The 72,089-nt window shown below is 39.5% G+C and overlaps 2 protein-coding genes across 2 annotated transcripts; both read left to right on the top strand.

Annotated features, from left to right (window-relative positions):
• Positions 1 to 30,490: 30,490 nt before the first annotated feature.
• On the top strand, positions 30,491 to 35,300 carry LOC109184127. Its single transcript, XM_019334175.1, has 3 exons — positions 30,491 to 32,144; positions 32,279 to 32,358; positions 32,544 to 35,300. The coding sequence occupies exons 1-3, from the start codon at positions 30,491 to 30,493 to the stop codon at positions 35,298 to 35,300; spliced, it is 4,491 nt and encodes a 1,496-aa protein (XP_019189720.1).
• Positions 35,301 to 39,032: 3,732 nt separating this feature from the next.
• Positions 39,033 to 39,461, top strand: LOC109184129. The gene has a single exon (XM_019334176.1). It carries the CDS (start codon positions 39,033 to 39,035, stop codon positions 39,459 to 39,461), a length of 429 nt encoding a protein of 142 aa, XP_019189721.1.
• The last annotated feature ends 32,628 nt before the right edge of the window (positions 39,462 to 72,089 follow it).

The following is a 72,089-nucleotide window of genomic DNA, read 5'->3' on the forward strand; positions in this document are numbered from 1 at the left end:
GGGTTACGCCGAAAGTAAGAAGAAGCACTTCATATCTTCTATATGAGGCTAGGTCTTTGATTGTCATGTATCTTCTCAATACAATATGTTCACGGTGATTAAGATGATGAACTTGAGAAGAGTTACTGCTGCTTAAACGAAAGGACACTGTGATCACACTGTTGTGGGAACAACTTTATAGAGCGTCATTGAAGTGGACTGCATCAGAGTGGGCTCTCCAAGTGAAGGGATTTCATTGGACTTCTGTATGCATGGCTCTCCATCTTCAACAATCCACTAGACCTGTGTAGACTGGGTTTGAACCTTGTGTGGGGCACTTGGGTAAGATTATTGTATATCTACCTTTGTACATTGGTTTATGATTTAGTGGATTGGACGCCTATGTGATCGTCCCCCAGACGTAGATACACACCGTATCGAACTGGGTAAACATTCTGTGTCTTTGGCTTTTGTACGGTTATCTTTCTCTTATACTCTCTTCATGATTTATCATTACTGATTGATCTCTTATCTGAATCAATCAGTAATCTACATCAGTCATCTAATTCTGTTAATTTACTTAAAATGAGGAATTGCATGGTCGAGAAGTATATATACTCCAAGGTTGTGTCTAGCTTTGAGCGCAAAGTTAATTCATGGCCGCAGTATTTATTGCGTGGCCGAGAAGTATATATACTCCAAGGTTGTGTCTAGCTTTGAGCGCAAAGTTATTTTTGGATGCAAATTATGATGAATGCAAAGTGATTTTACTTTGCTTATTTTCCTTGCTATTTTTACTACTCGAAGTGACTATTCGGAAAGTTTATTTCTCTAAGCTTGCCCTCTAAGCTTAACTTTCTAATCTTACTTCTTGAAATTTTAATTTTCGAATGATATTTACTTCCCAGACTTTATTTTTCGGAGGAAGTTTACTTCTCGGAGTTACTTCTTTTAGTTTGCATGCTTATTTATGGAAATTTTTCTCATGCATGCAATTGACTGGATGCTAATTCAAAGTTGAATTATTATTTGTTCCATAAATCCTATATCAATCAACAAATTATGATAATCATCTTTTGACTAAATTTAAGATGTCAACATAACAAATCCCTCTCCGACTATGACTTAGTGCAATTCTGTGCTGTTTAAGGAGTGGTATACTCCTTTTTAAGAATGATCTTTGACTTATGCCATACATGATATGATTGATTTAGATGTTATTGGGTTGGAAGATAGAAGCGAATTATATCATATCAGTTTGCCCAAAGCAAACGAGAGAATGAATTATATCATATTAATTTGCCTGAAGCAAACGAAGGAATAAATTATTTCATATCAGTTTGCCCGAAGAAAATGAGGGAGTGAATTATATCATGTGAATTTGCACGAAGCAATTCCCAAACCAGTGAGTGAACTAATGTAAAGTTGAGGATAAGGATTTTTGGGAGATCCTGAAGATCTATTTTATTTGACAAGCTTCCAACTTCCTTATGATTGTTGTGTACCCTTATAATATCATTTGATATGTATGCTTTCATATCTGATTATATATGTTACTCTTAGATGATTGCATATATGTTTTGGGTACTTCATATATTGCGATGCACTTTTAAAGGCTTTAAAGACCCACATGATTTTATAGTATAGCATGAGTTAGTGCATCGCCTTGGGCAATTATATATTTTCTTGTTGGGGACATCAGTTTTATATGTTATTGTTGTTATCACAATCTGGCCTGCTGCATATCATAAGTATTCCCCCTAACACCTAGTACGTGGTATAAAATCAAACTTTTCCATCTGCGTTTTATTCACAATGTGCAGTCTTTTTCCTATATCATGCCATAGCGTACATTGTGGGCATGTATATGTTGATTATAAACCTCCCTATGTTATTTAAATCTTTAGAGCCCATGATAAGGGACCAATATATAATTATGTATGTTGACTGCACGCTTTATGAAGATCATTTCACGGCATTAGGGGGAGATAAGAGCTCAAATTTTATAGAATGCCCAGAAATTCTATAAACGATTGATCTTCAATATTTGAATCCACGTACTAGGTAGACTGAACTAGAAATTCATAGGAAGTAAACTGAACTGGAAGTTCAGAAGATAATTAATCTGCCAATATATATACTGCTAAAAAGAGTGACTAGGTCTCATGTATCTTTGGGAACTTGGACCGTATGTATTTACCAATGCTCCTTGACGCCATAAGCGTGGAGACATGTTGGTATAAAAGACAAGAATCCGCGGAAAGCTAAAGCTAGTAGAAAATTTCGTCACTCTTGAAATCGCTTAAAGAAGTATGTCACTACAAGAAAAATGCACATAGACAATGGTTACTAACCGTTGTCGTAGGGGTATAATTTCTGTTGTTGAAGCCGGTGTTGTTGTAAGTCTCGCGCATAGACAACGGTTTTTTAACTGTTGTCTTTTCTAGAAACAACAACGGTTTTTTAACCGTTGTCTATTAAGTGTTGTTGAAGCTGGTGTTGTTGTAAGTCACGCACATAGACAACGGTTAATAACTGTTGTCTTTTCTAGAAACGACAACGGTTTTTTAACTGTTGCCTATTAAGTGTTGTTGAAACCGGTGTTGTTAAAAGTCACGCACATAGACAACGGTTAATAACCGTTGTCTTTTCTAGAAACGACAACGGTTTTTTAACTGTTGTCTATTAAGTGTTGTTGAAACCGGTGTTGTTAAAAGTCATGAACATAGACAACGGTTTTTAACCGTTGTCTTTTCTAGAATAGACAACGGTTTTAAACCGTTGTCGTTTCTTTCAATGACAACAGTTTTTGACCCGTTGTCTATTCAATGTTGTTGAAACCGGTGTTGTTAAAAGTGATGCACATAGACAACGGTTTTTAACTGTTGTCTTTTCTTTAAAAGACAACAGTTATAAACTGTTGTCTATTGTGTGTTGTTGAATTCGCTGTTGTTAAAAGTCATGCCCATATCCTTAACCTATATTTTATACAATCATTGTCTTGGTTCTCAGAGACAACACAGAACCAAACTCGTTATATTTTAGATGTTGCGCTTAAATACATAAGTGTTGGTGTGGCTTGGTGGGTATAGCTTTGTTTATTATGTTAGATTATGTTAAAAGTCTTAGGTTCTATTCTTCCTAGAGGCATCTTTAACTTATTTTATAAAATCGTTGTCTTGGTTTTCACAGACAACACAGAAGCAACCCAGTTATATACCAGATGTTGCACTTTAGTACATAAGAGTTTGTGTTGCTTAGTTTGTTAAACCTTAAGTGCTATGTTTAAGGTTATAGGTTTGACTCTTGTTGTTAACATCCTTGTTTATATTTTATGCAACTGTAACAAATAAAGAACGCGCAATGACAACAGTTTATATAAAACCGTTGGCGTTGTAGTGTTGTGTATTCAAGTGCTATTAAAGACAACACATAAATGACAACGGTTAAATAAAATCGTTGTCTTTTATAAAATAATAATGTGCAAAGACAACGGTTTTAAAAAACCGTTGTCTTTGTAGTGTTGTGTATTATAGTGCACTTAAAGACAACACACCAACGACAACGGTTAAATAAAACCGTTGTCTTTTTTTTTTTTTTTAAAAAAGCGCACAAATTCAACGGTTTTAAACAACCGTTGTCTTTCTAGTGTTGTGTATTCTAGTGCGCTTAAAGACAACACACCAACGACAACGGTTAAAAAAACCGTTGTCTTTTTTTTTTTTTTTTTTTTTTAAAAGCGCACATAGACAACGATTTTAAAAAATCGTTGTCGTTGTGGTGTTGTCTTTTCACAAAATGCACAAAGACAACACACTTATAACAACGGTTAAGTAAAAACCATTGTCTTTGACAAAAGTGTTGCATCAAAGACAACGGTTTTGGACCAAACTGTTGTCTTTTATACAAAAGACAACACTTTTCTTAAAAACTGTTGTCTTTCTAGTGTTGTCTGTGTGCATTTTTCTTGTAGTGTGTCCTGCAGATATTCGTCCGGAAGGCGAAACACCCCAGTAAAATTTTAGGTGCACCCAAAATCATAATACTGGGGAAACAGAACGATCAGATAAAAATATCTTTGGGAGATGGCTAGAGTCTGGTTGAATTAGAAATTGCCATTACTTTATATATATGGGAGAAATTTATGAAAAACGTTATAGTTGTCGACAACACAATTGCCTTATAAAGTGCTCTTAGTATATGAGAATCTGGATCCAGAGCTAGGCACTAATAGTGCCCTGATTTTTTTTTTTTTTTTTATGTATAAAAGAGCAATTAAGGCATATACAGCTCAACTCGCTAAAACTGTATTCTCTTTATAACATGTACGCCATTTAATGTTAACCCTGAAGGTTACAAATGTGTGTTTGTACAAAAGAGAAATACAAATAATCTGGTGGTATGATATAAAGCGAAACTGGTAGCTTAAGGGTTTACGCAGAAACCCTAAATTGATTTTGGTCAAATGTTCTCTCCCATAACAAATGGCATTATGTTCCACTAATTAACATCATTGGCAGTGAATTATAAATTTAGATATGCAGTTGATGAGTGTCATGATAGCAAACTTACCGGTCATTAGACGCTAATATTTATTTGTAAATCCCTGATGGATTCAACACTTTTGAAATGCGGAAAGTGAAAATGGCAACGCGTATCATTAAACTACTAAAGTCTTTGTATGACTTGAATATTATTGACTGAGTGTTTTCCTCCTGAAGAAGGAATATGCAAATATGTACCATTATGTGTTCATTAAAGAATTGCTAATGGAGTTATTTGTTTATTATCTCAGTCAGTAATGATGATTTAAATGTTATTGAAACACATAGAGAGCTTGGTGATATCAGCTCATGCTGAAAGACGAAGTTTTGAAATAAAAGACTTGAAAATCCAAGTATTGCCTCGACCTGAAGATCGAGCTTCTCCTTGAAGAAGTTTTATACACTAGTTAGCCTACTTGAAAAATATCTTGAAGATGTTTTATATAGATAAGTATTATTTACTTATCACACAAACGGTCGTCCAATAATTTTTGAAGTAGATAAAGGACCATTTAGACTCGAAGATTATAATGAGGATATTTAGGGACTGGAAGTCCATTACTTCATTGCTATTGGAGCACTATTAATGAACTAGAAGTTCAATAATCGCATCAGGCCTGATATTAAATTTGCAATGAAATTGCTAGCAACATTTAGTGTTTCCCCCTACAATGAAAATTGGAATGGTATTTAACATATCCTCCAACACCTTCGAGGTACAAAGATTTTGACGTTTATGTGAGAAACCAATATGTGGTTTTGATGGGCAACTTGGGCACTAGCTCGTTTATTTGATCCTTATGATGCCAAGACCAAAACTGGTTATGTTATATTTTTACCCCCAATGTCCATATGAGGACAAATAAGATTGTGTTGCACAAGCAAGTAGTAGGTTTGTTAAGGGGAATCTTACAAAACATGTTGCACCAAAGTCCTTCTACACACATGAACTCTAGAAGAGTGGTAAAATTCTTGTTGAGAAAGTTTGCCCCACTGAACAATCTTGCAGATATGTTCACGAAGTCTCTGCCTGCATCCACTTTTGAGTAATATTTTTATAAAATTGGGATGCGTAGGCTTAGAAGATTGTTATCTTCATGGGGAGCGACAACCCCTAGCTGTGCTAGAATGGACAATCTAGAGGACTCTTGAAACCTTGAAGATTATGCCCAAAAGGCTTATGATTGTACTCTTTTCCTTGGCTAAGTTTTTTCCCACTGGGTTTCTTAGGCTAAGGTTTTTAATGAGGCAACCGGTGCAACACATGGATCAACATACTTCGTGTACTCTTTTCCTCGTCTAGGTTTTTCCCACTAGGTTTTTCAAGCGAGGTTTTTAACGAGGCATGAGTATAGTTATTTAATGGCCAAGGGGGAGTGCTATAAATATTTTATTATTATGGCCATTAAACTTGTTACCTTTTGTTAGCCTTTACTTATTTCATTACTTATGTTAAAGGATGTGAAATGTTGTAATCATCCCTATAAATTGAGGGTGAAGGCTTAATGAAAAGATGGTCTCATGTGATTGTGTTCTATACATTGTGTTCTTCCTCTTCCTTTTACTTATCTATTCTATATACTCATATACATACAATCACCAAGCATTACCGTGCAAACATCACACGAGAACTAACGTGTTGATAGGCCGAATTACAACAATCATAATAATTATTATATCAATACTATTGATAATAATAATTGCAATTGATATCATTATATTTATATTTGAATCAGCTAAATGAGTGTTTTGACAAATATTTAGATATCGATATAATTTACTATTTAGTTAATTAGTTTTACAAGAAATATGTGTTCAATTTCATTTTAATTAAAAGTTTAGGTTGAAATTATAACCATTATATATATATATATATATATATATATATATATATATATATATATATATATATATATATATACTAGTATTGTCCCGTGCGATGCACGGACTAAATATTAAAGTTTTGTTTGTAATGTTAGAATAGGTAAAAAATATTTTTAATAATGGTATTTGAAGTACAGAAGAAGAAAACATGAACCACAATTTAATTGTTTAAAATTACATTTTTATTAAGTATATGACAAAATAATTATGATATTGTATTTACAATATTTAATTTAATAATTGAAAATAGTATGATACAAAAAGTTACTATTATTAATCGCAGCTAGCGGTATACATATTTGATCTTAAGTATTTCTACTCCTAGTATGCTACCCATGCGATGCAAGGAATGAATATTGAACAACATTATAATAATATTATTTATTAAAAAATACATAACCTAATATCAACATAGTTGCAATTCATATATATATATATATACCATATGGTCTTGTGAAAATTAAATGTTGTTAATACCAACATTTAACCATTAATATCAACATTTAATTTTCACAAGACCATATGACTTTATTATAATTAATATATATATATATATATATATATATATATATATATATATATATATATATATATATTATAACCATTAAATGATGCACCTTTCAATTAAAAAAGTTTAAATTAATAATTGAACTATAAGTTAATTATTTATATATGGGCTGGTCTCTTGTGAGACCGTCTCACGGGTCTCAATCCTTGAGATTGGTCGAATCTAATAAAAATGGGTCATAACAAAATTACAGATATAATAAATACTTCAAGTCATATATATAATGCTTTATATCATAAATTTAGTATTTTATAGCAAAAACTTGTAATAGACAATTTGTTGGAAATAAAGTAATAACAAAATAGAATTGCAAATATTATCAATACTTTAAGCCTTATATATAATACTTTATAGCATAAATGTAGTAGTTTATAGCAAAATTCAAATAGACAATTTGCAAGAAATAAAGTAATAACATAACATAATTGATGATATACTCAATACTTTAAGCCTTGTTTTTTAAAGGACTTTATGGCTTACTGCGGTGAGGATGTGAGTTCTTTAAGGTTCCAATTGTAACATTCTATCCTAGGCTCTGATACTAACCGTAACAACCCCAAATCTAACTACAGAAATATACAGAATAACAAGGGAAAAATTCTCAAAATGCGGAAGCTAAACCAACAACACGGAGTGTTATGCCACACTTAGGTCATTCTAAACCAAATGCAAAGGCGAAATCTAAGTTCATAAATCTATAAAGTTGTTACATAAAGTCTAAACATACACCAACTATAGAATTCATTAAAAGATCTATCTAAGATATAGGGTAAGACTACACCATCAAGACTAGATAGCGCGCTTTCGGAGAACATACATCTCTATTCCAAACCTGAAAACATATTTTACAAACATTAGCGAATAATGCTAAGTAAACCCCACTCCAATACGTAAAACGACATAAATATACTTTTGTATCCAAAATAGGTTTTGAGACTGTAATACATATATATATATCATCTATCCAGCTCTACAGGAAGGATTCAAAAGACTCATACTCAACAAGAATATTCAACTCAAGAATAGGACTCACTTTCATGGAATGCTCGTAACCAAACTCATTTCAAAGTAAGACAGCGACGATAATACTTGATCACTCCAATTCAAAATCCAAAAAGACAATACAAGGGGAACAATCATAGTATTCAACAAGTGAGTTCCAAGATTAAAGGATTGAGACAAAGGCATGAATCATTTCATAATCATAACAATTATATTCAAGGTTCAATCTCAAATGTCAACATGGCATTATATATATATATATATATATATATATATATATATATATATATGTATGTATGTATGTATGTATATAAACAAGGGGAAGTGTTTTAATTATCAAGGATCTCAATATCAGTTCGAACCGTAACACTAGTCCATCTGAAACACATGTCCAACCATAACACCGATACATTGGAGCCGAAGCTCATAATCCACCAAGACAAGGAGCCGAAGCTCATATTCCACCAATCTAAGGATCAACATCAAGCCACAACACGACATAATGGTTCCAAAAGATAAACACGATAGAAAGTAGGTCAAGGTAATAGCTCATGATCATAATAAGATAAAGATATTCAAGGAATCTCACTAGGTTCAAAAGAGAGATATATACAAATATATAACGGGTTATCAAATGCTCATAAGTACGAATATAAATCTAAAGTCGTAGGTTTCAATACTTGTAATATATAGATATCAAGAATAGGGTTTCATGGATGAATAATATTCTACAATAGAAGATTAGGAATTCATAAGACACCCGAACAGGTCAAACTGGAACAGAGATAGACCAAAGCACATAGGACTAGAAATAGACAGAACTAGACATTATCAATAGAAACATCAGACCAAAACATCAGAAGATAGAATATATCTCAGAGTCTCACATTTCAAAAACAAAATACATCAATAACAACAGGGATTCAAGAGTACAAGAAATGACACATTATCAATACAAGAAACCTTCAAGAAACAAGACATATTTCCAAGAATACCCCCAACCAACATAAGCTCAAGGAATACATAAACACATTCATCAACATATAAGAGTGAAAATAGGTTTATTGGACATGGGATTAGCTCTTTAAGCTAGCACTCCAAAAGCAACATCAATCCTAAGCTCACTCTAGGCCAAACACATCAATAGGGAACCTGAGAACCAATCCAGACTTTACTCATGTTATAAAGCTATCGATATTAAACTATCAATATTCTAATTATTCCCGGGTCATTTTTGTACCAACAACAAATCCCGTTAATCTTTTATCCATCAACCATCATTAATTAATCCAATAATACTCCCAACATCCTTAGCCCATAGCTAATCCATAATCCTTAATTGTTAGGCAATAATAACATAATCACCAATATTAACTTAATCACCCTCATTATTACTATTTAATCCTCTTTAACCATTAATCACTGTTAGCACACTAATTACCCCCATTAACATTAATCCAACCATAATTCTATCTTAATCATCATCATCATCCACCATCCACCCGTGCATCATCATATTACTTCATTCATCAACATAGCATACTCCAACCTCATCAACAACCAAGAAATAATTTATCATCATCATCATAAATCAGGACTTGAATATCACCTAAAATCCTTGCTGCTACTGACGGAGGAGGAGCGTTCTGCTGGAAACGCTGAACTGCACCGTCGGAAAACTAGGGGAGTCCAGCCACCGCCCAGAGAGGTCAGCTGCCGCCGGAGCCCGCTGTTCAAAAGAGCATGCCGAAGAGAGAAGCTATCGCTCTATTTCACCAGAAATAGGGAAGAGAGATGGGACCTCACCGGAGCTCGACCTGACTCCGCTACACTGCCCAACCGGTGTTCTACTCGTTGGAGGAGAAGAAGGCACCTTTACTGCCGAGTTCCCGCCGCCTACGTTGCTGATTCTTTGTAACACCCCCAATTTTCAAAATGGGATATCCAAAATAGATAACTTTTCTTATTTAAAAGACAGAATTAAAATGTGGAAGCGAATTCAAACTTTAAACTCAAGGGGAGTGCTATGCTACTCTTGTACTACCAACTAAACCCAAATGCACAGGCTACAAAAGGGTTTCTAACGCAAATCTGAATACAAGCATCTATAAAATAACTCAAGATCTAATCTAAACCATTATACCATAAACAGCTCTCGGCATACTAGTTCTACGCCACGCACTCGTCTAGCCACAAGATCAAGATCCTGAAAATAGATTTTAAAACATTAGCGAAGGAATGCTAAATAAATTCCACTCCAACTCGTAAAACTACATACATACACTTTTGTATCCAACATAGGTTTTGAGACTGACATATAAAATATATAGCAAAGTAACCAACTCGACATAGGTTTTCAAAAGATTCAATTACCCAAGAATACCAAGTTCAAGACCAATTCAAGAGAGAGACCACAACAACAATGCTCAACTCAACTCAAGATTATGAGATTGTTCAACGAGAGATACCAATAGCACAAGACAAGGGACATGACCAAATTAACCAACAATATAATTCCAAGAGTTCTCACATTTCAAAAACAGAATACATCAATAGCAACAGGGATTCAAGAGCACAAGAAATGATACATTATCAATACAAGAAATCTTCAACAAACAAGACATATTTCCAAGTGTTGGTCCCAAAAGAGGTAAGGTGAAAGTCTAGAGGGGGGGGGGGGGGTGAATAGACTTTCAAACTTTTTTGCACAGCACAACAATTGCTAAGACAGAGATAAACCAAAACTCTTAACTAGATTGTTAGAGTATGGTGCACAGCGGAAATAAATAAACATAAAGTGTGTGTGAGATTGTGTGAGCAGTATATCTTCGTGAGAGCAAATATATAAAGAGCAGTATGTAAAGAAAGCAGTAAAGAACACAAGACAATTATAGTGGTTCGCGAGGTGGTGTAATCCTCCTACTCCACTTGCTCTTTTCTCCAAGAGCCAATTCACTATATCTACCACTCCTTGGTTCCAAGATACAATGAATTTCCGTGATCTAGTGCTTTGATCACAAAGCCCGCACTAATCACGCCCAGTGACACCACACTGCTGCTTCGGGTTTCACGTTGCCGCGCTACTATCCCAGGATTTCACGACTCCGCGTTACTTTCCCCCCGTCTTCCACACTCCGGTATAAACATATCCCGTGATCTGGTGCTTTGATCACCAAGCCCACACCAATCACGCCCAGTGTCTCCGACACTGCTGCTTCGGATCTCACAGCTCCGTGTGACAATCCAGGATTTCACAGCTCCGTGCTACTTTCCTCCCTTCTCTTGTTTTGCTCCAAAACAAGTGTTGTCTTGCTTCCAACTTCTGAGACTCTGTAGATGATCTTCAATGATGGGCAGGTCTCTTTGATGAAGATAAACACTCTGGAATGATTTCTCTTGACAGCTCTGAGTGTTTTCTCTCTTTGAATATATCATGTAAAGCAATTGATATTTATGCTCTGCTTTGCTCTGTTTAAGAACTCTCAGAATATTTCTCTTTTGAAGCTCTCTGAGTTCTTTTTCTTTTCTCACTTCTCACTTGAAGATTTTTGGTATGCTCTGTACCAAATGAGATTTTTGCTCTATGCTCTTTCAAGCTTAATTGCTCTATTCGATCCCTTTGATGGATTCGAATTTTCTGCTCTCTTGTTCGTGAGTTCGTTCAACTGCTCTCATCTTCAAGTCTTCACATCTTCATCATTTTATAGCTGGTAATGAGAATCTGTCCGTTGGAAAGAGACGCTCTCATTTTTGAAATCTTGTATCTTTTGTCAGAGATCTTATCTTATCTTCTGCAAAAATGTCAGAAGAAGATAAGCTAGCCGTTGATGGAGTTTCATCTCCATGTAAATGAGCTCCCAAACTTCATCTGATATTCCTCTGGTTTTACGTTGAGTGGAAATATCTGGGTCTCAGTTTTGGTGTAGAATGGCTTCTCTGATCAGCTCTGAAGTGGTCTTTGTATCTCTGGGATTCAAAAATAATCTTTATTTTAATCCCATACTAGTTAGACTAGTATTTTCCTTGTGAGAATATTTTTTACTGTAAGTTCTGCTTCATCTTCTTCATTCTCACGTCTGGGTGTTCTCAGACTTCAAACTGGCTTTGAACTTCCACCCAATTTGAATTTCTCCTTTGTAATTGACACGTGGCTTTGAACTTCCACCCAATTTGAATTTCTCCTTTGTAATTGACACCCAATTTCAATTGGCCAATTTGATCTCAATGTCTTCTTTGCATCGGTCCCCAACTTTGAAATTGCATCCCATACTACAACCTCAATTGGCTCCCATTTTGATTTCTCACCTCAATTGGCTCCCATTTTGATTTCTCTCCCAATTTCAATTGGTTTTGACTTCTCTGAAATTGGCTCCCAATTTCAATTGGTTTTGACTTCTCTGAAACTGACTCCCAATTTCAATTTCTATGAAATCGGCTTGACTTCTCTGAAACTGGCTCCCAATTTCAATTGGTTTTGACTTCTCTGAAACTGACTCCCAATTTCAATTTCTATGAAATCGGCTCCCAATTCCTTTGAATTGGCTCCCAAGTGCAATTGCATCTCAATTGCCACTCAAGTGAAATTGCTTCCCAATTTCCACTTGTAATTGGCGCCCAAAGCTTAAACTAGCGCCCAACTCCATCAGATTGATTTAATTTGACTTCTCAAATTTTACCTTGTAAAATTGTTGATGGTGAGTTTCAAACTTGAGCCATTTCGGATAATATATCAAGCATCATCCACTTCGTCCGTACAGCTTTTGATTAAATCTCTAATCACATTTGATGTATTTCTTTCTTTCCATAGATGCTTGATCTCCAAGTCAATTTCATGCATTCTTCTAATATTAATTTTCTTCACGAAAATTCTTCTGGGATATCTTCTTTGAGTAGTAGCGACGTGAATATTGTATCATTCATCTTCTTTTTCAATTTGTCATTTTCTCCAGACAAATTCTTGATTTACGGCTTTATATCTTCTTCTTCTATTTTCATCCATTTTCCTCTGTTTTTCTCTTTTCATAATTAAATAATTTCCCGATCACGGTCTAAGACTCTACTAGACCTAGAAACAAAATTGGGGGATCTACAAATACAAATTTGGCATATCAAAACCATTACACTTTATTCCTAACACCAAGAACACTCAACCAACATAAGCTTAGAGAATACAATAACACATTCATCACATATAAGAGTGGAAATAGATTTTGATGGACATGGGATTACCTCTCAAGCTAGCAATCCAACCTCAACCTCCATGCATCACCCTAGCAACTCATCTCTACCTTGATAATCTAAGAAACCAAAAACCCATCACACGAAGAAGAAAGGAATTCATAAAGATAGCAAAGCAAAGAAAGAAGATGTAAGAAAATGTGAAGTCTTACTATGATCTTTCTCTAAGAACACCCAGGTGCGAATGCTTCGCCCAGGTGCGAAATAGGAATGGATTCTGTCCATCCACGTGTCCAGATCTAATGGATGAAAAACATTGATTTTTTAAACAAAGTGCGGTGGTATTTTCGTAAATAATTGAACATCGAAGTGCAAGTAAAATGTATTACAAGTGCATGTAAAATGTATTATAGGTGCAAGTAAAAATTTACACTGAGCATCAATACTAAGTGCACCTATAGTTATAAGTAGTTGCATACATAGTTATAAGTAGTTGCACCTAGGTGCATGAATGTTTGTAGGTGGTTTTTAGGGGTATTACTACCCGCTGAACTCAGATCAATGAATGTTAACAAGGCAAAATTACATGCACTTATAGGTGAAAGTAGGTGCACCTATAGTTATAAGTAGTTGCACCTATAGTTATAAATAGTTGCACCTATAGTTATAAGCACACCCAGGTGCATGAATGTTTGCGGGAAGTGAATGCTAACAAGACAAAATTACATGCACTTATAGGTGAAAGTAGGTGCACTTGTAAGTGATTTTACTTGCACTTCGATATTCAATTATTTACGAAAATGTCACCGTGTTTTTTTAAGTGATTAGATCTGGACACGTGTCGCGCATTGATTCGTTCGCATATTCCTTCCTGGCACTTATTCGCACCTGAGTGCATCCTTATATATATATATATATATATATATATATATATATATATATATATATATATATATATATATATGTATATGTATATATATATATATATACCCTAAACCCATACGTATGATATACGTACGGTATACATAGACAAGCCAAACCATTCCCCACCCTCTCCTTCTTGACATAGCCGTATGTAGTGCAGTAACCCCACCTCCCTCTCGGCTTCTTCGACCTAGCAACATGGAACGGCGACGGCGAATGGAACTCCGGCAAGCGGACGACGGCAACAGTTGGCATCCCCTCCGTTGCGGCGACGGCGAAGATCACGGAAAACAACACCCTCCGGCGACCTGATGGATGTTGGTGTACCTGCGAGCTATCGACGGTTGTCCGTGATTCTTGCTGCTGCAAACGAAGCTTGAAGATGGTAAGACGTTCCCCTCATAGTATAACCCTTATTGAAAGCTCATTAGGATTCTTACGGGTTAAAGATAACAAAGGAGGCGTTAGTTTAGTGGCTAGGGCGTAAGTGATATTAGGGGAGGACCCGTGTTTGAATCTCACCCCAGGAACATTTAGATTACCTTTTGGTCATTGTTAGATGATTAGTTGATTAAAGGTGGTTAGATTACTAATGAAAGAAGGATTAGCTAAATTGGGTAGGGTACATTTAGCATTAGGAGAAATCTAGGGTTCGGATCCCTTAGGGTTTAATTATTTTATTTAGCTCGATCATTTAGTGAAAGTCCGATTTGATTCACAGGTTCCGCTGACGGTGTTTCGGATTGATAAGCGAATGAGGTAACCCATGTCTTACAAAACATATTTTCCTTGTTATATCTTATTTATTGGCTCCTTTGATAATTGTATGTGTGATTCTGTGATTGAGTCTTGATAGAGCTTGTCTTTAGGTTTATACGATGAATTCTTGTTATTCTTCATGGCCCTGTGTGGTTATTGATATGATCTTGTATTTAATTATGTCTAGAGCTAGTCCCTAGGGTTTATATCGTGAATCTCGTTGTTATGATGTTCTTGGTATATTTGGGTGGGTTTATGCATGATCGGGTGTTGAGTCTAGCCTACGATTTATCTTTAGGGCTTTGCATATAGATTTCTTGATATTCTTGAGGTTTCGGATGCTCCCGAACCGATATATGATTAATGTTGAGTCTTGGCATGTTTAGGAATCGTGTTAGAATGTACTCGGTATGATTCTTGATTTAATTCCGTTAATTGAATCCGTGGTGTTGTCGTTATGTGTTGGAATGTGTCTGGACATGGTTTTGGGTTCCACGAGGGATCCCGGGACCGAAAAGTTATCTTTGTACCAGTGGGGGTAGGTGGGGGGATGACCACCCACCACCTACCCGCTACCCGACGAGTCCAATCCAGCAGACAGCCGGTGGGCGGAGGCCTGCCCGCCGGCCACCCGCTGGAATGGTAGCTGCCCGCTGGAATTTGTTGGTAGGTCGTGGTGTTTTTCCCCGTTTGATGTTTCCCCGTGTCCCGATGTGTCCCGTTGTACCCTGTTTGTCGTGTATGAGTCTCGTTTGATGTTTTGAATACCGTTCTAGGGATTTATGTGTAGTCCGTGTCATTGTTGTTATGTCTTGATTGTTATTGATTGATTATGTGTTGATTAAATGATGATGAGTATCGTGGTCATTTCGCAATGGCCTGTGTGACAGATGATAATGATGTTGAGATTGTGATTGGTGGAAATGAATTGTTGGCGGTTGGCAGACCGAGTGCCCGGTCATTGTACTAAAGGTACAGGCCTAGCGGTTACTGTGCTAAAGGCACAAACCCACCTTTAACTAGATTGCCGTTGAGCATGGGTCAGGTTATAAGTGTTGCGGTGCCATGTCGGGGCTATATGCGCTGACCCCTTGGTATTGGCACTAGAGGTGCGGATCATGCAAATGGCACTGCGGCGCTATCTTGATATGTTGGTGGATGAAAGGTGGTTTGTCGGTGGGGGCATGTAGTTGCCAGGAGGAATAAGGGAGGCGATATAAGGGTGGCCTGGAGGCACAGGTTGGAACTGATATAAGGACGGAGGGGAGCCACAAAGGTGGAACTTGGTATACGGTTGGAAGATGGATTGTGTGCCTTGATGTTTACTTGCTAATTAGCTGTCTTGAATTCCTTTGTTGTCTCTATTTGCTAGTTATATGCTTATCTGTCTATTATGTCTTGTACCGTGCCCTTAGGACGCATGCTAGTCTTTATGATTGTTCTATAATATCGAGTCTTTTGTTGTGTCTTGAGTCTTGATCTTGGATTTAAATTAGAGTCTCGTAAGTATATATGTATTCCAGTTTCAAAATGATTTCTTATATCTACCTATATTGTACTTAACGCGTTGGAGTGGGTTACTAACATTATTCGATGACGGTTGTTACACCGAATGTTTTTCAGGAACAGTTGAGTAGCTTCGGAGTGCGCTAGTTGGATTCGTGGACTTAGTTTAGATAGTTCTAGCTTGATGAGTTGGCCCACGTGCCTTGATTTGTATTTGGATATTAATTACGCTTTCTTAATTAGTTTGGCCTGTGCATCTGGGTTCTCTAGTTCAGGTGTGGCATTGCACCCCGACTATCATGTTTAGTTTATGCTCTGTTTGGGAATTAATATTAGATTTGCATTTATTCCATAAGGTTTAAAAGTTTAAAAGAGCTTTAAAACAAGAGTAAGTGTAACACCCCTAAATTTTTAAGCTCTTTTGCAATGTTTATGCTTTATATTTATGTTTTTGTGTTCTTTATGCTATTTAACCATGTGTAGTTAGTTTATGGACCTGAGTTAGGGTTGTATTATCTTTCTTAATGCTCGATTTGTGATTATTGTAAAGAGGGGGAAGAACGCTAACCTAGGATTCTTCAGTTTATGAATGATTTGTGTTTGTATGTTGTTAATGTTTGATGTACACATTCATTAGCATGCTTTTGGAGAATTCTTGGATTGGGCTAAGGATTTTTGCCACCCTTTGCATAAACCCGATTTTTCCTATAAAAATGGGGCGAATTGGGGGCTTTAGATGCTTTATGTGCTTGATGGACTTGGAATTGATATGTCAACGAGATAGTTCAACGAGAGATACCAATAGCACGAGACAAAGGACATGACCAAATTAACCAACAACAGAATTCCAAGAGTTCTCACATTGCCAAAATAGAATACATCAATAGCAACAGGGATTCAAGAGCACAAGAAATGATACATTAACAATACAAGACATCTTCAACAAACAAGACATATTTCTAAGAACACTCAACCAACATAAGCTTAGAGAATACAATAACTCATCCATCACATATAAGAGTGAAAATAGATTTTGATGGACATGGGATTACCTCTCAAGCTAGCAATCCAACCTCAACCTCCAAGCAACACCCTAGCAACTCATCTCTACCTTAATCATCTAAGAAACCCAAAACCCACCACACGAAGAAGAAAGGAGTTCATAAAGATAGCAAACCAAAGAAAGAAGATGCAAGAAAATGTGAAGTCTTACCATGATCTTTCTCTAAGAACACTAAAAGAAGAATCTTGCTTTGATTCGTGAAGATGAAATGAAGATAAACTGTAGTGTGAAGGAGAAGAAGAAATATAAAAGATAGAGAGTGTGTGTGTTTTATACACAAGATAAGTCTTGAATAAATAAGATTGGTGATAAGCAGGGACGGAGCCAGAGAGGGGGCAGGGGGGCGGCTGCCCCCCCCCCCCCCCTCACCCCACCCCACCCCATATATAGTCTTTGTATGTATATATGTATATATAGTACATGTTTTAGTATTAGTATTAAAAACTATAAAATATTAATAAGAAGTGAGTTAGATTAGGTGTTAAAGCACATATTTGGTAATAATGAGGTTAAGGGTTCCAATCTTAGCATTAACATAGTTTTACAATTCTTTTTTAATATCTCACACACACTCTACAATAAGATTTGTAATTTATAATGTGTTTTCTATTCAAATTATTTTATTAATTATGTTTCATATTTTGTTATGAATATTTTTATAAAGTTTTGATGTGTTTTATTTTCCATCCATATCCAACAATATTTACAATTATATTTCTTAGGTGGTTTATTTATTTATTTTTAAATTATCTCTTTTGTTTTAATGTTTTGCCTTTACTGGAAATTTTTTTTGAATCCGTCTGTACTGTTTTGCCCCCCCTCAGCCGAATTTTTGGCTCCGTCCCTGGTGATAAGTGTAAAAGATACACACTTTTAAGGTCCATTTGGGGTGAATTCTAAGCCAAAACCTATCCTTTGTGTATCCATTTTATGCCAATTTAGCTATGCTTCGCATTTTATTATAAATTATCACCACACTTTGTGTTTTATATGTTTTTAGGTAAGTTTCGGGCTAAAACAAGGCAAAGTGGCACAACTCGGAGGAAAGCGGGACAAAAGAGGCAAGCCGAAGGAACCACGCAGGCCAAAACGTCACGTTGTAATGTGCGTTGTGGGAAGACAGAAGCAAACCTGATTTCCAGAAAGTTCAATGTGCATCACAACGTGCGTTGTGACGCACGTTGGACGGAATAAGTTTCTGGACAACGTGCGTGCGCTGTACAGGGCGTTGAAGGCGGCGTGGAAGAGTTGCGAAAATGGATTGAAAGGGGAGGATATTTAATAGCTTTTAGATCAGATTTTTAGGGTGAGAGAGAGAGAAGAGAAGATTGGATTTTAGAAAGCATTTTTGTAAGGAGACTTTTACACATTCTCAGATAGAGGAAGAGGCTAGACATTTTGTAGAGAGATTTTGGTAGATCCATGCTTGGATTGCTTGGGAGATTCATTGAAGGAAGAGATTAACAACCTCCATTTCAGGAGATCTTGTAAGACTTATTCTTATTTTCTAATCTACTTGTTTGGTATAATCTCTGCTCTTTTCATTTCTATTGTTTTGATTAGATTTAGATTCATGAATGCTTTTATGATTCCTATGGCTATTGTAGGTTAGATTAGTTAGGGTTTGAATTGTGGAAGTGTGTGATGATGATGCATTTGTGACTTAGTTCTTGAATTAGGGATTGATTGATTACAATGTCTATATGTTTTGTTGTTGGGGATTGATTTGTTTGCATCTAAGGAGCTTGATCACCTCCTATGATTGTGTTAAGGGATTGACCTTTGCTAGGTCAATTCAAGCTGCCATCCTTAGCATTTCCTAGCTCAAGGAATCCCACGGGACTTGGTTGGGAAGGAGTTGTAGGCAAGGTATTCGAGGAAAGGATTAGGTGAGTCCTAAACAAGTCCTAGTAGTCTAAGTTACGAAAGGATACAAACCATTCCCTAGACATAGCATTTGCATCCGCTTTCCCTATGTTAAATGATTTTAAGGGCATCGTAATCCACACTAAGCAATTCAACCCTATCTACTTTACATTTGTTTACAACTTGTTAGTAATCGTTCATTAGGTCCACTACAGCCATCCATCTTATTTGTGTGTGTGACGTGCGGTCAAACAACACCGATGTCTTTATTTTCTGAAATTAGTAACTTAATTAGGGCTAACTCTGACTTTCCGTCCCTTGAGAACGATATAATCTGGGATTCATCCCAACACAACCAATCTTTTGATGCACGGGTAAAGAAAAGTGGAGTTATCAATAGGATAGATATACATATGTATATGTATTAGGGTGAATGATTTAATAAGAAGTGACCATGTTTCTATATCTATATAACAATTATATAAATTCAAGAATGAGTGTTGGGCTAAATAATTTCAATAATAGATAAATTACAATAATAGATAAATAAGTAGGGTAAGGAGAAAATCCATAATACTAAGAATTAAATGTCTTAAAAATAATGCATATGGACTAGTATAAAGAATTGGGCTAAAAAAAAAAGAGAATAAATTCCCTCTTTGGAAATAATTACGGGGAATAATTTCAGAATAAATTTGATGTGAGCCTAATTGTGCACATTTTTAGAATTAATTTATTTATATTTATTAGACTTGAGTTCATGATTGTGGTAATTTAATTGCATATTCCTTTATTTTATTATTTAGTTATGGTTCACACTCGTTTTGAATGTTTTACTATGTTTGTTAGTATTTTTAAACCATTGTAGATCAAAGTTATGAGCAAGGGAAGTCTTAGGACAAATTTAGAGTCGAAATGGACCGAATAACGTGTACACAGCACTCTCGACACATCGAGCCAGAAGCTCGACACGTCCAAATTCCAGAAAGCAACTTGGCGGAGACCAGCAGGTCTCGACGCGTGGAGCGATCTCAGCGTGAAGCGCAATTGGCGCTAATTTGCGAAGGCAAATTAAAGAATATTGCGCTGATTTGCGAAGGCAAATTAAAGAAAGATGGTGCTGATGGTGGAATTCTCCAATTTCTAAACATAAAAAAGGCTTCAATTTCCAAAGCCTTAAAGGTGGCAACTCTCCATAATTAAAAGGATGATCTTCCAAATTGAATTAGTCGGCAATTTCTTAAATTAAATAAAGAAAATTTCAATGACTTCCATTATAAAATTCCACCTTCTTTGACCCTAATTTTCATTCAGAGATCTTTAGAGATAAAATAGGGAGAAATCAAGAGTCACAAGTTATTTTGGGAAGCAAGAAGAATGCTAGGGAGATTCGAGAGAATCGTCTGGTTCATTCTTATACTCTTTTGATTATTTGTAATTCTTTAAATATATTTGCTATGTATAATTTAGTCATGCTTGGCTAAATTCTTTAGAGATTTTTGGATAAAAGTGTTTATGAACCTATGTGCCTGAGCTCTCAGATTCTTTAATATATTATTATTTGGGTTTAATACTTGTGTTGCAATTGTGATTTTATTGTTTGATGCTTGTAATTAGTGACCATAGTTACTTGCTTCGTCTGCTTTCTTTGTGTCAAAACGAGAGTTGGGCATAATTTAGAGCACACATAATTGCACCTAATTGTTGCACCTTGAGAAAGGGTAATTTATTTAAGGAGTTTAATTCTTGATTATTGCCAATTCGAGAGATGGTAGTAGTTAGGAATTTATGATGCTTGTTCTTGTTTTATTGGGTGATTATCGCACGAGAGTGGATATTCACCGGTGTTAGTGACTGCGAGAGTAGCTCTATACCACTTTGCATCCTCACACTCGTATGAACCCAGATTTAATATTACATTAGGTTAGGCACTAGGGGAATAAACACTTGAATCCCAAGAATCTCAATCTCTCAATTTTGTTTTCAAAACCCTGAATCATTGTTTTATTTTATTTGATTAATGCAACCATCCAAGTCTATCGTTAGGATTAGTTTTAATGAATAAATTAGTAACTAGTGCTTAATACAATCACTTCCTTGTTGATCGATTACCCGATACTCCGGGTATTATTTGTTTGCAAATATACTACAATCAAAATTATTACGGGGTGTTACATTCTCACCATCGCAAGAAAAGGTAGCATGATGAAGATGGTGGACAGAGAAGATCATATCCACCGCCGCTACTGCCCAGCTCACCATCGATAGAGGAGGGAGTTGTTTGCCCCGTCGCCGACCACCTATTATGCTTTGCTGCTCTGCTTGCCACTACTACTGCCGGCTTCACCGAAGCTTCCGTTGCCTGCCACCCTTAGCTGCGCTGCTCGAAAATTGAAGAGAGAGAGGTAGAAAGAGGAAGGAGATGGTGAGTCAAGGGCTGCCAGTTGAAGATGGATTAGGGAAGGGGATAGATTGCCTTTTATATATGTGTGTGAGTGTGTGCGCGCGCGCGCGCCTAGGGTAATCAGTGGAATTTACACTAAGAAAAAACAATTTTTAACGACAAAAAAATTTAGTGACGGGTAGAGAAACCCCAGTCGTTATATCGTGGTCCGCGGTGTACATGCACCGCGGTCAAAACGGCGTCGTTTCTTTAAGTAAAGAAACGGCGCGCCGTTAGTGTTAACGGAGCACGCATTTTTTTATATGTTAATTACCAACTGACACTACAGTATATCTAAACCGACACTGCCTCACGTATTATTTTATATTATCAAATGAAACTGCAGTTATATCAAAATGATACTGTAGTTGTGGTAAAATGAAACTACAGTGTATATAAAATGAAACTAAATAACATTTCACATATTTGAGTGTATATTGTACAATGAAGCTGTAATTATATCAAAATGATCATGTAGTTGTGTTTTAATGAAACTATAATTTATATAAAATAAAATTAAATAATATTTTCACATATTTGAGTTTATAAATATCGAATGAAAATGTAGTTATGTCGAAATAAAACTGTAGTGTATACAAAATTAAACTGAATAACAGAGTTTTCTTTTTGCAGAAGGGTACGGAACGGCAGGAAACATATGCCGTTTCTTTTCAATTCATTAATCAAAACGACGTCGTTTTGATGCGCGGTGCATAATCGATTATGCACCGCAGTGCACGATATATTTGCCGAGAAACCCCTCACTAAATGTAATATTTGAATAGTTTTTGTGAGGGTTAAAAATTACTCTAGCTAAAGGTTTGTGATTTAGTGACGAAATTTTAATTTTATACTTATTTTAAAATTTTACTCTCGCTATTAGTATGGAAGATATTCTTACTTACTATTGATGTTATATTTTATTTCACTAAATCTATTTCGCACCAATTTCTTTTCTTTTTGGTGCGTCTTGTACATAAGCTTTTATAGCCACACAAATTAATCTCTTCTCTTTCCACTCCCCTGCAATTCACCACCCGCTCTCACACCTCACTAGACTATCTCTCCATCTCTCTCTTTCTCGTCGATTTCTACTTCCCATCTCTCTCTTTCTATTCATTCTCTACTTCCTAATAGAAAATTTCTCATCCAGCCCAGCGGATCTATTGTTTATGCGGTAGTGCAATGTAGCTGAAAAAGGTAAGCCCCTCCCGATTCATTTTAGTAATGAACAAAACAAATAGAAGCTTGTGCTGAAGGATTTCATTTTCTCAAAAATTGTAAAGTCACTATGGATTTTCTCAGGCTACACCACCACGTATCTATAAGGTAATTTTTTAATTTTTTTTTTCTTTTTTTTTGCAGTATTTCTCTATTATCTTTGTAATTTCTTCTCATTGCTACTATACCCATTAGTTTGCTGAAATTTTAATTTTTTTAGGTTAGTCAAGCACTCGAGCTCTAGAGAGATTCTTCAAAAAAAAAAAAAAAAAAAAAAAAAAAAAGCTCCACAGAGTTGTTTTTTTTTTTTTTTTTTTTTTTTTTTTTTTTTTTACCAACATCTTGAATAGGTTTTTACAAAACCATCAAGATTCTGACACACCAAAAAACAAAAACAAAAACAAATATATATATATATATATATATATATATATATATATATATAGAGAGAGAGAGAGAGAGAGAGAGAGAGAGAGAGAGTTAGGATCATGTGAGAACATGTGCTTAGGTGAGAACGTGAGAACACATCATGTGCATCTATCTAATATTTTTTAATGGTCTAGATTAGATTAAGTGTGTGCGAACGCGCATTAAATGTGTGCAAACACACTAAATCCCGTTTGCACACATTTAATGCGCGTTCGTGCACACTTAATCTAATCTAGACCATTAAAAAATATTAGATGGATGCACATGATGTGTTCTCACGTTCTCACCTAAGCACATGTTCTCACTGTAACTCTACCATATATATATATATATATATATATATAATCTGGGTGGATTCAAGAACTGTTAGGAAATTTTAAGGTATATTGAAGTTGATGGCGCATCCTGCAAGCACTATCATAATCACTGCCAAAGAACCTTAATTAGGACATGGGCATGTCCAATAATTAGAGTATTCTATCTTTCACTACATCTATCAAAAGTAGGGGGTAAACGCCAAAAAGCCTACAAGTCCACCGCACCCCGATTCCGAGGCAAACCTGTGGAGTCATCGCCAAGTTGCCGTAGGACCTATTTTTCGGCAAATTATTGTGTGGACCATGGTCCACCATGTTACGTGAACCATAATAAAAAGTAATTTTTAATATATGTACTAAATTTACATTATTTTTGTATTGAATATACATTATTTTACAATATATAAAATATGGTCCACACAACTTGTCACTACTGAAAATTCTGATATTTTCGTCCACCTAAAAGTTATCTTAAATCAAGTGGAAAGCCTTGTTCCGATCGCTTTTGGTATCCGAAAAAATTCTCGTTACTATTTTCGACTACTTTTTACTTTCAACTTGATTTAAGATCACTTTCAGGTGGTCGAAAATTTAATAATTTCCAGTAATGTGTGTAGACCATGGTCCACATAATAATGATTGCCATTCTTCAGTTGAGAAAGCAAAACAAGGCCTTCAGGCCCTTCTTGGCCAAAAAGTCGGCCACTATGTTCTGCTCTCGATGAATGTGTACAACCTGCACTTCCCAATGCCGTTGGATCCAATGCTTGCATTCCTCCACAATATTGGCTACATTTCCTTTCGGCATACACTCACTCGGCAAATTATATTATACACCGCGCGTCTTTTTTTTAAATGAAAATAAACAGTGTTTATTTTTGCCATTTCGCACCCTTTTGCAAAAAATAACTCTCTTATTCAGTGTCAGTTTGTATACAGTACAGTTTTAGTTCAACACAATTACAGTTTCATTTTGATATAACTATAGTTTCATTCGATATTTATAGACTCAAATATGTGAAAATGTTATTTAATTTTATTTTATATAAACTATAGTTTCATTAAAACACAACTACATGATCATTTTGATATAATTACAGCTTCATTGTACAATATACACTCGAATATGGGAAATGTTATTCAGTTTCATTTTATATATACTGCAGTTTCATTTCACTATAACTACAGTATCATTTTGATATAACTGCAGTATTGATTTAGATATACTATAGTGTCAATTGGTGTTTAATACACCAAACAAGCGGACTCCGTTAACTCTAACGGCGGGCCGTTTCTTTATTTAAAGAAACGGCGCCGTTTTTGACTGCGGTGCATGTCTATAATATAACGACTGCACTCAGCCGGACCAGCCGAAACCCAATCCACCACACGCTTTGAATCAGCCGGACCAGCCGAAACCCAATCCACCACACGCTTTGAATCACACTCCACAATCACCTTCGTGAAACCATTATCCCATAACAACTTCAGTCCCTGGAGAATTCCCCAATCCTCGGCCTCCACAGTAGAACCACATCCAATGTTGCAGGTGAACCCCCAGACCCAGTCACCATTACTGTCTTGCAGCACTCCACCGCAGCCCATCTTCGTTGAGCTAGCTCCCAAGCTTCCAAGAGCGTTGCGCCATGCTCAACATCCTTGCACATATCCTTGCCTGCTACACATCTGTCAAGCCAAGGAACGAATTGAAGTCCCCAGTCCGTCGAAATTGCTTGGGCTGTGATAGGGTACTCCAAACTTCCATGGCTTTAGGGCATCCTCTGAACAAATGATCTATCGTCTCCGGCGTATCACGGCAGTGGTAGCAGCAGTCAAGGAGGATAAAGCCTCTACGCCTCCTTTCCACATTTGTCATAATACGACCATGTCTCACCATCTCCACAAGAAAGCACTCATCTTGTTTATACACAGTTATATGCGTATATTAATTAATAGATACATATATTACATACACAGCTTTCCTACTTAAATATAAATCCTGATATATATATATATATATATATATATATATATAATTTTATTGAGTGGGGACGAAGAAGCAAAAGGTAAAATACATTTAAAAATATTCAAATACAAGGTTCAAATACAAAATATCACATACAAATAATATTGTTAAAATACAAAATACATTATAAATTACCGTACAAGGTTTATGATGAACGAATTACCGGATAAAACTCTTCTACGCACTCTCATATTTTGAAATCGACGTAGGATTGCTTCATTTGAAACTGGATCAAAAATATCTTTTTCAACAAATGGCATTAAGCAATCATGTAATAAATAATCACTAATTGATATAACCGCCTCACTGCTCACACATTCATTCACAAAGTCACAAATTGAACAAATCAACAAATTGCTCACAAATTGAACAAATCAACAAATTGCTCACAAATTGAACAAATCAACAATCTAGTAATCTACCAAACAGCCAAACTTCTCACATTCATTATTTATTATTCTGACCTGCAAATCTGCCAATTGCCATATACCGTATACCGCCATTAGGCCATACTAAACTGGCGAACTGCTCTCTACTCACATTCATTATTCAATATATTCATAATTCATAAACAAATCACTTAAGCACATAGAAAAAGCACATATATTAAATTGATTACAAATAAAATTAGAGAAATTAGGAATTTAGCCATTTAGGGTTCCAAAAAATTAGAGAAATTAGAGATTTAGGAAAAAAATAAGAACCTAAGCCAGAGGAGACGATAGGGTAGAGGCGTTGAGGCGGTGTTCATGGCTTCTGTCCGGCTGAACGGTAAGGCGGTGAGCCGGTAAAGAGCCAGAGAGGCGACGATTCGACGAACGGAGGCGGGAGACGGGGGGAAGCAGAGCGACGGCGACTGATGAGCTCTGCGAATCTGCGATCTGCAATCTAAAATCTGAAATAAGGAAAATAAAAAAATTAAAATTATATATATAGTACAGCCCCAAAACGACGTCGTTTTGGGGCTGTATAAGTTTTGGCAGTGGGGGCAGCATATATATATATAATTAGGTTCTGGTGTGGTTAGAGTGCCTAGGTGCGGTTGTGCGGTTTAATCTGGACCATTCATATCGCTTAAATCAACGTTCAGATTGTCAAAATTTAAAAAAAAAAAAAAAAAACGTGGTGGCAATTTTGTAATTTTTGCATGTAGGTCAAAATTAAGGTGAACGGATCTGTGATTAATGTGCGTGGGGTTTGTGCTTAATGTGCGTGAGGTTGTACTTAATGTGTGTGAGGTTTGTACTTAATGTGCGTGAGGTTGTGCTTAATGTTGAAACTTAAAATCTGTGAGTTAATATATTAAAGTGCGTGGGGTTTGTGCTTAATATGCGTGAGGTTGTGCTTAATGTGTGTGGGGTTTGTACTTAATGTGCGTGAGGGTCAATAGTTGTTGAAACTTAAAATCTGTGAGTTAATATTTAAAGTGCGTGGGGTTTGTGCTTAATGTGCGTGAGGCTGTGCTTAATGTGTGTGGGGTTTGTGCTTAATGTGCGTGAGGTTGTGCAGACGCTATCATTTGTGTAGACGCTACTCATTTGTGTAGGCGCTATGTGTAGACGCTAACATTTGTGTAGACGCTATCATTTGTGTAGACGCTAACATTTGTGTAGACGCTATCATTTGTGTAGACGCTATCTTCTTCCCGACACACGCGTTTTTTTTATTTTTTATTTTTATTGATTTGAGCCGTTGATCTAAATTTGATCAACAGCTCAGATCTAACTGCACAACCGCACGGGAAGCTATACCCGCACCTGAACCCTTCCCTATATATATATATATATATATATATATATATATATATATATATATATATATATATATATAGGGATGCACTCGGGTGCGAATAAGTGCCCAGGAAGGAATATGCGAACGAATCAGCGCGCGACACGTGTCCAGATCTAATAGCTTAAAAAAACGCGGTGGTATTTTCGTAAATAATTGAACATCGAAGTGCAAGTAAAATCACTTACATGTGCACCTACTTTCACCTATAAGTGCATGTAATTTTGCCTTGTTAGCATTCACTTCCCGAGGTGCAACTATTTATAACTATAGGTGCAACTACTTATAACTATAGGTGCACATACTTTCACCTATAAGTGCATGTAATTTTGCCTTGTTAACATCATTGGTCTGAGTTGAGTGGGTAATAATACCCCTGAAATCCACCCGCAAACATCATGCACCTATGTGCAACTACTTATAACTATTTGTGCAGCTACTTAGAACTATAGGTGCAACTAGTTATAACTATAGGTGCACTTAGTATTGATGCTCAGTATAAATTTTTACTTGCACCTATAATACATTTTACATGCACTTGTAATACATTTTACTTGCACTTCGATATTCAATTATTTACGGAAATGTCACCGCGCTTTTTAAAAAAAATCATGTTTCTCATCCATTAGATCTGGACACGTGGACGGACAGAATCCATTCCTATTTCACTCCTTTCACTCCTGGGCGAAGCTGCTTTCCTATTTCACTCCTTTCACTCCTGGGCGAAGCATTCGCAGCTGAGTGCGATTATATATATGTGTGTGTGTATTAATTAAATCACTTTCTCTTCTAATGCATGGTTTAACATAATCATTATTGTGTGAATCATATTTTGTATGTTATAAAATAATGTACATTTAGTACAAAAATAATGTATTTTTAATATATTAATAATGTACATTATATTCAGGACAAATGAATTATTTGAGTACTAAAAGTACATTATTTTATATAATATACCTTCAATACACAAATAATATATATTCAGTATATTCAAAATGTATTTTTATCGTGAGGTCTTTTGTTCTTTTTCAAGAATAATAATTTCATTAGGTTTTAGTCTTCTACCATTAGCAATCCTCTCTCATATTTTCTCTCCCAGCCGACACCACCTTCACTTCTCTGTCGGCTAACCATTTTTCTGTCTCTTCTTCTCTCATCACGGCAACCACCATCACCGCCACTTTCTTCTCCCTTTTTGTTCGGCGGTGCTGCATGTTATAGTTGAAGTTACAGATGATGATGGTGAGATTGATGGAAATAGGATGAAGAAGATGATGACGATGATGCTGCCAGAAAATTAGAATAGGATGAAGATGATGATTGGTTGGTGATGCTGATTATGATAATGGATGGTGACCGTTGGTGTAGTTAAGGGGCCGATCGGCGAAATTTGTTGGCAAGTAGCGCCCTTTGGTTTTCTCTTCCGGCGACTATGGCTTCGAGTAGCGGCGGATCGAACCAGTTTTTCGGCGAAGTTTGACGGCGGCGGTGACTGGCGATCAGGAGGTTTGTTGAAGATGATCATGGACGAATATGGATAAAGATGATATTAATAATTTGGTGATGATGAGATACTGATGAGACGTGATGAGGGCAATGATTACGGGATTATTTATTATTATTATATTATTATTATTATTATTATTATTATTATTATTATTATTATTATTATTATTATTATTATTATTATTATTATTATTATTATTATTATTATTATTATTATTATTATTATTATTATTATTATTATTATTATTATTATTATTATTATTATTATTATTATTATTATTAATTATTATTATTATTATTATTATTATTATTATTATTATTATTATTATTATTATTATTATTATTATTATTATTATTATTATTATTATTATTATTATTATTATTATTATTATTATTTATTATTATTATTATTATTATTATTATTATTATTATTATTATTATTATTATTATTATTATTATTATTATTATTATTATTATTATTATTATTATTATTATTATTATTATTATTATTATTATTATTATTATTATTATTATTATTATTATTATTATTATTATTATTATTATTATTATTATTATTATTATTATTATTATTATTATTATTATTATTATTATTTTATTATTATTATTATTATTATTATTATTATTATTATTATTATTATTATTATTATTATTATTATTATTATTATTATTATTATTATTTATTATTATTATTATTATTATTATTATTATTATTATTATTATTATTATTATTATTATTATTATTATTATTATTATTATTATTATTATTATTATTATTATTATTATTATTATTATTATTATTATTATTATTATTATTATTATTATTATTATTATTATTATTATTATTATTATTATTATTATTATTATTATTATTATTATTATTATTATTATTATTATTATTATTATTATTATTATTATTATTATTATTATTATTATTATTATTATTATTATTATTATTATTATTATTATTATTATTATTATTATTATTATTATTATTTTTTTTTTTTTTTTTTTTTTTTTTTTTTTTTTTTTTTTTTTTATTATTATTATTATTATTATTATTATTATTATTATTATTATTATTATTATTATTATTATTATTATTATTATTATTATTATTATTATTATTATTATTATTATTATTATTATTATTATTATTATTATATTATTATTATTATTATTATTATTATTATTATTATTATTATTATTATTATTATTATTATTATTATTATTATTATTATTATTATTATTATTATTATTATTATTATTATTATTATTATTATTATTATTATTATTATTATTATTATTATTATTATTATTATTATTATTATTATTATTATTATTATTATTATTATTATTATTATTATTATTATTATTATTATTATTATTATTATTATTATTATTATTATTATTATTATTAAATTTGCAACAATATTGAAATACTACTACGATAAACTATGAACGGAATGGCGACGATGGCGACGATGCTTTCAGCGCAGCGATCAGAGGAGGATCACGACCTCCTGGTTCGAAGCACCAAGAAGACCAAGCGTGATGCGGGATCAGGCCTGGCCGGTGCAATGCCGGACTTGGTACTGGAGACACCGATGGAGATGATCGAAGGGTACACAGCGCTGGTTGAGGCTCCAAGGAGACAGCCACCGCCGATCTCGTTTAGAGATCTTGTGGCAGGGGCGTCGCATCCGACCTCCGATGAGGATGATGATGACCTGTTCTCTGATGGAGAAGATGCGGAGGAGGACGAGGATCCTCTGTGCCCGGTTATCCGGCTTACCAACAGAGAGAAAGAGGAGCTCCGGCGTCCGTGGCGGAATGCGTTGATTCTCAAAGTTTGGGGCAAACGGGTTGGATATTCATATCTGTACCGGCGGTTGAACACACTGTGGAGGCCTAAGGGCAGCATGGACCTCGTGGCAATTGATAACGACTATTTTCTGGTGAGGTTTGGTTCAAACGATGATCTGGAATATGCGAAATTCGGAGGCCCCTGGATGATCCTTGATCACTATTTGATCGTGAAGGAGTGGACTCCAGACTTTGATCCGGTCACAGACAAAACGGAGAAGGTCCTGGTATGGATACGATTCCCTTGTCTCCCAATTGAATACTACAGGACTTCTTTTTTGCAGAAAATTAGGAGGAAGATCGGACGACCAATCCGCGTTGATCAGGCCACGAGCCAGGTGTCTAGGGGAAGATTCGCACACATGTGTGTCGAGATTGACCTCTCCAAGCCACTGATTTCCAAGTTCAGGCTGAGGAGAAGAACACGCTACATTTCCTACGAAGGAATTCATCTAGTTTGCTTCAACTGCGGAATGTACGGCCATAGTCTTGAAACATGCCCGGACGGAAATAAGGTGGCCGTTGTCGGTGATGATCCAGAACAAACCGATAAGGCTCCTGGCGAGAAGCCACCTGGGACGACAGCGGAGACAGCTAATCAAAGAACATCAGTGGCGGAGGAAAAGGCGCCGTTTGGGTCGTGGATGATAGTGAAGAAGACGGACAGACGCCCAGGTCGAAGATCAGGGCCTACCCGCGGCAACTCTCAGGTGGCGGACCACACAGCCCAATCGCGATCGCGCTTCCTTCCCCTTGTCGCCCCAGAAGCGGAGATCCAGGGGGACGCTGAAAAACAGACAGACATGACCGGGGATAGCGCGCGTCAAGCGGAGGACCTCCGAGTAAATGCCGCCCCACAGCAGGCTAAGGAGAAACGCATGCCGGCGGAGCTTCGCAAGAATGGGGAAGGGCAGTCTGGAGCTAAAGTGCGAAACCAGAGAAGACCGAATGTTGTTGCTAATGAGAAGCAGGTCACGAACCAGCCAGGGGCAAAGCAGCCAACGACGGCGGCAGTGGAATCAAGGCAGGAATCACGTGGTGCGTTACGAGTTGGGGCGAGGCGAGCAGCCGAGGAGGATGAGCATGTAGTGGTGAGAGGGGAACAGGGTGGCGCGATTATCCAAACCGAACGTATCTATTCCGAGCAGATGATTAGCGCAAGCCCCATGCAAGCGCTGGAAGATGTGGGGGAGCACCACAATGACAAGCCTTACCACCTAGATGACGACGGGGATGAAATGATGGCGGATGAAGGTGATCCGGGAGGACCTAAGGCCAAGGGGGCAGCATCTTGAGTCCGCGATTGTGCTCCCAGTTTTTTTTTTTTAGTTTTTGTTATTTCCTGGTTTTTCTTGGTTTTTGCTCTTCTACTTTGTTTTAATGATCAGTCTCATTTGGAATTGCCAGGGCGCCGGCGGGAGGGATTTCCACCTCGTCCTCAAACTTCTGCTCAAGTCTCACCGGCCTAGTCTACTAGGACTGGTTGAACCGAGAGTCTCTGGGGATCAAGCGAATTCCTTTTGCTCTAAGCTTGGATATGAAGATTAGGTTCGGGTTGAAGCTGTGGGCTTTAGTGGGGGAATTTGGGTGTTCTGGAATAAACCGCTCGAGGTTAAGGTTGAATTCACTCACCCCCAATTTATTTTGTTGCAGGTTACGGAGACCGGAGAGGCACCGTGGTCTTTAGCAGTTGTGTATGGCAGTCCGACTCACCACCTACGGCGACGGCTCTGGAGTGAGTTACGGGCTCACAAGCGGGGCATTAGTGGACCTTGGCTTTTGGCAGGGGACTTCAATGCTGTCACAAGCGAGGGAGAAACTTGCAACTACTCTGCGTATTCCTCTCAGCGAAGTTCCGATTTCGTGGAGTGGATTCATAGTGAAGGTCTTATTGACATGGGCTATAGCGAAGACCGGCTGACATGGATGCGGGGGTCGGAGAATGGGCTAGCTAAAGGGGCGAGGCTCGACAGGGCCTTATGTAGTGTGGACTGGAGGCAGCGCTTCTCGGAAGCTTCAGTCCGTCACTTGCCACGAGTCTCGTCGGATCACGCACCAATTTTAATTCAGACAGAGGGGAAGATAGTTGGAGGCGCGGGGGGGGGGGGGGGGCAGTTTCGCTTCCATGCAGCGTGGCTAACCAATGAGTCGGTTGATGAGGCCATTCGGCGGTCGTGGAACTCCAGCACCGATTGGCAATCCAACATCCAAAGGGCCCAAGATGGGTTAACGTCGTGGAGCAGGGAGGCTTTTGGCAGTGTTGAGGGCCGGAAAAAGATTCTTTTGGCTAGGATAGGGGGCATTCAGAGACAACAAGATTTCTCCTATCACAACGGGCTCCGGCAGTTGGAAAAGAAGCTAAGACAGGAACTAGACGAGGTGCTCTACCAAGAGGAGCTTATGTGGTTCCAACGGTCTAGAGAGGAGTGGATTGTGTCGGGAGACAGGAACACAAGATACTACCACACAGCAACAATGGTCCGAAAGGCGAGAAACAAAGTGCTGAGTTTAAAGGACGACAACGGCAACTGGATCACTGAGGATATACTTTTGGGGCGGCACGTCCAAGATTTTTACGCACATCTCTTTCGAGCGGAGGGCGAGGGGGACATGATGGCGGCGATCCGTGGCCGGTTTCCTAGGCTAGAGCAGAGGGACTGGCGGATTTTCAATAGAAGTGTGACCAAGGAAGAATTTCGTAAAGCTGTCTTCGACATGAGCCCCTGGAAGGCGCCGGGCCCCGATGGCCTACATGCAGCATTCTATCAGCATGCGTGGGACGTTGTGGGGGACTCTAAATTTGAACTAGTCAGGGATGCGTTCACGACAGGGAGAATTCCGGAGGGGGTAAATGATACTCTGCTAGTCCTGATTCCAAAGGTCACGACACCGGAAACCGTGAAACAGTTCAGGCCTATCAGCTTGTGCAATGTGTCTTATAAAGTGATCACTAAGACGATAACCAATAGGCTCAAATTTATCCTTCTGAAGATTATTGGGCCGTTCCAGAGCTCCTTTGTCCCGGGACGGCAAATCACGGATAACATCTTGGTGTATCAAGAAGTCATGCACTCTATGCGTATCAAGAAAGGAAAATCTAGGATCATGGCCATTAAGATTGACCTAGAGAAAGCTTATGATAGATTATCTTGGGATTTTATTAACGATACTCTTTGTGATGCAGGGTTCAATAATGACTGGACACGGATTATCATGGAGTGCGTCCGATCTGCCAACATGCAAATCTTATGGAATGGGACGAGGATGGAAAGTTTTAAGCCAGGACGGGGAATCAGGCAAGGAGATGCCAGGTCACCGGCGTTGTTCGTTCTGTGCATGGAGCGGCTTAGTCAGAGCATTTCGCAGGAAGTTAGCCGGGGTACGTGGAAGGGCATCCAGCTGTTTGCCTCGGGCCCGACTCTCTCGCACCTTTGCTTTGCGGACGACATGGTGCTTTTCACTGAAGCATCTATGGAGCAGGTGGCGGTCATCAGGCGCTGTTTTGATCACTTTTGTGAGGCATCCGGGCAACGACTCAGCTTGGGAAAGTCACAGGTGTTCTTTTCCAAAAACACCCCGTCTGAGCTTAAAGAGGCCATTTCTCTGGAATTAAGGATACCGAGCACCACGGACCTTGGACGGTATTTGGGCGTACCCTCTTTGCATGGCCGAGTAACGAGTGCTACTTTCTCGGGTTTGCTAGACCGTGTGAGGGGTAGGCTTGACGGATGGAGAAGCAAAACATTATCTCTTGCTGGGCGAATTACACTGGCCAAGGCTGCGCTTCTGCCCAAGGAAGTTTGCCTCAAGATTGAAGCCATGGTCAGATTCTTCATTTGGGGTGGAGTCGGCGACGCAAGAAAGCCTAGCTTGGTAAGCTGGGACGTTGTCACGAAATGCAAGCAGGAGGGTGGACTGGGAATTCGGCGAATGCAGGACGTCAACACAGCCTTCTTGGCCAAGTTGGGGTGGCGTATGAGGACTGAGCAAGACAGACTCTGGATTAGAGTCTTGATGGCGAAGTACCCGGCAATGAATAGTCGAGAGCTGAGGGATCTCAAGAGGCCATCATCGAACGCGTGGAAAGGGATTTGTGCCACGTCGAGCTTCGTGGAGCAGGGGTTGAAAAGGGTTGTTCGCAACGGTCAAGAGACTCAGTTCTGGATGGACAACTGGATCCATGGAGGCCGACTTTACGAGCACATGAAGAGACCGATCAGCCTCCCAGAGCTTTACAGTACAGTTGCAGATTACTGGGAATATGGAAGGGGATGGAAGTGGGAGCGTTTTGACGATATTCTAGACGACAACTGGAAGGCAAAGATCCATGCGTTCTCAGTGCTAGAAGATGCTGATGCTAGAGATGAGTGGGGATGGGGTCTCGAGATTCACTATCAGCTCAGCGTATAGGGCCTTATAATCGCCAAGCACTTCTCCGGTGGACGGGGATTGGGATATCATCTGGAAGCTTCGTGTCCCCAGCAAAATTAATCACTTTCTGTGGTTGGTGAAACTAGGGAAGGTGATGACGAACGTTGAGAGATGTAAGAGACATTTCACGACTGATATGATGTGTACGTCCTGTGCAGGTACGCCGGAGACGATCGGCCATATTCTCAAGGACTGCATGGAGGTAACAGGGCTCTGGGAAGCGCTCATGCCCCAGACGGCAATTCAGGTGCTGCGTACGAAGAGCTGGTTGGATTGGTTCTCCATGAATTTAAGGGCAGACCGGGCCTTGGGCTTTGATGAGGATTGGAGGATTACTTTTAGTGTTGGCCTGTGGTGGTGCTGGCGATGGAGGAACAGCAGAATCTTCGAGAGCACCAAGCCCAGCCTGGCGCAGCGAGTGGCGGTGATAATTGGCCAAAGGGATGCGATTCTGGAAGCGTTCTGGAAGAAAAGACCGGCGAGGGTCGGGGCGGGCGTTGAAGAGAGAAAGTGGCTCAAACCGGACGTGGGCTGGGTCAAGCTTAACGTAGATGGTTGTAGTAAAGGGGCGATGATGAAAGCAGGGTGCGGAGGGGTCATTCGCGATCACAGAGGGCGATGGGTTTGCGGGTTCACGTGCAATATAGGATCGTGCTCGGCCGAGGAGGCAGAGGGTTGGGCGGTGCTTCAAGGTCTCCGCTTGGCGGCTGCCTGGGGAGCTGCAAATTTAGTTGTCGAAAGCGATGCCTTGGGGGTCATCAACCAGTTGAGAACGCGCGAGATGAGGGTGGCGAGTAATGTCCTGAGAATGTGTGATCGGGAGTGTGGCAGGTTCCCAAATCTGGAGTTTAGGCACGTGAGGCGCAAGCAAAACAGAGTGGCAGACCGCCTTGCTGCGGTCGCCTTTTCTCATGAACTAGGAGGCCGAGTCATCGTCGGTATGCCCACCTTCGTGGAAGACGTTATGTGGGAAGACAGTGTTGGAGCCAGAGTCGCTCGCAGTGACATCAGATAGTTTTGCTCAGGGTTCATCCCTCCTTTTATCCAAAAAAAAAAATTATTATTATTATTATTGTTATTGTTATTGTTATTGTTATTGTTATTGTTATTGTTATTGTTATTGTTATTGTTATTGGTATTGTTATTGTTATTGTTATTGTTATTGTTATTGTTATTGTTATTGTTATTAATAATAATAATAATAATAATAATAATAATAATAATAATAATAACAGTGGGTAATAATATTATTATTAGGTTTAACGGATTCACAGATCCCTATCAAGATGATTAGGATGTTATCAAGTTTTGATAGTAATTTTGGATTTTGAGGTAAGATCTTATGTTCATCAAAATTATTTATTTTTTTAGTGTAAACCACACATTGTGGTCCAGGTCTTTCTTTGTCCGTTTAACGGTTCAGAAGCTAGCTCAAAGGGAATCGTCACTTGTGAAAATTGAACTCGGGTTATCCCAAAATTCTTCCCCACAAAAAGAGCTCATTTGCCACTTGAGCTACCCTATTGGGTTTATCAAAATTATTTATTTAACCCAAAGTATATAAATATTTCTATGATGTGTGATTATGATATCTATACATATATAATTATTTGCCAAAATAAGTGATTATGTGATAAGTGTTTATATATAGCAAATTTGTTTTTGAAGGGAATATATAGCAAAATTTATTTGCTCAAAAATATATTTCTATGAAATATGTGGGGTATTATATGAATTATGATATTATGATGATCACATGTGAAATTTATCGATAAATTGTATTATTGTGACTAACGATTCTCGAGATATCGAAAATGGGTTCGACGTGTCGAGCTCGTGTGTTGAGTAAAAGTGTGAGAATTTTTGGTGTTACATACATATTAGTATGGTGAAATTGTATTAACACTAGACTATGGACTAGAATTACTTTGGACAAATTATGTGGAGAAAATTGTATTTTTTTTTTTTTGAGGAAATGTATTTGTAGAAATTATATATTTTTGACAAAAGTATATTTTGCAAATAATAAAAAATTATTTTTGGAGAAAAAATATCTATATGTGGAGAAATAATGTATTTTAGAGAAACCAAGATATTGTGAATGTTCAGTAAGAGAGATTACTATTCACATAGGCCAATTACTACTCACTGGGCTTGGAATCCCATGAGGGTGTATTATCACATAGGTTATGATACAGTTTTCATTATCTTGCTTGAGTGGAGAAGGAAGTCCTTCTGACTACTTGGGTCATATACTACCCAGTAGCTTGGAATCCAGTCGTTAAGTAAAGAAACGGCCCGCCGTTATATATATATATATATATATATATATATATATATATATATATATATATATATATATATATATATATATATATATATATATATATATATATATATATATATATATATATATATATATATATATATATATATATAGTTAACGGAGTTCGCTTGTTTGGTGTATTAAACACCAACTGACACTACAGTATATCTAAACCGACACTGCAGTTATATCAAAATGATACTGTAGTTATAGTGAAATGAAACTGCAGTGTATATAAAATGAAACTGAATAAAATTTCACATATTTGAGTGTATATTGTACAATGAAGCTGTAATTATATCAAAATGATCATGTAGTTGTGTTTTAATGAAACTATAGTGTATATAAAATAAAATTAAATAACATTTTTACATATTTGAGTCTATAAATATCGAATGAAATTATAGTTATATCGAAATGAAACTGTAGTTGTGTTGGACTGAAACTGCAGTGTGTACAAAATGATATTGAAGAACAGGGTCACATTTTGCAAAAGGGTGCGAAACGGCGAAAAACAAACACTGTTTATTTTCATTTAAAAAAAAAAAAAAGACGCGCGGTGCATGATCAATCATGCACCGTGATGCATGATATAATTTGCCCTTGGAATCTGCTGGGGTGTGCACATAGATTTTGGTTCAATTTCCAAATGGATTTCAAAAAGGTTTATTACTTCTTCACACATAAATATTAATTCTCTATATTTTTTTGAAAACATATTAATTCTCTATATGTTTGCACGAAATTTGATTTTTAAAAGTATATCTCCACATATATTTTGGAAAGAGTATATGAGGTTTCAAATTATATAAATCCAAGCTTATATTTTTCGGGATGAGGTGAAGTGTACTTAGCATATGCTAATTTTGGATATACCATGTTTTTGTGTGAAATGATTTTTACAAGTGAACATGAATAGAAATTTAGATGAATAAGGATTCAAGTTGAGAAGGAGTTTTTATCTAGAGTAGATACCTTGATCAATTGTTATATTTTGAGGAATTTACGGTTTTAATATTGTTATCCCTCTTATTGTATTAAGTTGAATGTTGGTTAATTTATTGTAAGTTGGAAATCTTAGCCTTAGTGTTTGGGTATAGAGAAATACCTGAGAGTGGCGATAACACCCATTTCTTTTTGGTTAGTAAATGTTTCCGCTATGTTACTAGTGAGTTTTTAATTGAGAAAGAAAAATATTGTAAGGAAAATTTGGATATAGAAATTGGTGTGTTACACTTTCTAATGAAAGTATTACCGACATGGAAGCGCGATTGATCAAGATCTTAGGAGAGATCAATGATTTGGGTAAAACCATCACCCAGAAGGAAATATATCTCAAAGTGCTATGTGGATTACCTTCAAGCTAGGATATTAAGGTGATCGCAATGCGAGATCATAGAGATCTAAGAATGCTATCTACAGACGCGTATGAATTCGAGATGAAGACAAGAATCGAAGATGAACGAGATGAAAGAACTTCTGCTTTAATGGCCGAACAACCGTCTACATCCATATCAGTAAGAAATAGTGATTTTTTATCTGATGAACAATTTGCATTATTTGTCAGGAAAGTTAAGAAGTTCATGAAGAGAAACAACGTCAAGAATTCACCACAAGCAAGCTCATCTAGAAGACTAAGAAAAGAACCTCTTGCATATAACACAAATGTGTGCTATAATTGTAGAAAGCCAGGAAATTTTATGGTAGAATGTCCTTACCCCAACGTAAGCAAATATTTGAATGTATCTAACCCTTCTCAGGAAGAATACGAATCCATAGAGAAAAGATTCAAGAAGGGTGTGTCATTGGGTTGAGGCTAAATGAATGTGGACGGGGTGTGTGGAATCGGGAGAGGAGGTATAATGGGGAGGGGGGGGGGGGGGGGGGGAAACGGAGGCTATTCGACTCTGTAAGGGGGCAATGGGGAGGTTAAGGGAGAGGAGGGATGCTGAGAATATCCGACAGTTTGGGGACTGTCAACGCCGTTACTTAGATATTCTACGGCATTAGAGTGATAGATAGAAGCAAAGAGCGAAGGAGTTGTGGTACAAGGGGGGGGGGGGGGGGTGGATAGTAAATCGAGATTCTTCCATAATTCTGTGAATAGAAGGAGGAGGCAGAACCGAATTCAGGCTTTACGAAATGCGGCGGGGGAGCTTATGGGAGATAAGCAGCAGATGGGCAGAATTATGGTGGACTATTTTTCCACTTTGTTTACTTCTGCCGAGGGGGACTCACGACCGGTCTTGGACTCTTTGGACAGTCGAATTACTTATGTCCAGAAAGCTATGCTGCTACGGGCACTACTGGAAATTATTGAATTTCGGACCACTTGAAAGTGATCTTAAATCAAGTTGAAAGCAAAAAGTGGTCGGAAATAGCAACAAGGGTTTTTCCGGATACCAAAAGTGGTCGGAACAAGGCTTTTGACTTGATTGAAGATCATTTTCAGGTGGTCGGAAATTTCAGAATTTCCAGTAGTGGGGAGGTCACAACGGAGGAAGTAAAGGAGGCACTGTTCGCGATGCACTCGGACAAATCCCCGGGGCCAGATGGACTCTCTCTAGATTTTTTCCAGACTTATTGGTCTATCATTGGATCATAGGTAGTCTCTTTCTGTCGTCTTTTTATAGTTTCTGGAACGCTGCCTGAGCACATTAACAATACGCATATTGTTTTGATTCCAAACTGTAAATCCCCCGAGTTAATGTTTGATTTTCGGCCCATTTCGTTATGTAATGTGGTGTATCGAATATTTGCAAAAGTCTTGGCAAATAGGTTGCGCGTGTTGTTAGATTCCATTATATCTCCTGCCCAGAGTGCGTTTATCCCGGGTCGGTTTATAGTGGACAATGTTCTTATTGCTTTTGAGTCAACCCATTGTTTAAAACGTCAACCTGGTGACAGGGTGGTTTTGGGGAGTTAAAAGTGGATATGAGTAAAGCCTATGATCGGGTAAAGTTTTTTGTGTAAAGTTTTATTGAATATAGATTTTAGTGATTATTAGGTGAGGTTGATGAGGGAGTGTGTAACCACTGTACGTTAGTCGATTCTGGTTGAAGGCAAGGAATGGGGCTCGGTGGTACCGGGTAGGGGTTTAAGGTAGGAGGATCATTTATCTCCTTGCTTATTTATTCTGGTTGCGGAGTGCCTTAGTGCTATGTAAAGGGTTCGGGTGGAGGGGGTCTTACATGGGTTGAGGGGGGTGAGAGGAGCTCCAGCTATCTCCCACTTTTTTTTTTTTATTTATTTATTTATTTTTTTTTTTTTTGCAGATGACTGTCTTTTCTTTTTTCGGGCAAATATTTTTAAGGTAGGGGTTATTAGTGATGTTTTGAAAGATTATGGGAGTGCGAGTGGTCAAGAAGTAAATATGGAGAAAACTTCGATTGTTTTTGGTAGAAATGTGCATTGGGAGGATAAGGAGGCTGTTTGTGAGACGTTGGGATTCACGAACAGCAGTGTCAGAGAAAATACTTGGGGTTACCGGGTTATGTTGGTAGGAAGACGAGAGAGATTTTGGGGTTTATTCGGGATAAAATTAGGGCAAGAGTGATGCAATGGGGTAACCGGTTCTTATATAGGGGGAAGGGAGATTCTTCTAAAAAAAGTCTTCCAGAGTATACCAAATTATGCGATGAATGTGTTTCTCCTTCCTATTGGGTTGAGTGATGAGATTGAGAGAATTATGATCTCGTTCTGGTGGGGGTGCGAGAAAAGGGAGATAGAGGGAATAAGGTGGAGTAAGTGGAGTGATTTGTGTGTACCGAAGAAATTTGGGGGTATGGATTTTCGTAGAATTCGTGAGATGAATCTTGCTATGTTGGAAAAGTAGGGGTGGAATTTCCTAACTAAACCTGATGCTTTGATTACAAAGGTCTTTAAAGCGAGATATTTTCCCAAATGTTCTTTTCTAGAGGCAAAGATGGGTTCAAATCCCTCTTTTGTGTGGTCTAGTATTCGGGAAACTCAGAATTTGTTGAGTATGGGGGTAAGGTGGAGGATTGGGAATGGGGAGTTGACTAGAATCTGGGGTGACCCTTGGCTTCCTGATGAGACGAATCCCTATATTGATACTCCGGTGCAAGCCTATTTGGGTAACCCTTATGTGAGCTCCATTTTATGCGTGAATTCAAATAATTGGGACCTTGAGGTGTTGAGAGATATTTTTTGTGAGCGTGATGTGAACCTTATTCTGAGTGTGCCTATTCCTTCCGGGAGTGGTCGTGATTCTTTGTATTGGAGTAGGGAGATTAATGGAATTTATTCAGTTAGTAGTGCTTATAGGCTTGTTACAGGAGATGTAGGGCATGGTGAGGGGGTAGTCTAGAGGGGTTTATGGCATTTGAGAATACCACCAAAAGTTAAATGTTTCTTCTGGAATTTGTGCACTTTTCGTCTCCCCACAAAGGATGTTTTATTGATTAAACCTGTCTCTTGTGACCCCATATGTGTGTTGTGTGGTAAGGCTAATGAAAGTATTGTACACCTTGTTGCCAATTGTGAATTTGCCCATAAATGTTGGTTTGTTCTAAATGCTGATTGGGCAATGTCTTATGTTGATTCTATTATTCTTTGGCTTGAGGAGATGTGGACCCTTCCATCGACTGTGATGCTTGAGGGGGTTGTGATGGTGGCTTGGGCTATTTGGGAAGCTCGTAATACTGTGGTCTGGAGCAGCAGTATTCGGACCATGTGAATATGGTGCAACATGCGCTCCTTTATGCTAGCAATTGGCGGCAGAGCCGGGGAAATGACGAACCTTCCATGCCCACTACCGTGTCGGATCACCAGAAGGCACACACTGCTCATCCTTCCCTTAGAGAGGTAAAGATTAATATTGATATAGCTATGGACCATGTTAACCACCAGATGGGTTTTGGGTGGGGTGTCTTTGATTGGGATGGTGCAATACTGGTAGGGCCTGCTCAGGGGCAAGGGCAGGCTAGGCCCTTGACCAGGGCCCATGGTTGGGGAGGGCTCCATCCTATCTTTTATATATATAGTATATATATTGAGTATAAGTAATTTATATACATATGTCTTATAATAAGGTGAATTAGCTTGGTTGGTAAGATACTTAAATTTTAACCTCATTTAACCAAAGGCCAGTTATCCAACCCTTCTCTTTACATTTTAGAATTACACAACTTTACTTCTTTGCTTATATTCTAATATATATCTTAAACATTTATTTTTATTGATTTTTTGTGTTTAATACGGAGTAGTATTTTTAATGTAGTTTTTAAATTTATAAATTTTTATATATTTATACTAAACATATTAGGAATTTTTTATATATTAAATATATAAATTTTTATATTAGATTTTTAATGCAGTTTCTAAATTTATAAATTTTTATATACTTATACTAAACATATTATGAAAAATTGAATTAAAAAAACTTCAATCAACTAATGTTAATCAAACAAGACACGTAAAAATAGGACGGAGGGGGTACGGTTATATAATATATTTTGAGATTGAATTATAAAAAAAATTAAAAGATAATTTACTCCGTACCTTTTTATGAATATCTAATCAATACTCCGTATAATATAGAAACTTCTATCATGTGTCATTGTATTCAAATTATTCTAAAAAAGTTTGAAATTTATCTACTTAAAAGAAAAAGTATTTATAAAAATCATATAAATAATATAGAAGATGTGTAATTTATAATATGCTTTATGTTCAAACTATTTTATCTAGATAATTATGTTTCATATTTTTTTGCGTTTTTTTATTGCGTTTTGAAATATTCCAATTTCTTGCTCCTAGTCAAAAAAGATTTTTAGCTTCACATATGTTTGTAATTATTGTTTTATAAATTTTTAATAATAATTAATTTATTATTTATTATGATAACAATGTTATTTTTTTATACGTTTACTCAATTTTAAATTATTTATTATTTATTTTTATAAATTATAATATTATTTATTTATGAAGGCACTTATATGATTATTTATTATTTTGCAATATGAAAGCACCTAGAATTTTTTTCATGATTATTGATGTGTATGTGATGGGGTAAGGACCCCGGCCCAAGAGATAGGGGCCCAAAGAAAATAAAAGTGGGCCAGCATCGAGAGAAGCCCAAAGAGCAGTCGGGTCGAGTCCAGGAGTCGGTCGAGGCCCAAGCCCAGGAAAGGACCCGGCTCGAGGAGCCGTTGAGGGCATTAAAGGCGTTCCTTTAAAAGAGAGCCGTTGAAGCATTGAAGACAGGACCCGGTCGGGCTGTTACCAACCTAAGAGAGCCGTTGGTCGACCGAGTAACAGCGTCCAACGGCTCCATATCTTGATTAGCCTTAAAGTCGGCCATTAAGGGCCATCAAGTCGGCAGAGGAGGAGCCACTATATAAAGGCTCCTCCATTCTTGTAAAAGGGAGACACTTTCGGACACCTGGAGGAGGGGAGAATAACAAAGAATTTCTGACACTAGAGTTAGACATAGATATTATTGAGAGGTGTATCCTCCGACCAAAGGTTGTGTTGGACCTCCTTGGGCCCAAAAACCCTAAAACCATCACTGGCGCCGTCCGTGGGGATCGAAACGAAGAGTCACGTGTCCTCTTGAGTGAGGCGAGTCCGAAGAAACAACAGTCGAATCAGGAAAACTCCAGACATGGCAGGAAGCGAGGAACAGTCGAGCCGTCACGACAACGGACGGGAGGCCGACCTGAGAAGCCAGCTGAATAGGAGAAATGCTCGGAGCCAAGAAAACGAGACGACACCGCCGCCGACGCCGCAGATAAACCCGCAATTACCTCAGGTGCTGCTCACCCCGGAGCAGTTACGCGCAATCGGGCGCGCCTGCGCCGAAGCGAGCCTAGGAGTGAGAGAACAGTCCATCACTCGCCAGCCGCAACGCGAGTTGCAACCGCCTCAGAGGCCCGACAACCGGCAATTGAGCCGACGAGCTGAAAGCCAACCGGTACAATCCGTTCATTCCAGGCTAGGTCCCAGCGTTGGGCGTCGGTCGGCGAGGGAACGATTAGGCCGGAAGGAGCCCAGTCGTGCCCCGTTAGCCGCCCGCGACCGACAAGCTGCACGAGAAAAGAGCCGAACCAAAAGAGCCAGGACTGAGACTCGTCGCGTGGAGCAACCTCCCCGCAACCCCGACCAACTGGCTGAGTCTGAAGTCGGCGAAAGCACGGAATCCACGGGAAATCGCACCCGGGAGAGGGTCGAAGTGGCTAACCTAGTACAGGAGGTGCGAAATCTGAAAGAACGGATGGAGGGAAAAGCCAAATTCCCAGGACGTACGTTGCTGACCGCCTTACCTTTCTCAGACGAGGTTATGGCTTTTAAGATACCGAGTGACTTCAAGTTCCCGGAACAAGCCACGTTCGATGGAACCGGCGATCCCCGCGAGCATTTGCTGAGCTATCAGGCCAAGATGCAGGTTTTGGGGGTACGAGACCCGGTCATGTGTCGTGCTTTCTTACCCACGTTGAAGGGGTCAGCACAAAGGTGGCTGGTGGCGCAGCCCTCAGGGTCGATTCACAACTTTGAAGAGCTGGCAGACCGCTTCATGAGCCATTACGCCGCTAATATTAAGCCACAAAAGGACCTAACCCACTTAGGTGACATTCGTCAAGACGAAGGCGAATCTTTGAAAACCTATCTGGCCCGCTGGCAGAAAGAAATCCAGTCCATAGAAGAGGTCGAGGACCAGACGGCGCTCACCTTCTTCATCGAGTCGCTGCGGTCCGGCCAGCTGTACCGAGACCTGAGGGACAATCGGCCGGCCACTTACGCAGAAGCCATTTATATGGCCAACAAGAGGGCCAATACGGAGCAGGCTATGAAGTACAAGCGACAGCGCGAGGTCGGCGGATCTGCCAGCGGAAAGAGAACGCGAGCGGAAGCCAAAGAAAGGCGCCCGGACGTGGCTCGGCGACCCGAAGTCAGACGGCCGTACGACCAACCAGTGGTCCACGCCTATCGGCCGATTCCCGAGCGTCCGGTCCACGAGGTACAAGCGGTTGCCCCGCCTCCGCCTCCGCCGACCGACGATCGCGCGACAAACGAAGAAACGGGTAAGAACGCTAAGTATTGTCGTTATCATAAATCTCATACCCACAGTACGGAGGAGTGCTTCTACCTGAAGAAGATTATGGAGGGCATCATCCAGCAAGGAACCCCGCCTCCTAACCAGTGGAGGCGGAGGCCGGGCAGTCGAGGGGATGAGGAGCCCGTCGCCGTTGCCGAAAGCAGTCGAGGCAAACAGCCGGTTCCCGAAGAGGAGGAGGCTCAGTGGCGCCAAAAACCGGTTATCAACATGATAGTCGGCGGGCCGGAAGGTGGTGATTCAGCGAACACCGGAAAAGCTTGGGCTCGGCAGTTGTACGTCGGGACAGTGTACGGGCGTGAGGAGAACTCCAAAAAGGTGTGTCGAGAGCCCATCGTGTTCACCGACAGAGACTTACCAGCCGGGGAAATACCGCATCGAGATGCGTTGGTTATAGCCATGGACGTCAACGGCATCGTCGCTCGGCGAATCCTGGTGGACACCGGGAGCAGCGTCAACGTGCTATATCTAGAAACCTTCACCAAAATGGGGCTGGCTCGAGAACAGCTGAACCCCGTCAAAACTCCCCTCGTCGGCTTCACAGGGGACTCGGTGGAGGCAGAAGGGTCGATCACACTCCTAGTGGAGATTGGCACGTACCCGGACGTACAGAAATTCAGCATGAAGTTTATTGTGGTAAACCTGGCTTGCTCGCATAACGCGATACTTGGCCGGCCGGGTCTTGAGGATTTAGGAGCCTTGATCTCAATTGAGCATCTCTACCTGAAATTCCGCACACCGAATGGAGTAGGCACGGTGCGCTGCGACCGAAAGGTCGCCCGCGACTGCTATCTGCAGGCGTGCAGAGGGATGGGCAAACGCGAGATGCAGATTCATGAAATCACTGAGAGGCCCCCGAAGAAGACGATACTACCTCGCCCAGAGCCTGCTGTCGAGTTGGAGGAAGTCGAGATCGACTCTACATGGCTGGACCGACGGGTCCGAATTGGAGTCGGCCTCTCCGAGACATTGAAAAAAGAAATTGTAAAGGTGCTCCGGGAGAACCGGACGGTTTTCGCCTGGGGCCCAGAAGACATGCCTGGCGTCGACCGATCAATCATATCGCACAAACTCGCCGTAGATCCGGAGCACCGACCGGTCGTACAGAAGAAATGATACCTGGCCAACGACCGGAGGGAATTTGTGAAGAAGGAAGTTGGCACGCTACTAGCGGCCGGGCACATCCGCGAGGTTAAGTACCCGGAGTGGTTGGCCAATGTGGTCCTCGTACCCAAGCCCCCGGCGTGGCGAATGTGCGTGGACTACACCGACCTTAATAAGGCTTGTCCGAAGGACCCGTTTCCCCTACCTCGGATCGACTAGTTAGTCGACGAAACGGCCGGGTCGGCGCTACTGAGTTTCATGGACGCCTTCAGAGGGTACCACCAAATATCTATGCACCCGGCGGATGAGGAGAAGACCGCCTTCCTGACACCGGACGGAGTTTACTGTTACCGAGTCATGCCCTTCGGACTTAAGAACGCCGGGGCTACGTACACCCGAATGGTCGCCCGGTTGTTCCAACATCTGCTTGGGAAATCGATGGTTGCATACGTCGACGATATGCTCGTCAAGAGCCGGGAGGAGGATAAGCATGCGGAGGACTTGGCCGACTGCTTCAAGGTAATGATGAAATACAACCTTCGGCTGAACCCCAAAAAGTGCGCGTTCGCCGTCCAGGGTGGCAAATTCTTGGGCTACATGGTCACCAAACGAGGCATCGAGCCTAATCCAGAAAAAGTAGAGGCCATCATTGACATGCAGCCTCCTACAACCGTCAGGGACCTACAACGGCTGACTGGCCGATTGGCCGCCCTTAGCCGCTTCTTGAGCAAAGCGGCGGATAAGAACGTACCTTTCTTCGAAGCCATGAAGAAGAAGGAGGGATTCGCTTGGACTGCCGAATGCCAACAATCGTTCGAGGAGTTGAAACAGTACCTCTCAACGCCCCCAGTGTTGTCTACCCCCCAGGTGGGCGAGCCTTTATTCTTGTATCTCGCCGCCTCAGCCAAAGCAGTGAGCTCGGTGTTGGTCCGAGAGGAGGACCGAGTCCAGCACCCGGTTTATTACGTAAGTCGCTCGCTGAAGGCCGCTGAGACGCGGTACACCATTTTGGAAACGATTGTGTATGCATTGGTAGTCACCGTGCGCAAGCTGGCACCCTATTTCCAAGCCCATACCGTTCGAGTTTTGACAGACCAACCGCTCGGAAGCGTGCTAAGAAACCCCCTGTCCTCCGGCCGACTTGTAAAGTGGGCCGTAGAGTTGACTCAGTATGGGATTGAGTACCAACCCCGGCCTTCCATTAAGGGTCAAGCCTTGGCCGACTTCCTGGTCGAATGCACAGCAAGTGAGGAAGACAAAGAACACGCCTCAGAGAGCTGCCTAGGCGAGTGGTGGGAAATGCATGCGGACGGAGCATCGAGTCGACAACACTGTGGAGGCGATGTCATGCTCATCACTCCGGAAGGATTCCGGCTATATTACGCTCTGAGATACCGGTTCTCGACATCAAATAATGAGGTTGAGTACGAAGCGGTATTAAACGACCTCAGACTCGCCAAGGCCCTGGGAGTCGAGCGGCTGCGAATCAAGACTGACTCCAGACTGGTAGTCGGACAGATCTCGGGTACGTGCGAAACTAAGAATGCGAGGATGGTACTATACAAAGAGCGTGCGGTCGAAATGTTACAAGGGTTCGGGGCTTACGAGATAGAGTACATACCCCGAGCGGACAACATGGAAGCTGACTTATTGTCCAAAATTGCCCTGGAAGGGGTACTGGACCACCTGATAAAAATTTGCCAGAAGGAGGAGCTACATCGGCCGAGTGTTGGAGAGACACCACCGGAAGTCCAACAAGTAGATATCGAGGAATGGGATCGAGGAAAAAATCCCGAAATGTTCTGGATAGAGGATATCCGGCGATTCGTAGAAAAAGGCGAGTTACCGGAGGACCCGGGAGTCGCCGCGAGAGTTCGGCGAAAAGCCCCTTCCTTCCGGATCATTGACGGACAGCTATACAAACGGTCGTTCGGAGGACCCTTACTAAAGTGCCTGCTTAGACCTGAGGCCGAGAAAATAATGGATGAAGCTCATAGAGGCATTTGTGCCGCGCACCAGGGCGCCCACACGCTCGCCCGGAAGTTAGTCGTCCAGGGGTATTATTGGCCGACCATGATGCGAGACTACATCGAACGGGTGTCCAGGTGCGGCGTCTGTCAGGCATTCGCCAAGAAAAACACCCGGCCGACCACCTTTTATACACCGGTCACCACTGCTATCCCCTTCGCTAAGTGGGGAATAGACTTGTTGGGACCATTGCCCGTCGCCCCGGGAGGTCTGAAGTTTTGTGTCGTGGCTATCGACTATTTCACCAAATGGGTCGAGGCAGAACCATTGGCTACCATCACTGAGTACCAATGTCGACGTTTTCTGTGGAAAAGGGTGATATGTCGCTTTGGCCTGCCCGAGCACATCGTCAGCGACAACGGGCGACAGTTTGACTGCCAGGCCTTCGCTGATTTCTGCCGCCGACACGGTATCAAGCATACCAAGGTCTCGGTGGCGTACCCACAAGCCAATGGGCAGGTCGAGAATGTGAATCGAACATTGGTCGATGGGATCCGGAAGAAGCTCGAAGACTTCCGAGGAAGTTGGGCGGACGAGCTTGACCGAGTCCTATGGGCTTATCGCACTACCCAGCGGCGAGCGACGGGGGAGAGCCCGTTCTCGCTCGCATACGGCTTCGAGGCCAAGGTTCCAGTCGAAGTAGTCGAGCCCACCCACCGGGTTCGCACCTACTCGGATGCAGCGAACGAAGAGAATTTGCGGATTGAGAAAAATTTCCTAGAAGAAAGGAGGGAAGCCGCGAGTGCACGGATGGTCGAGTACCAGCAGGCGGTGAAAAGATATCGCGACCGGAGGACTCGCCCGCGAACCTTCCAGGTTGGCGACCTCGTGCTACGCGATCGACAGGCCAGTCAGCCCACCGAAGGGGGCAAGTTTGCGGTTAAGTGGGAGGGGCCATACCGTATTGCAGCGGTGGTCCAAGCCGGAACCTATAAGTTAGAGACTATGGAAGGCAAGCCCATAGATCGCATATGGAATGCCACCCATTTGAAAAGGTTCTATCAGTAAAAAAGGATAGGTCGTGTACGTGCTCAAGGATTCCAAAAATCTAAATAAAGCACATGGGTTACAGTTAAACATCCCAGGGACTCGGCAAGAAAAGATAGGAAACAAGGGCCCAGACCCTTAGTCGTTTCCGTGAAAAAGCCAAAAGGAGTCGCCTCGACTGAGGGACTCGGCGAGTATATATAGAAACAACGGGGCACTGACCCCTAAACCGTTTCTGAGAAAAGAAAAAGCCTAATGAGTCACCTCGACCGAGGGACTCGGCGAGAAAGAGTTAGGAAACAAGGGCCCAGACCCTTAGTCGTTTCCGTGAAAAAGCCAAAAGGAGTCGCCTCGACTGTGGGACTCGGCGAGTATATATAGAAACAACGGGGCACTGACCCCTAAACCGTTTCTGAGAAAAGAAAAAGCCTAATGAGTCACCTCGACCGAGGGACTCGGCGAGAAAGAGTTAGGAAACAAGGGCCCAGACCCTTAGTCGTTTCCGTGAAAAAGCCAAAAGGAGTCGCCTCGACTGAGGGACTCGGCGAGTATATATAGAAACAACGGGGCACTGACCCCTAAACCGTTTCTGAGAAAAGAAAAAGCCTAATGAGTCACCTCGACCGAGGGACTCGGCGAGAAAGAGTTAGGAAACAAGGTCCCAGACCCTTAGTCGTTTCCGTGAAAAAGCCAAAAGGAGTCGCCTCGACTGTGGGACTCGGCGAGTATATATAGAAACAACGGGGCACTGACCCCTAAACCGTTTCTGAGAAAAGAAAAAGCCTAATGAGTCACCTCGACCGAGGGACTCGGCGAGAAAGAGTTAGGAAACAAGGGCCCAGACCCTTAGTCGTTTCCGTGAAAAAGCCAAAAGGAGTCGCCTCGACTGAGGGACTCGGCGAGTATATATAGAAACAATGGGGCACTGACCCCAAAACCGTTTCTGAGAAAAGAAAAAGCCTAATGAGTCACCTCGACCGACGGACTCGGCGAGAAAGAGTTAGGAAACAAGGGCCCAGACCCTTAGTTGTTTCCGTGAAAAAGCCAAAAGGAGTCGCCTCGACTGTGGGACTCGACGAGTATATATAGAAACAACGGGGCACTGACCCCTAAACTGTTTCTGAGAAAAGAAAAAGCCTAATGAGTCACCTCGACCGAGGGACTCGGCGAGAAAGAGTTAGGAAACAAGGGCCCAGACCCTTAGTCGTTTCCGTGAAAAAGCCAAAAGGAGTCGCCTCGACTGAGGGACTCGGCGAGTATATATAGAAACAACGGGGCACTGACCCCTAAACCGTTTCTGAGAAAAGAAAAAGCCTAATGAGTCACCTCGACCGAGGGACTCGGCGAGAAAGAGTTAGGAAACAAGGGCCCAGACCCTTAGTCGTTTCCGTGAAAAAGCCAAAAGGAGTCGCCTCGACTGTGGGACTCGGCGAGTATATATAGAAACAACGGGGCACTGACCCCTAAACCGTTTCTGAGAAAAGAAAAAGCCTAATGAGTCACCTCGACAGAGGGACTCGGCGAGAAAGAGTTAGGAAACAAGGGCCCAGACCCTTAGTCGTTTCCGTGAAAAAGCCAAAAGGAGTCGCCTCGACTGAGGGACTCGGCGAGTATATATAGAAACAACGGGGCACTGACCCCTAAACCGTTTCTGAGAAAAGAAAAAGCCTAATGAGTCACCTCGTCCGAGGGACTCGGCGAGAAAGAGTTAGGAAACAAGGTCCCAGACCCTTAGTCGTTTCCGTGAAAAAGCCAAAAGGAGTCGCCTCGACTGAGGGACTCGGCGAGTATATATAGAAACAACGGGGCACTGACCCCTAAACCGTTTCTGAGAAAAGAAAAAGCCTAATGAGTCACCTCGACCGAGGGACTCGGCGAGAAAGAGTTAGGAAACAAGGGCCCAGACCCTTAGTCGTTTCCGTGAAAAAGCCAAAAGGAGTCGCCTCGACTGAGGGACTCGGCGAGTATATATAGAAACAATGGGGCACTGACCCCTAAACCGTTTCTGAGAAAAGAAAAAGCCTAATGAGTCACCTCGACCGAGGGACTCGGCGAGAAAGAGTTAGGAAACAAGGGCCCAGACCCTTAGTCGTTTCCGTGAAAAAGCCAAAAGGAGTCGCCTCGACTGTGGGACTCGGCGAGTATATATAGAAACAACGGGGCACTGACCCCTAAACTGTTTCTGAGAAAAGAAAAAGCCTAATGAGTCACCTCGACCGAGGGACTCGGCGAGAAAGAGTTAGGAAACAAGGGCCCAGACCCTTAGTCGTTTCCGTGAAAAAGCCAAAAGGAGTCGCCTCGACTGAGGGACTCGGCGAGTATATATAGAAACAACGGGGCACTGACCCCTAAACCGTTTCTGAGAAAAGAAAAAGCCTAATGAGTCACCTCGACCGAGGGACTCGGCGAGAAAGAGTTAGGAAACAAGGGCCCAGACCCTTAGTCGTTTCCGTGAAAAAGCCAAAAGGAGTCGCCTCGACTGTGGGACTCGGCGAGTATATATAGAAACAACGGGGCACTGACCCCTAAACCGTTTCTGAGAAAAGAAAAAGCCTAATGAGTCACCTCGACCGAGGGACTCGGCGAGAAAGAGTTAGGAAACAAGGGCCCAGACCCTTAGTCGTTTCCGTGAAAAAGCCGAAAGGAGTCGCCTCGACTAAGGGACTCGGCGAGTATATATAGAAACAACGGGGCACTGACCCCTAAACCGTTTCTGAGAAAAGAAAAAGCCTAATGAGTCACCTCGACCGAGGGACTCGGCAAGGAAGAGTTTGGGAGCAAGGGCCCAGACCCTTAGACGTTTCCGAAGAAAAGCCTAATGGGTCGCCTCGACCGAGGGACTCGGCAAGGAAGAGTTAGGAAACAAGGGCCTGGACCCTTAGTCGTGCCTGCGGCAAAGCCTTGAAGAGTCGCCTCGACAGAAGAACTCGGTGAGCAGTTAAAAGAAACTAGGTTAAAGGACAAAGCGTCGAGCTCAAGATAATACGAAAAGGAAGAGAAAAGGGGAATTTCATTAAAAAGGCCCGAAAAGGAGGCCAGCCTTTACAAAAAAGGGGCTATCCCCAAGCAGAACAGCCCTAAACTACGGGGGAGGGGGTATCGACATCAATCCCTTCGACTTGGGCCCCTGCCGTTGGTCCAGTCAGGGGAACAGAAGAAGGGTCTTCGGCCTGAAGAGAGGACTCGGCGAGCTCAGGAGGTGTTGCTAAAGGAAGAGTCGCCGGATCAGAGGCTGCCGGAAGAGCTGCCGGGTCTCCAGTCGCCGACTGCCCTTCAGTCGCCGGAAGAGCATCTATCACGGGCTTGAGGCCCCAGCTCTCGGGAGTGAAAGAGGAGTCGCGGACCAGCAAGGCGGAATGGATCTCTGTCTGCGCCTCACGAAAGCCGAGGTGATAGTCGCGCTCGCCCAAGTCCAGGAGGAACTCGTCACCATCCGGCGTCGACAGCCACTCCTTAGCAATCTCTTTTTGGCGAGCCTCTATCGCCGCCTTCACCTCTGCCTCGAAGGCGGCCGACTTCTTGTACTCCTCAACAGAGGTCGCAGCAATCGTTGCCACCTTGTCTCGCTCCTCCTCCCACTGGCGAGTAACCCTCAGCATCTCAGAGTTGTGCACCTCCACCACCTTGAGGTGCTTCGCCTGCTCTTCCAAAAAGGCCTCCTCCGTCTGACGCAGCTTGTTGGACATAGACCGCATGTCGGTCAAATAGTTCTGCAGCCGCTTACTCATCTCCATCTGGAAGGTGAGGTTCTGCGGAACAGACACGAGTCAGGTAGTGAAAGGAAAGGACGAAGGGAAGGTCAAGTGGGAAACACTTACGCGGTACGATTGGCGCAGTGAGGCCTTGAGGATGTACCCGTCCCCCAGAGCATGAGTCGCCTCCACGTCCTTAGGTAGAAGGACGTTAGCACACCACTTACGGACAGAGGAGGTGCCCATCCAGATCTGGGCATCCTCCTCTACCTCATGGCACAGCCGGATCCTTTTGGGAGCCGACTCGTCAGTTTGAACAGCTGGGCGCTTAGAGCCGGAACTCTCCGTCTGAGGAGGTGGTGGCTGTCGAGTGGGCGACACCACTGGCGATGGAGTCAGATCCACCACGTTTTGAGGGGGAGGAGGAGTCGGCCTGGGAGCCGGAGACGGTAGAGAGGAAGAGGCAACAGCAGTACCGGAAGAGCGTTGGATCAGCCGACGCCTCATCTTTTCGGCTCTGTCTGCCATCTCGGGAGTCGGTTCAACCGCCTCGTAGGAGCTGCAGGAGTCGGAGTCGTATGGACCTGTAAAAAGGAAAAAGAAAGCATGAGGTGTTCCAAGTCGGAATATGGCGAGATAGGAAAAGAATGAGGGGTAACGAAGACTACCTACGGTGGCCGCACCCTCCGGTAGCAAGCCACGCTTAGCCATGGCCCAGACTCGGGACCAGTACTTGACGGAGTACGGCCCGAAGCCCTTCAAGAACTCGCCGCCCAAGACCGCATCGTCGGAAGGAACGGCACGTCGAGGACAAGGCTTGAACAGAGCGGCCGGCCACAGGGTCGGAAAAGTGAAAGAAGAAAGGGCAGGGCGGACGAAGAAATAAAGGAGCTTCCAATCCTTGATGGAATCGGACAGCCCCTCGAAAAGCTGTCGCCCCGGGCGAGCGGCGACTTGAAAAAAGCCCGGCGAGTGCGAGCCAACCTTGTTTACGGTAAAAAGATACCGGAACAGGTCGAGGTCCGGCTCGCACAACCACCAGTGGCAGAGATTGATGAAACAAGTAAGGAGTCGGTGAGAATTGGGCACTAATTGGCCCGGAACCAAGTTATAATGGCGGTAAAAAAGAGAGAGAAAAGGGCATGGAGGAACTCGGAAGCTAAAGGCAACCGAGTGTAGATGAATACCGACACAACCCTCGGGTGGGTCGTAAATTTGTCGGCCCTCCGGGGCAAGGACTATGGCCGAGGGCCCAAGAAGATACTGGGCCATCTCCAGATCCGCCGCAGTTGCGACGGACGGCGGCCCGGAGGGACGCACGATTGGGTCGAACTTGCCCCGCGGCCGTATAACGCCACCCGGCAGAGCTGCCACCGTCGTTAGAGGAGCGGGGCTCAGCGGAGTAACCGCCCCCGAAGAAGAGGGGGTCGGAGGAAGAGAAGATGTCGATGGAACGTCCGAGGGAAGTTCCGTACGACGGAGGGAGGACGTTAATGGAACGTCCGCCGGAAGTTCCATACGACGAGGAGGAGAAGAGGAAGACGAAGAAGGAGAAGAAGAAGAGGGAGAGGTCGCCTCGGTGTTGTCAACCGAGTAACGACGAGAAGAAGAAGAATGCGAGGAAGAAGACATTACCTAGGTCAGGAAGGAAATTGGAGGAGGAACAGAGTGGCCGGAGAAGCTCGAAGTTGAAACTGAAAAGGAAGACCGGAGAAGAGAGTGGAAAGAGAGACGAAGTGGCTATTTGAAGGGTAGGAATTTCAAAGGGCGGCCACGTGCCACCTTCTCGTTGGAGGGGCTGGAGGTGACGAGACGTGAAGGGACGCCGCATTTAATGCCTCAAAAGGCGGGGCGACAGTTCAGGCCTAGGGTTAGCCCACAGACGGCGCGTCTGCCTTAGGCTAGGGTCGAACGTCACGTGACCCGGCCTGTTAAGCCGGAAGCCCGTAGTGGGCCATGGCCTCTGAACCCACAAGATACGAGCTGGAAGCTTCTGGAAGCAACCCGGTAGAACCCGGCTCATCAAATGATATCGGCCGAGCTCACGAAGGAATACCGGTCGCGGGGTCGGCGGTCAGACTCGGCGACTCCCTCGGCAGGAGGATCTCGCCATAGCAAGACTAGGGGTCCGTCTCATGGATCCGGGGGCGGGCGACAAAAATATAGTAAGAAATTGCGAGGTCGGATAGAAAAGCACATTATTTATTTAAATCAATACGAAGAGTACAAGGCCCAGAACTCGGCCGGTGCAAATTACAAGAGAAAAACAGAGTCATGGCTTGGCTTCCTTCCCTGTCGACGAGCGGGCAGCCGGAGGACCCTCTAGGAAGTATTGGGGGCGGAATGGTAGAGGACTCGGCTCAGGCTCTGGCATCTCGTCCAGATACACGGCCGGCTTCCCATCGTCAATCATTTGTAAAGGCCTCTCCAGAGCACTCGGCGACATGTCAACGCCAAAAAGCGGAGGAACCTCCCACACCTCTTCCTCCTCGGGAGCAGGATTCCCGACCTCTGGTCTGGGATCGTCCACCACAGGCTCCATCTCCACATCGATAGACTCCCTACACATCAGGTCCAGCATGTCCGGAGGCACCACGATGGGGTCTGAAGCCGAGTCGCCCACCAGACGACCTCCGTTAGCCAGCCTTTTCTGCCTCAACTGCTCCAGTCGAGCATGCTCCTTGTTGCGAATGGACCAGCGGCGATCACCATCTCTGTAACTCATAGTGCCGTGCTTTCGCAAAATGAAGAGTGTTGCTATTTGCATCAACCGTGAAGGGTCCTTATATAGCCCGGTGAAGGCGAATATCTAGGCGATAATTACGGAGGAGACTGGCATAACTGAGCTGGATTGGACGGATGATGAGAATCTTTGTCAGAGATTAGTTCCATCAGATCCGCCCGGGAAGAGCAAGATTCGCACGCCAACATAGAAAAGATTGGGTTTACCCGAGCTATGGGGAATCTTGCAGATGTCAGGCTGAAAAGAACCTGACGATGTGACCGACTCCATGACCAGTCGTCCGAATGGGTACGCAACAAAAACACGAAAAAACACAAGGCAAAACGAAAATAGCGCTTTTATTATTATTATGGAAAAGGAGGGTACAAGCAGCAGGGAGCTTATTACAAATAATGGATATGAAAATGCTCCTAAAAAGATTCCTCCGAGGTATGACCGACCCCGATACATAAAGGTCACTCGCCAGGCGAGGAAGAGTCGCCCCCAAAGAATCCCCCCGATGGTCCAGGGGGAGAGGGGCAGAACGAGTCCCAGAAAGCTGGCATGAGCGGCGGCGGAATGGGTTCCTCATCATCCGGATACGCCTCCTGGTAGCGGGCGTAATCCTCGTCATCCATAAGGCCCGTGACCGGCCCGTCCAGGTCATCCAGCGGGATGGAGAAAGTCATTTTGAAAGTCAATTGTTCAGGGACGGCCACCTCCACAAAGGATCCATCTTGAGAAGTCACCCTGGCGGTTGCTGAAGTCGGAGGACGAAGCAAAGGCGGCACGACTTCTCGCTGAGGTGGGGTCGGCGGCTGCGAAGCTGAGGAGGTGGCACCAGCAGGAGATCTCCGGGGAGCCGGACGAGAATCTTTTTTCTTGCTTTCCCTCTCAGGTCGAGTCCGCTTAGAAGGCAGCGGACGCCGAGGAGACCCGAAGTCAATTCGCTTCCCTTTCAAGGGAGAGCGACCCATAATGAACTCGTGAAGAAAAGAGAGAAGGAAGGAGGCCATTTATAGGTGTCAAGCCTAGATGAAAGAATCTCAACGGCTCCGCGAGATCCGGAGAGGATGGCTGATGATCCGGACGTTACAAGGGGCCATTCAGGGCACGGATACGGTAATTAAAGGAGACGAGCGGTTGCTACTTTTCCAAACCCAGGTCGAAGGACCGGGTATGGAAAAGTGAGGGACTAGTTGATGGGGTAAGGACCCCGGCCCAAGAGATAGGGGCCCAAAGAAAATAAAAGTGGGCCAGCATCGAGAGAAGCCCAAAGAGCAGTCGGGTCAAGTCCAGGAGTCGGCCGAGGCCCAAGCCCAGGAAAGGACCCGGCTCGAGGAGCCGTTGAGGGCATTAAAGGCGTTCCTTTAAAAGAGAGCCGTTGAAGCATTGAAGACAGGACCCGGTCGGGCTATTACCAACCTAAGAGAGCCGTTGGTCGACCGAGTAACAGCGTCCAACGGCTCCATATCTTGATTAGCCTTGAAGTCGACCATTAAGGGCCATCAAGTCGGCAGAGGAGGAGCCACTATATAAAGGCTCCTCCATTCTTGTAAAAGGGAGACACTTTCGGACACCTGGAGGAGGGGAGAATAACAAAGAATTTCTGAGCACTAGAGTTAGACATAGATATTATTGAGAGGTGTATCCTCCGACCAAAGGTTGTGTTGGACCTCCTTGGGCCCAAAAACCCTAAAACCATCAGTATGTAAAATCGTTAAAAACTTGTTAATCTTATTTAAAGTCATTGATATTAATAATTTTTTCTTATTTAATTTAAAATTTAGGCATGAAATATATATTAACCGGGGCTCATTTTTTTTTATCCTGCCCCGGGCCTATAAAATGATAGGACCGACCCTGAGTGCTGGAGGTGGTTATGTTTGCCAAGAAAGGTTTGTACACGGTTCGGGAAGCCGAAGCGATGGGGGCTAGGGAAGCGTTAATTTGGATAAAGGAATTAATTAAAGGGGATCCTGGAAATTGATGCCGAGATTGTGACGAGGGCAGTCACGAGGGGTACCATTAATCAACATTTGGTCTTATTGTTGAAGAAATCGGTGAATTGTTGCGCCAAATGCCTATTGTTGCTTTCCGTTTTGTGCGTCGAAGTAACAATATGATAGCTCATTATTTAGCCAAAAGAGCTCTTAATAATGTAGGGGTGGATAGACTTGAGTATTTTGATTTTATCCCACATTTTTTAACTACTTCCTTATGTAACAGATCTATTCCTTATTAATATATTTGTTTGGTTTGTTTTTTCAAAAAAAAAAAAAAAAAAAAAAGATTCAAATTTGACTTGACTAGTTAGATGCCATTAATTCGTTAATTGCAAATTTTATTGAGTTAAACCCAAATAACTTGGCCACGTACAGTTACTATTGTTACTCATATGTTACGTTATTTGAATACATGGGGTTCATTCCATCCACTTCAAATAATAATTTAAATTCAAATTTTATAATACCCATTTTCATATATCAAGTATACTACAAACCTGGAGGCTGGAGGGCGCGGTTGAGTGGGAGGGACTCATCCATCCTTAACTAAAAGTCAAGAGTTTAATCATTGGCTTTGAGTATGGAGCAACCTTAAATCTCCAGGTCATCCAGCTGTCCCATAGCCAGAGAGTTACAAAAGTGCGACCAAGTGGGTGTGATACTACTGGTATGATTAATCTCGTTATAACATTTTTTTAGTCAAGCCTATTGCATAGATCGGGTCTTGTAATTAGTGTGATTTATCTTTCTAGTGTGGTTACAGATTAATTACATAGAAATGGAGTTTGCCATGTGCACACGTTCTTAAATAGTGATAATAATTTTCTCTCATCATCCAGAAAAAAAAAACAAAAAAAAAAAAAACAAATGTATGCCATAAAGAAATATGTTATTGCCAACAACCTTGTAGTCCAATGGCACCAAGTTGCTCCTTTACAAGGGAGGTTGTGGGATTGAGTCTCAGTGTAATAGAGTCAGTAGTATTCAAAAAAAAAAAAATACTGTAGCAGTATTTGATTCAATCATGGTACAAACTACAATCTACCAGAGCAAGATACTACAGTCGTTATATCATAGACCGCGGTGCACATGTCAAAAATGGCGTCGTTTCTTTAAGTAAAGAAACGTCCCGCCGTTACCGTTAACGGAGTCCGCTTGTTTGGTGTATTAAACACCAACTGACAGTACAGTATATTATCTAAATCGACACTGCAGTTATATCAAAATGATAATGTAGTTGTAGTAAAATGAAACTGAATAACATTTCACATATTTGAGTGTATATTGTACAATGAAGCTGTAATTATATCAAAATGATCATGTAGTTGTGTTTTAATGAAATTATAGTGTATATAAAATAAAATTAAATAAAATTTTCACATATTTGAGTCTATAAATATCAAATGAAACTGTAGTTATATCAAAATGAAACTGTAGATGTGTTGAACCGAAACTGCAGTGTATACGAAATGAAACTGAATAACAGAGTTACTTTTTGTGAAAAGGTGCGGAACGGCGAAAAACGAATACCGTTTATTTTCATTTAACAAAACAACGTCGTTTTGATGCGTGGTGCATAATCGATTATGCACCGCGGTGTACGATATAATTTGCCAAGATACTATATATATATATATATATATATATATATATATATATATATATATATATATATATATATATATATATATATATATACTATACTAATAAGAGCCCAAGAGAGTTAGGCCTATAATGGGTAGAAAAAATGGCGGTCACAGATTTTAATCAAATGAATGGCTCAGATTGATTAAAAGATTGATCAGATTTAAATTTTACACTAAAATTTCCTAAAATACCCACACACCGTTACTAATTCCGTTAAAATTTTAAGAATTGTCGTTAGTTCACCGTTAACTTACTCATTGATTTCAATAAAAAAAAAAAAAAAAAAAAAAAGTCTTAGGTTCGAACCTCATCCCAATCAAAGTTGGCATAATTAGTACTCTATTTTACTCTTATTAAATTATATAAATAATAATTTAGTAGTTACAACAAAAAATAATACATATGCATTTCTTTTATTATTATAAGGAAGGGGGATACCCTACATATACACACTATTGCCTCAATTAAGGTTCAAACCTTACACCTCCCACTTAGGGGAGCAATCCGATACCAGTAGATTACAAGCCACTTGGTACATATGCATTTCTTTAATTTAGAATTATGTGTCCACAATGCCTTTATTCAAAAAAAAAAAATATTCGTTATCAATAAATTAAATAAGAGAAATAATTTTATTAGTTATATTGTCTTTATTTTTCTTCAATATAAAAATTCTTTATATTCAAATTTATTAATTAATTATATTCGCTACATTGTCCTTACAATGTTTTTATTCAGTGAAAAAAAATTATTAATTATCAATAAATTAATTAAAAGAAATATTTTCATTAGTTATATTGTCTTTATTTTTCTCAAATGTAAAAATTTTTACATTCAAATTCATCAATTGATTATATTCACTACATTATCTATTATCTTTTTTGTGCACTATTTTTCTAATTAAATATCAAAGTTATAATACAAAATAATGCTATATATTTATTTACCAAGTATTTTATTAATACCATGAAAAAATTAAAAAAATATAATTAATAAAGCTAACCATATTAACTACTTGAGAGATTTTGTGACAAAGAGAGCATTCAAATCACACAACAAATTGAAGTGAGAACTACCTCGCAATGTCCTTGTTTGACAATCAGCGGTTAGCGTTAGCGGATTATACTAGCGGATTTGACCAGCGAATCTATTCAATTATTAACATTGGGTAGAAAAAATGACCGCCAAATTATTAAATCAAATGAATGGTTCATATTGTTCAGGTTTTATTTTTTTTCTTTTAAGATTTTCTAATTTATCCTTAATTATATGATTATCCATTTAACTTTTTCGTTAATTCACCGTTAGTCTAATTCTAATATTAAAGTCTAATATAGAATTATAACTACACCATTAATCTAATTCTAATATTAAAGTCTTAATTGAACTTAACCACAAATCCTAATGTCGGAATCTCCTCAAACAATATTAGTATATATTTAATATTTTATGCCCTAATTTTTATTTGTTCTCCCTTATGTCCCGTATTTGGTTTCAACTATACCTATACAATTATTTTATTGACAATTATAATCAATCTTGACTATATTATCTTGCATTTGTAAACTTAGAATTACCTATTTAACTCGCACGGGCTTAGCTCAATGGTTTAGTGGGTAGTATTTGGGAGAAGAGACTAAGGTTTGAACCTCGGTGGCGGCAATGCGAGAATTATGTCCAAAGTGGGCAGATTCCTTGTGCGTATCAGCATTTGGCCCTATCTGCCCCTTGGGGTTGGGACTCAACCTTTGCGAGAAGAATTACCTGCATGAACAATTTCAATATAATACTGCCTTAATATACTTTAAAGTACTTATTTAACAAAAAAGTATTTGGGCATTATCCCAATCGCGCAATGCGCGTAAAAAACTAGTATATATATATATATATATATATATTCAATTTTACCTCAAAACATGCAGAGCTACGCCGACAAAAGCGCAAACTAAATCAATAATGAGATGATATATTTATTATTTTTTGAGTGAGGATATGCATTCTGATCCTAGTCGGCTAGTCAGTAAAGAACTTTGTCTTAGCTTGTGGGTGTTTTTGTTGGAAGTCGAATTTGTAACATTGTGATTACTAAATTAACAGCTTCACAACTTTTGTTAAAATTGTCTCATATTTATTATTAGATCAAATTGCACTTTTGGTCCTGTGACTATAAGGGTACTGATAATTTGAGTACGTGACTTTCAAAACTCTCAATTTAAACCTTTAACTATGCAATTATTAGCATATTTGGTCCTCCCGGCCAAATTGCCGGCCAATTTTGGTCGGAAAAATATTTAATGTTTCGAATTAATTTGCGATGAGGGTAAAAACATCATTGCTAGTGAATTTATTTGGGGGGAAAACACCTTCCGTTCAGTTAGTCAACAAGACCACCTGCATATTGGGGGGAAAGCAACGAATTGGGGTGAAAATCCAAAGAACTTAACCTCATCTTCGACTACTGGAAGCTCGAACGAAAGCAACGAATCCGTGTAGAGCGACTGGACATCATCTTCGACTAGTCATCTTCTGGAGCATCGATTGTGTCAAGTGGTCTGGAGCATCGATTGTGGACATCATCTTCTGGGTTTGGAGAGTGCGAAATTCATCATCTGCGATTGGAATGGCTCTACAACTAAGTAAGAAAACTTTTGTTCGGAGTTTAAATTTGAAGAAATTGATAGTGTATGAGCATATTTGTTGTTTGGGTTGACTATTTTGTGTGTGTGGAGTAGAATGACAGTTACTGCATATCTAGGGTTTTGTCATGGGCTTTATATATGCATATAATATAATATGTACTGTTGTTTTGTTCTGCGGGGACCATTTATGGGCAAGTATTTTTAACATTTTGTCTTATTGTGTTGTGTTGTGTGGGAACCACCACTATATTTATACTTTTGTCAAGATGCCATGTGCATAAAATGGGATTAGGAACCATTTCTGTATACCTTTATTGCTTTGTGGTCTATGGGGTCCAGTATGTTGACTATTGCATGTGTAAATGGTTTCTTTACAGGGGATGGAGTTGGACCTTTTTCTGTTTTCCTTTTCCATAATGGAATAATAAATAGGGTAGGTGAGGTTAAATTTATGGGTGGTGATGTAGAAGTGTATGGCAGAATGGAAGTTAGGGAAATTTGTTTACAAGTGTTGAAGGATATGATTAAAAATTTAGGGTATTGTGAAGTAGGAGCACTAATATATTGCCTTACGAATGATGGTTTGAAGTTGCTACAATCTGACATGGATGTAATATGTATATTGAATGAGGAGAACCCAGGCAATATGTTGGAGTTTTGGGTTGAAACAATGGATGATGTGGACTTGATTGATGCTGATATGAAAGTACTGGAGACAGAAAGTTATTGGGAAAATGCAATTGAGGTAGAGTGTTTGAAGGTAGATGAGCAGGTTGCAGAACAACAGAGGGCTACAAACTTAGCAAAAGAAGCTAGAACTGTGGATGATGCTTGTCTGCAAATTAGCAAAAAAAAAAAAAAATGATGACAAAGGATGAGGTGGAAATTAAGTTTTCAGATGAGGAGTCAATTGTTGATTCTGATAGTGATGTTGAGGGTAAGTGGCCTATATTTAGAGCTGCAACAGACATGAAGGACCCCCAGTTTAGCTTAGGAATGAATTTTGCATCTAAACAACAGTTTAGAGAAGCTGTGCAAAATTATGCTTTCAATAATGGCAAAGAGATTAAGACTCTGAAAAATGACAAGGAGAGGGTGATTGTTAAATGTACACAGGAGGGTTGTCCTTGGAGAATAGGGTTGAGGAAAGTACTTGGTTCACTGTCATGGAGGATTTTGAATATGACAGATGAACATGAAGGGTGTTCTTGGGTATGGGAAAATTCTATGGTTAAGTCTTCTGTGGTGGCTAAAAGGTGGTCAACTGAATTGCAAGACCACCCTGATTGGATGATGAGAAAGTTCAAGGATAAGGTGTGCAGTCAGGAGGGTTTTTATGTTAGCAATTCACAAGCCTATAGGGCTATTTGGAAGGCAAAGAAGCTAAGACAAGGTAAGGTGGAAGATACCTTTAAGAAGATATGGAGTTATAAGGCAGAAATGGAAAGAACAACCCCAAGACAACCTGTCCTGTGAAACTCAGTGACTTAAGTGATGAAAGTGGCAATTCCAGGTTTTTGAGAATGTATGTGTGTTGGGAAGCTAGCAAGCAAGGATTCAAGCACTGTAGAAGAATAATAGGTGTAGATGGCTGTCACCTTAGAACTGAAACTGGTGGGATGCTACTAACAGCTGTTAGTATTGATGGCAATGATAGTATATTTCCACTTGCATATGCTATTGTGGAAGGGGAGAAAAAGGAACCTTGGACATGGTTTCTAGAACTTCTGAAAACAGATTTGGAAATAACTAACATTGTTGAAGATGAATATTGCTTCATTAGTGATAAACAGAAGGGATTGATTCCTGCATTTGAGAGTGAGCTACCTGGTGTGGAGAATAGATTCTGTGTGAGACACCTTCATGCAAATATAAAGGTGGCAAGTTTCCAAGGGAAGGCACTTAAGGACTGTCTGTGGGCTTGTGCTAGGGCAAGCCTAAGTTAACTTTTCATGTTTCTTTGTTTTGTCCCAGTTGAAGCCAAAAAAAATAGTAATTTATACTACCAGACAAATCTCCATCCACTTGCCTTCAGGGCACAACCAGCCTCATGAGGAACGGGCTGTCTCTGGCCAGCACCCACCTGAGAAAGAAGACCACCTTACCTCTGGAGACCAGCAGTAGCAGGAGCAAGATGACCATGATGACCTACCAGCAGCAGCACAGCAGCAAGATGACCAGGAGCAAATCCAATCCAAGGACAGTAAGGGCAAAAGGAAAGTGAGGCCATCCAATAGGAAAAAAACCCTATTATACCAGGAGCAAGACCACCTTCAAGTCCAAGTTCTTTGGAAATAAGGGTGAACCAATTAACCTTGAGTGATTGCAAACTAGGTGCTTGTTAGGTTGGCTTATGATTGTGTTTTGAAAACCTGATGGATAAGTTAAGGTCTGAATATTTTTTGTTGTATTGTGTCAAACAGTCCAGTTAGTATCTTTTTGGTTGCCTTAGATGTTTTGCATCAAACTACTAAAAGTACAATGTTTTTTGTGAATGGTAATGCAGCAGGTATCTTTCATGCTTTTGTCCAAGTTCCATTACTATATACTGTGTACAAACTGACCAATACATTCATTACCAAAACATATATATCCAATACATTCATTACCAAAACCAAACCTGGAATTCATACATTACCAAAACATATATATCCAAAACCAAGCCTAATTCATTCTTTACCAAAACCAATCATAATTCATACGTTACCAGCAAGGTTACCATAATGCATACATTACCAAAACATACCAAACTACACACATTACACAAAACCATAACTTGGAAATTTCATTATCAAACCCTACAACCAACTACTGCTACAAATATTACAATCAAGACTACTAAAACCTTGTTCATGGACTTCAAACCTTGTTCACTTCTCAGTTTCAAATTTAATTTTCGTATCTCTTCATCTTGTCGGTTGATGCGTTTTAGCAATCCTGGAATTATTCGATTTGAACGATAGCACATTGGAGTATTATACCAATCAATAAAACCACATCCCACCTTCCGATCCTCTTCAATAATACAAAAATTGCAAAAAAAAAAAAAAAAAAAAAAAAAGGTTTTAAACTAATTTCTAAAACATAAAATATCTACAAATTTGATGTTCATAAATTAGGGTTTGAAACTAATTTCAACAAAAAAAAAAATACCTACGAAATTGATGTTTTCGTATGTATTTCATACAAAAAAAAAAAAAAATTAACTTACATTACCACCCAAGCATTGCCAAAATGTACGACTTGGGTTCTCAGCTGTCCAAGAAGTGCGTATTTTCAGTTGCTCACCACATCTACAATGGACAATTGAAAACCTTTCTCCAAATTCATAAAACTCGTTGGCATGATTAGAAGAAGAAGAGGAATACGAATTAGCCATTGCAAGCGGAGGAGGTCGAGAAGTAGTCGAGACGTCGTCGAGGAAGCCGGTCGGAACTTCTCGCCAAATGGAATTGCAGCGGTCAAGTGAATCTCGCCAAAGTGAGGTGGAAATTTGGCCGTTTATTAGCCCAACAGGATTTTTCCCCAAATAAATACACTCGCAATGACGTTTTTACCCCCATCAGAAATTAATTCGAAACATTAAATGTTTTTCCGGCCAAAATTGGCCGGGAGGACCAAATATGCTAATAATTGCATAGTTAAAGGTTTAAATTGGGAGTTTTGAAAGCCACGTACTCAAATTATCAGTACCCTAATAGTCACAAGACCAAAAGTGCAATTTGTTCTTTATTATTATTATTATTATTATTATTATTATTATTATTATTATTATTATTATTATTATTTAATACTTAAGTGATCCTAGCTTCGCTTTAACTTCATTAGACTACACTTAAGCCCACAAGACCCCGCCCCTGGAGCCACTGCAAATTAAAGGTAAATAGCAAGTTGCGCAACTAGTCTACCGCCTGCGGGTCAGACCTTAGTCTTCATGTACGCACAAGAGATTCAATTTATTTCCATCATCATAGACATCTTTCTTATTTTATGTTTCTAGTGAGATTTGGACCCTCACATTACCACCATCAATCGTGACATCAACTCAGGCGATGAATTACTATACTAAGTCCAAGATATATTTATTACTTTATATATATATATATATATATATATATATATATATATATATATATATATTATGCTGTGCCAAAATCGTCGTCTCATGAATACACAAACCTGCAGCTCTGGTCCACCCAATATGTACAATAACAGGGCGGGCATCCATCATGTGAACAACATATAGATATAACTATACTATTATTGTATTATTATACCATGAACATAAAAATATGTTGTATGCACCGTTCAAAACTTCAATTATTATACCATGGATCATGATTCATCTTTTAAAATAAATCATTGATATAAAATACATTTTTAATATATTAAATGTTTATTTTTAATATATTAAATATTATTTTTTTAAAATTCATTATTTGTGTATTGAAAATGCATTATTTTCTAGTATTCTTAATAATGAACCTTTACCGGGCGTTTGGTTGGAGAGGGGGAATTACGTAGGAAAGGAATTGCAATTCCATGGGAAATGAATTACTGGGAATAAAGTGAGAATTTAAATTCCAGTGTTTGGTTTACGGGAATAGAATTACTGGGAATTTCAATTCCAATGTTTGGTATACATGAGAATTGAAAGGGAATAAATAGTATAAAGTCAAAAATGTCCATTGTTGTTGTTAGGCATTAATTTTAGGTTAAAAAAGAAAGGGGTAATTTTGATTCATCACTATCTCTTTTCTTCCTAAAATCTCAGGAATTAAAATCCCAGGGGGGACATGGGATTTTAATTCCATGAAAATGGAGGAATTGAAATTTCATGGAATTGCAATTCCTTTAAACCAAACAAGAGAATTTTGTGGCCTTTGGAATTAGGTGAGAATTAAGTGGGAAGAAAATTTAAATTCCCTCCAACCAAACTCCCTGTTAGTACTCAAATAATGATTTTTATTGTATATTAAAAATCAACATTTATTTATGGAGTATAATTTGCCTCAAACTTGGGCTTGCGTAAATATCTAAATTGGAAGGCAAATAGGGAGCGGTGCTGTGCATTGTATATTTGTATGCACCATGCATAATGCATACGGATGCAAAAACGACGTCGTTTTGGCGTCTATCTTAAAAAAAAAAAAAATTCAGAATTACATAACTACACATCCATAATTTCACTACACTTCCATAATTTCATAACTATACATCCAGAATTGCATAACTACACTTCCAGAATTGCATAACTACACATCCATAACTTCATAACTACACATCCATAATTGCATAACTACACTTCCAGAATTGCATAACTACACTTCCAGAATTTCATAACTAAAAAATACAAAATGAACTAAAAATGAATAACATAATGTTGTTGCTACGAATCGAAACTAATTTTTTTTTTTTTTTTAAGTAGGACACACGTTTTTATGCAAAATGACGTTGTTTTTGCATCCGCATGCACCATGCAGGGTGCATACGGATGCACAGCATAATTTGCCGACAAATAGGGCAATTTATATCCTACACCACGGCGCGCGTTGCACTATGCGCCCAGATGTAAAACGACGTCGTTTTAATTATTTTTGTTTTTGAAACTTCCCGCCCCAGTGAATGGCAGTAGTTTTTTCTTTAAAAAAAAAAATCGCTGTTCAAGAATGTACATAATGCTATACTAGAATACACATAATGTTATACATGAATGTACATAATTATATAACAAAATATACATACTCTTTTTAAAAGATAATACATATAATCTAACATAATACATAATAAACATAAACTTTTAACATAATACACATCAACTCTTAACATAATACACACAAATTTTCTGATTCGAATGTACATAATTGTATAAAAAGAATGTACATAATTGTATAAAAAATACACATAACTGTATGAACCAATACACATAACGTTGTGAACAAATACACATAACGTTGTGAACAAATACACATAATCTCAGCGACTTCCTACCGCGCCTCCCAACACTACCCCAAAACGACGTCGTTTTGGGAGGCGCGCGACGCACAGTGCTATGTGCGCCGTGGTGTAGGATATAACGATTGGACAAATAGCATTCACGTCTAGACAAAACAAAATTGGCCCGTAGCCCACTAGAAATTTAACCAATTGTTATACATGTACCCGAGTTCATATTTCATTGTTAATTCTGATTCAAAAATTATGTGTTTACAATTGGCATATTTTGTATATGTAATTAATTTTTTTTTATACTTGTAAATAAATTAAAAACACATAACATGGTAATTTATATACATGATAACTACATATGCATAAATTGTTAACTGCAGGTACAGATCGAATATTTTATATGTAGACACGCATAAGATGTTGATTAACATATTATATGTTTGCATTTAACATATTTTGTACATGCAATTAAAAATTTATATGTCTATAGTTATCATGTTATGTGTTTGTAATTACTATGTAATTTGCCTTTAATTTGTTTACAGGTACAGAAATAGTTAACTACAAGTATAGAATGTGTCAACTGCAGGTACAAAATTTGAAAATTATTTTTGGACCAGGGTCCATAATGCCTGAGCTCTATATTTTTGTTTCATTTTTCACACATATTAATTTAATTATAGTAATGCTTAAATATTATTTTAATTACACTTCAGGTTCATTTGACATTATATGTTATAGTATCGCACTGAATTTTAGAGTTTCTTTTTTCACACAAACTACATCTTCATTTGACAATATACATTATTGAAGAGTTAAATACCAAAATGGTCCCTTGACTATAAAAAAATTACCAATTTGGTCCTTGACTATTTTATTTGACCAATTAAGTCCCTCAACTTTAAAAATTTTAATCAATTTGGTCCTCCGTTTATTTTGCCATTTGACATCTGTTAACTTAGGGCCAAATTGGTAATTTTACAATAGTCAAGGGACCATTTCGATAATTAACTTTTTGGAGGAAATAGTACATGTAGGTGATAACGGAAATGGTCCTTTGACTATAGCAAAATTATCAATTTGGTACCGAGTCAGCAGATATCTAACGGCAAAACAAACAGAGGACCAAATTGGTTAAGATTTTTAAAGTTAAGGGACTTAATTGGTCAAAAAAATTACTCAAGGATCAAATCAATAATCTTGTTATAGTCGAGGGACCATTTCAATAATTAACTCATTATTGAATGAGCTCTGTTTTTTAGTTTCGTTTTCTACACATATTAATTTCATTATAGCAATATTAAAATATCGATCATTTTAGTTCTACTACGTACAGTTTCATTTGACGATCATGGTCCACACAATGCTGTGTGAAGCATGATCCACTGTATAACAACTTAAATTTAAAGGCAAATTATATTGTGGATCATGGTTCATTGCAATTTATTATATACTGAAGGTACATATATTACATGTATACTGAAGATTCATTATTTGGTACCAAATTATATATACATTCAGTGCTCAAATGATATACATTCAAAAAATGTATCTTTAGTATATTAAAAATCATCATTAATATAGTATTAAAATGTACTGTATGTCAATAATGTATATTATAAGGTGGACCATGATCCATATAAACATATAGTATATGATTGAAATTTCAATTCAAGCCTTAGACTCTAGGATTTTTTTGCCATTGCCAACCAGCCTAGATTATTTCATTTGACCAATCCCTAAACCATACAATTAGGTACGACGATACGATAACTCACATTTTTTTAAATTCATATGTATGTGTCGACAAACTTTCTGGATCTTTCTGCGAACGAGGGTTGGATTAGGTCAAGGCAATTGTCAAGATGGACAGATGGTCGTGTTGTAAACTCAGAAGCTTGACCAATAATGCTTAAGAAGTAAACCAAGACTTTTTGAATATATGCAGAACTAACATACAAAATTCTACCAGGACTATGTGGTCTAATGGTATTCGGGTTGGACTTCCATTTGGAAGATTATGAGTTCAAGCCTCAGTGGAGGCGTTATTGGTTCTTTGTATTTCAGTAGGTTGAGAAAGTATATGAACAGATACTACAATGTAATAGAGCCAGTAACTTTCAAAAAAAAAAAAAAAAAAACATACAAAATTCTTATTTCAAAAAAAAAACATAAAAAAATACAAATTTCTTTTTCCAAAGTTGAGATTTTCCATTGCTCCTCTCCTGCTAGGAAGCTTACCCATACATTGAATCTGGCATTTATATAAAAGTATAATCATCATCACAGTACAACGACATGAAAATCGTAATTCGCAGTGTAAATTCAATCTCTTTTCAAAATTTAAAAAATTTATAAGAGCAATCCAATGGTTTTTTTTTTCCTTCTTGATATCCCAACATTCCATGCATCCTGACATCTATTATATATTTAAATTAATTAATTGTCATTGTTACTCCATACATACTCAACCAAAATATATAATGCGAAATTGATGATATTATCACAAATCTTTTGTGACACTTCGTAATTTAGTCACAAATAATATTATTTTTGTGATCAACAAAATAATTCGACACTATTATGTGGGATAATTGTTATAATTTTTCTTTCGTCACGGATAATATGGTAATTGTGACAAGTAAGTATTTGTTACGAATAAGTTGTCACTATTACTAGAATAATAGTGGTATAACATACGTTATCACTATTTGTTGTCACTAAATGTATGTGCATTTTGGTGGCATTATAATTGTGGTGGGAACTAATGTAATTGTGACGAAATATAATGTGGACACAAATTTTTGTACTTTTTGTGATAAATAATTGTTGGCCACTCTTGTTTATAATATTTGTGACAATTGTTTTTGTCAATTAATAAAAATACAATTGGTTAGCACCATTAGAAATGATAAACAATTGCGACAAAAAATACTGTTGTCACTAATAATATTGTCATTTTTGTGATGAAATTGTTACAAATATTTGTAGCGCTCTATAATTCCGTAACAAAAATTACTAAATTGTGACAATAATAATTGTGTTCATTTCAAGTTTTTTAACTAATTTATGATAATTGTGTCGAGTAATTAATTATTACAATGACTTTGTCACTATAATTTTTTTTTTTTTTTAAATCAACAGCATCTCCACCGAGACTTGAACCCACAACCTACCATTGGACCACAAGGTCCTTGGTACTTTGTCACTATAATTACATAGATGAATATTGTGTGAAGTTTGTTGTAATCAATGTTTGTCACTAAAATTGAATTCAAGTTGATGTCAAGTAATTTGGTGGGAACTAGGTATTTAATATTGTGGTCACTTAAAAATCAAGTAGTTAGTGCCTCTTAAAATGAATGTAATTGTGTAAATAAATTGTATTGTAACACCCCACCAAAACAACAAGACTTAAAACGAGTCTTAACACATGCAGATTAACAACAAACACTAGCACAGCGGAAGATAAAAAGATAACTGGATAAAAGGAATCCAAACGGGGTGTTATGCCACGTATACCACACTAGGTATACGCTACGGCGACAATCTGCAAGTGTAACACTATCCCAAAACCAACAAACTAAAACA

Source organism: Ipomoea nil, unplaced genomic scaffold, assembly GCF_001879475.1.
Source record: "Ipomoea nil cultivar Tokyo-kokei standard unplaced genomic scaffold, Asagao_1.1 scaffold1250, whole genome shotgun sequence".
NCBI lineage: Eukaryota > Viridiplantae > Streptophyta > Magnoliopsida > Solanales > Convolvulaceae > Ipomoea > Ipomoea nil.

Bases quoted from the DNA above. Each gene is read 5' to 3' on its own strand.
- LOC109184127 (XM_019334175.1), top strand. From the start codon at position 30,491: ATGGCGACGATGGCGACGATGCTTTCAGCGCAGCGATCAGAGGAGGAT. The intron at 32,145-32,278 runs GTGATCCGGGAG...TTTAATGATCAG, and splicing joins TGAAATGATGGCGGATGAAG to TCTCATTTGGAATTGCCAGG. The intron at 32,359-32,543 runs GTCTACTAGGAC...ATTTTGTTGCAG, and splicing joins GCTCAAGTCTCACCGGCCTA to GTTACGGAGACCGGAGAGGC.
- LOC109184129 (XM_019334176.1), top strand. From the start codon at position 39,033: ATGCGAGATCATAGAGATCTAAGAATGCTATCTACAGACGCGTATGAA.